Below are 72,089 nucleotides of genomic sequence, written 5' to 3'. Positions count from 1 at the left end.
TCACCTTTCTTGTGTGTGTGTGTGTGTTCTCTTGTTGATGTTCATGTTTAATGTAACGGTAACATAGCCCAATAACATGCACTGTTGGGAGAAGATCTTTTATCTTAAAAAGTACCCTTTTGCTTGTTTTCTTTCTTTCCATTGTCAAGGTGCAATACTTACAAGGGAAACACAACAAAACAAGGTTAGTCTTTGACCAAGAATCGGATGGATGATGGGTATAGGTTGTTCTCAGATGTACACATTTGTGACCCTTCTGCCCGTTATTGTTGGCAGCAACAAGGTCCAGATTCAATTAGTTAGAGGTCCCTCTGAAAACTAATACACACCCCCACCCAGAGTTTCCAAAATGAATAAATACCTTCCCTGTGCAGCTTTAACAGACAATACTTCCACACTTGCAAGCACTGTGTATGAAACTAGGAAAACATTATTAGGGGGAAATGGAACATCAAATTGGGAAAATACAGCAACAGTCTATCCTAATGAATGATAAATAAAATACTATCCCCATGGTAATGTTGGCAAGAATCCATTAACTCAGTTCCCCACGCACTGGTGCGAATGTCCAGTAGGCAAATGTCCCTTTACTGCATCACTTGTCCTTTTCCCATCCACTAAATCCCACTCACAGTTTGGTGTCAGTGGGTAATGTAGACCCAGAGTCTTGCGGTACACTCAGGCAGGCTTGACTCCAGTTTCTTGATAAGTGTTGCCTAGTCCTGTCCTGAGGTTTCACCACTGTAGCGATTTCAGCTTTATTTAGTGATGGGGTAAGAAGGACCTCACCAGAGTTCCCTCCACTCTGCTGCTGTCCTATGTAGCTTCAGCAACGAGATGCCTCTGCATTTCTGAGTCATCCCAATTGCACAGGCTCCTCCGTGGAGGGGAACTAGTACTTATAGGACCCTTGAGGGAGTTCTTACCACCTGGGTTGTACTCCTTGTCACAAGGTAGGAGTCTTTTTCTTCTCTCTCAATTCAATTCAACTACTCAACCAATTCTGAGTCTATCTACAGTTATGGTGACTCCAAAAGTGCCACTTCAGGAATTCTGGGTGGAAAGCTTATGCAAATAAAACTCTTGCTGTAGCCATAGTTCGTCCTGTTCACCAATAGATGGGATCAGAAAGTTCCTTACCCTCTAGAGGTTCAGGCCACAGGACTTATACATATTCAGTGTCACAAGTTTATATGCAAGGGTCATGTGGGTTTTCTGTAGAACCCCACATTACTGGAGCCACGAAGTCCTGCCAGGCCATTTCAAACCAGCTTTCTTGGATGTTCTGTTCTGAAGACTGTGTCCTTCTCACTGCTGAAAACATCTAATATATTTGGTTTAAAATCACATCCAAGCACAGAAATATTCAAATATGTATTTCTAGCTGAGAAAGGATTGCCAAATTCTGTTCTGATTCACATGAGTGCAGCTCCCTCTGAGCTCAGTAGGAGTTGCATTTGTGTAACAGAACATAGAAGTTGGCTCTAAATTTGCAAACATTTAGAATCAGCCATTTGAGAAACAAACCCAAAATGGTCATTGTGAGGTGGAACTTTATTACTAGCAATGGGGGATGCTATGGAGGATACTTGTTTGCTTCAGTTTTTAATTGACAGTTCTATAACTCTCTTTCCAGTGATTGGGACTAGGTTATTGCACTGAGGTGAGTCTGTGGCCCTGTATCTTAATCCATGTCTTATCAGGAATACTGAATAAAACCATGCCCAGCAACACTTGCCTCTTGTCATGTTGGAGTGCAGAAAAACCAGAACAAAACAACCAGTTTAATGATGTCAGTACATTATTATAATTGCTATTGTAATACAATAGGAAGGTATCTTAATTACATATATGATAAATATAGAAAACATTTTTAAAAAGCTTTAGCTGTGCTCACAAGGTCAACAAATTCTTTCCTAGTGCTCCCCAAAGCCATGAGGACTGATTAATGGGTTTCATTACCCTGTGCAACAGTGTGACATAATAGCCTCCAGCGTCTGCCCTTCTTGGTATTAGCAGCCACCAGCTCTTACACTCCTTTGCTGCACATATTAATGAAGCACACAGAATTCTTTATTGCACTTTCATACCCATAAGAAAGCTCCCATTCAGAATAGCTACAGAGGAAGTGAAAACAAATCAGAATGACCCAATGGGTAGTTCTCTAATCCTGCTTCCAGACTAATTTAAGTAATTAGAAGAGGGGTCATTATCTCAGCTGTGGCAACCTTCCCATATTCAAATTTCTAAGTACCACAGTGAATAAAACAGCAGAAAAATTAATAGCTCTATTATAACATATCCCATCTTTAAGCTCTTTTATCATTGAGTAACAGTATTAGTCATGAGGCCAGCAGTATTATTCCTTATTTTTCTTAAGTAGGAACTTTTATCTGCTGCATTTTTATTGCTTTGTCTAAGCGAAAAAACGACACAAAATTGCAGGTACAAATGAAGGTAGACTCGAACAGACTTCTCAGCTGAAATAAGCTGCCTATGGAATTCTGTCACCCAATTCCCATTAATTACAATGGCAATTGAGCCTCCAAATCCTTGGAGCAGCTTTGAAAATCTCAGCCCTAAATACTGTAATTTGCATAGACAAAACAAAGGCTACTTAAAAAGAAAGCCAGCCCTGCCGTTTGAACTCATGTGACTTCTGGCTTATCTGAATGATTTGCATCTGATTGGTAGTTCCAGAGTCATAAACATATGGATGTCCATGAATGTAGGAATTCACAAAAAGAATGAGGTATTCAGATTGTGAGATTTGTTTAAATTAGGTGGGAATAAGAGTTTAGGTCTTGATCCTGCCAGGTGCTCCCTATAAGCGGATTCCTGCACCATATGAACCCCAATGACTCTGATAAAACACTCTGCAGATGCTGGGGTCCACCCATGCTGAGTTCCGTGCCTAGTGTATTTTTTATTGGCAGAAGCAGGCCTGGTTTGGGAAAACATCTGGTACTATACTTTCAAACAGGTTTGCACAGAAAGCAAAGCCAGCAAATTTTTCTTTCTTTCTGTGATTTGAATGTGGGTGAACAAGAAAATCAGGCAGCATTTTCTTTATTTAGATTCAAAAAATATTTTTAAATGTATCTAGAGAGCTCCTTAGGTGTCCAGCTGAAGAAAAAGCCTTAGCCTGTCTCTAGTTTACAACAAGTTGTGGTCAGGACATATTATATTGCAGCCATTATAGTCATCAAGGGCCTTTGCCTTTGAGTTGCTGAGTCCCTTCTGCGATAGTCTGAAAAATGAAATCTACTGACTTCATGGTGGTGCTCAGCACTTGACTGGATTAGGCAACATTTCTTTGTCCTAGTCCTCACAGCACTATCTATAATTACACTGCTCTAGAGCTGCTCTGGCAAGATTTGACTGAAAACCTACTTTATTGAAAGTCTTATTGAAGTAACCCCAAAAGACTGTATTATACAGACCTACTAGACAGTGATACGATAATCTACAATGATTTGGGGTCTGCAACTAGAGCAATGGACTTGGCAGCTCACAGATGCTCTAATTTATCATTCCACTACTACTAGCAAGAGAGATAAAGATGCAGGATAAAGGGCTCCCAAGGTTTTTTGTGTTTGTCTGTTTTTCACATTAGATGCTCTCTGACCTACAAGAACCAGTCCTCTGGGTTGAAGTTACACAGCAGCAACTTTTTCAAACACTGTTTTGGATACGCTTGAAATAAAAAGAGGGCCCCATGTAGAAGCGAAACTGGAACAGCTTAATGGGACTAAATCGGGGGGCCCAGATAATCTTCATCCAAGAATATTAAAGGAATTGGCACATGAAATTGCAAGCCCATTAGCAAGAATTGTTAATCAATCTGTAAACTCAGGGGTTGTACCATATGACTGGAGAATTGCTAACATAGTTCCTATTTTTAAGAAAGGGAAAAAAAGTGATCCGGGTAACTAAAGGCCTGTTAGTTTGACATCTGTAGTATGCAAGGTCTTGGAAAAAATTTTGAAGGAGAAAGTAGTTAAGGACATTGAGGTCAATGGTAAATGGACAAAATACAACATGGTTTTACAAAAGGTAGATCGTGCCAAACCAACCTGATCTCCTTCTTTGAGAAAGTAAGAGATTTTTTAGACAAAGGAAACACAGTGGATCTAATTTACCTAGATTTCAGTAAGGCGTTTGATACCGTGCCACATTAGTTAAATTGGAAAAGATGGGGATCTATATGAACATTGAAAGGTGGATAAGGAATTGGTTAAAGGGGAGACTACAACGGGTCCTACTGAAAGGTGAACTGTCAGGCTGGAGGGAGGTTACCAGTGGAGTTCCTCAAGGATCAGTTTTGGGACCAATCTTATTTAATCTTTTTATTACTGACCTCGGCACAAAAAGTGGGAGTGTGCTAATAAAGTTTGCAGATGATACAAAGCTGGGAGGTATTGCCAATTTAGAGAAGGACCGGGATATCATATAGGAGGATCTGGATGACGTTGTAAACTGGAGTAATAGGATGAAATTTAATAGTGAGAAGTGTAAGTTTATGCATTTAGGGATTAATAACAAGAATTTTAGTTATAAGCTGGGGACGCATCAGTTAGAAGTAATGGAGGAGGAGAAGGACCTTGGAGTATTGATTGATCATAGGATGACTATGAGCCACCAATGTGATATGGCTGTGGAAAAAAGCTAATGCGGTCTTGGGATGCATCAGGAGAGGTATTTCCAGTAGGGATAAGGAGGTTTTAGTACCGTTATACAAGGCACTGGTGAGACCTCACCTGGAATACTGTGTGCAGTTCTGGTCTCCCATGTATAAGAAGGATGAATTCAAACTGGAACAGGTACAAAGAAGGGCTACTAGGATGATCCAAGGAATGGAAAACCTGTCTTACGAAAGGAGACTCAAGGAGCTTGGCTTGTTTAGCCTAACCAAAAGAAGGTTGAGGGGAGATATTATTGCTCTCTATAAATATATCAGAGGGATAAAGGAATTATTTAAGCTCAGTACCAATGTGGACACAAGAACAAATGGATATAAACTGGCCATCAGGAAGTTTAGACTTGAAATTAGACGAAGGTTTCTAACCATCTGAGGAGTGAAGTTCTGGAATAGCCTTCCAAGGGAAGCAGTGGGGGCAAAAGACCTATCTGGCTTCAAGATTAAGCTCGATAAGTTTATGGAGGAGATGGTATGATGGGATAACATGATTTTGGCAATTAATTGATCTTTAACTATTCATGGTAAATAGGCCCAATGGCCTGTAATGGGATGTTAGATGGGGTGGGATCTGAGTTACTACAGAGAACTCTTTCCTGGGTATCTGGCTGGTGAATCTTGCCCACATGCTCAGGGTTCAGCTGATCGCCATATTTGGGGTCAGGAAGGAATTTTCCTCCAGGGCAGATTGGAAGAGGCCCTGGGGTTTTTTCGCCTTCCTCTGTAGCATGGGTCACTTGCTGGAGGATTCTCTGCACCTTGAAGTCTTCAAACCATGATTTGAGGACTTCAATAGCTCAGACATAGGTGAGAGGTTTACTGCAGGAGTGGGTGGGTGAGATTCTGTGGCCTGCATTGTGCAGGAGGTCAGACTAGATGATCATAATGGTCCCTTCTGACCTTAATATCTATGAGTCTATGAGTCTATAGAGGGATTAATATCTTATTATTTGGGCCATTACTCATCCATTATGGTAGCTAATGAACTAGGGAATCTCATTCAAAAATCTTTTTTCCCCCCATAACTTCACTTAGAACTTGATCCAATTTTGATCAGTTACATCATGTTATTTCACTTTGTTTTCTATGTTGCCAGAGCTGGACAAAAAAAGAGGAATTTGAGAAAAAAATCATTTTTTTTTCTATTGTGCAGTGTTCAGAATGGACCCATTTTCATTAATTTTTTGCAAGTCTTTAACCAAAGTTTTATTGAAATGCTTACCAAGCTACTTTACAAAATTGTTGAAATGTTCTTCATTTACTGAAAGAAAGTGAGAAAACACTGTTTTCAGTAAATGAAACATTTCAATAATAAATTTGAAAATTATTTCAATAAAAACATTACATTAAAAATGTCAGTACATTTTTTGCAAAAAAAAAATGGAAAATTTCAATGATGCCCATAATTTTTTACAAAATGTTTCTTTTTAGTTAAAGGGCCATTTTTTTAATGAAAAAAAACTTTACATTCTATAAGTTTTAACCAGCTCTATATGGGACAAAAATTCATCTTCTTAAATAATATATTTTTATGATTTATTATGCAATAATATTACTGATTTTTCATAAAACCACTGAGGACTTCCTATTTGAATGTTCCCCCAGGCCTTTTGTAACTAACCAGTTGTGTGTTGCTTACATTTGATTAACTAACATGGTTGAATTTTTCTTATATATTTTATGAACTATGATCCTAGAGGGTGCCATGTATAATAATTTCCTGCAGTAAACTGATTTAATATAGAATTAATTTCTAGTATTCTAGCAATCCTAAGAAGTTCCTGTGCTTTTCAATAGTTGAGATGAATTTCTTGGTCTTAGTTTATGTGTATAACTGGGGCAGAATCTCTATTCATCCTGTGATTTTATTTGTTTTTACATTGTAAAGAAAAACATTATAAATAAAAATCTGAGAAATAGTAATATTGACAGAAAATGAGCCATAGTCACTCAAAAGGATCCAATAATTTGATGAAAATACAATGTTTTTCTAAGATCAATATGGACATTTCTTTTGCAGAAAAAGAATTTTGTATAGAAAATAGCTGAATGTTCTAATTCATTGTTTTCAGACATTGATCTGAGTAAGAGGCAGTGTACAGCCACAGCATCCCAGGGGGAGCATCACGGAACTGTGAAGACACAGTAAAGTTCCTTTCGATTGATTTAGACCAAATTAAAAGGCAAAGCACAAAAACAGAGATGGAAAATATTCAGTGTTTCAGCTCTTCTGAAGGTTCAGGTAGAAAACCACTTATACAAGGAAACAGAAGGGCACAGAAGATAGACTGCACAAGAAGTCAGGCTGAAAGATGAAGTCAAATCATTAATATGTGGTAAAGGAACAACAAAAGGACAATATTTTAAGTTTTCTATCATTACTAATCGATTTGGCATTATTCTTTTTAATAATGCTGTTGTAATTAATTTATTTGGGATTAACAGGGCTGCATATTGTGTGGCCTCAAGGGTTCAATTCTAATTCGTTAGTAGTAGAATAAAATCATTAGCTAAGATTTTGCCCAGAATGGGAGAGCAGCACAATCTCTAGAAAAGAAAAATGGACATGGTAGAGTAGGGAACCACAGGAGATATGAACAGAGAGTGGGAAATAGTTTCAATCTTAATACTGCTGCTTCTATCCAGGTATTTTTGGACCTATTCTTGAAGGCCCAGATTCTCAAAGGTATTTAGGCTCCTAATATCCCTTGATATCTGGGTTTAAATCTTTACTCAGCTTTTACGCAATCCTGTTAGTTGCTTTCCTTGATATGCTCATCTGACCTCTCAGCATATAAATTCAATGGCCCCTCATAGACTTGGTGATCCTAATTCAGAGATGTGTAAAAGGGTGTACATTTCCCATTAGTAAGTGGATGTGAATGAAAGGTAGAATGACTGAGCTGGCTTTAAGAAGATGCAAATTACACCAGATTTGACTCCCTTAGGTTTGCCTCTAAATTTGGCCCAGATAGGTTAAAGCTAAAATGTTCAAATACGGGTTTGGGTGGCTAAAGTTAGACATCTAAATCTGTATTTACATACCTAAATAAGTGGGATGATTTCAGAAGTGATGGGTGTCTGGAGGTCCTATTGAAGCCACTGGACTTGGAGTCAGTGACCTGCGGGTACCTGCTCAGCACCTCTGAAAATCAGGCTATTTGTTGGAAGTTGCCATTGTAACGCTGACAGACCCCAGTCATTGGTGGGCAGCATCGAACTGGGGACCTTTGCAACTAAATGCATGAGCCACTACCACATGAGCTAAAAGCCAACTGACTATTAGCTAAGGCTGTAGAGCAGACTCATTTAACTGTCTCTCTAAGTGGTCTCGGTGCCACTAACGGGGACAGACCACCACACCTGGGAGCTGTGTGGGTTACATACTTCCCCTAGCTGAGGAAGTGCGTCCTGAGCTTCAGAGACTTCCCAGTAGAAATCCCAGACAAGCCCCCACTTGTAATGCCAACAGACCCCGGTCGTCGGCGGGCAGGATTGAACCTGGGACCTCTGGAACTAAATGTATGAGCCACTACCGCATGAGCTAAAAGCCAACTAGCTGTTAGCTAAGGCTGTAGAGAAAACTCATTAATCTCTCTCTCTCTGAGGGTATGACTTCACTACCCGCCGGCTCGGCGGGTAGTGATCGATCTATTGGGGATCGATTTATCGCGTCTTGTCTAGACACGATAAATTGATCCCCGAATCGACGCCTGTACTCCACCTTGGCAGGAGGAGTAAGCGGAGTCGACGGGGGAGCCGCCGCGCTTTGAGGATGGCCAGATAACTCAAACTAAGATACTTCAACTTCAGCTACGCGAATAGCGTAGCGGAAGTTGCGTATCTTAGTTCGAAACACCCCCCACCCAGTGTAGCCCAGGCCTCAGTGGTCTTGATGCCAGTAGATGGGACAGAACACCACACCCAAGAGGTGTGTGGGTTACACCAGCACAAGAAGAAAATTTGTCAGGGAGACTTCTCCAAACATACCTGGCTTCAGGGGTTGTCAGAGGGTCATATCTGCATTTTTGCATGGATGAATTTTAGGATATATAATTCTTGGAAAAGTGAGAGCAAAAGGCAAAGAAACATAACCTAAAATGTGTGTAAAACTTTTCAGCCCCTCCATCTAGACCCTTTGCTTCTCTCACTTCCCTCTGCCCCCTCGGACTTCACCCAGCAGGCTTTCCTCATCCTTCCCCTTCTCTACCCGTCCCATGGGCTGCTCACCCTGTGATATTGCACTCCATATGTTTATGGAAATATGCTTATGAGTGTAAATATAATGTAACTGGAGTATGCTTTATGGAAAAGGTCTCTTGTAAGGTATCATTACAAAGCTTATAATCTACTGAGTGTATTCATCCTATTTGTATGAATGTATCATTCTTGTATCTGAAGCTAGAAATATGAAGTGTTACTCTGAAGTCCTATTGTAACTATGCAAAGTGTGGGCAATTAATAATGGCTTGGAATCTTGATGGCTCCCGTTAACCAGGACAATTGGTTGTAAATGTCTCTGTTTACTTGTAAGCCTTCCTGTGTTCATGTGAGTCAGGCCGGGAAAGAATGGAGGCTTGGGGTCTCACAGAACATGTGACCATCTTACCTGGTATTGGAATCCATCTTAAACTTGCTTTTCCATTTAGAAGGAGGGGTGGGGACCCAGAGAGACAAAAGATTCCCGCCTTGGGCCAAAGCCATAAAAGGGGGTGGAATAGAGCAAGTCATGAGAAAAGTCATGCCAGTAATGAGAAATCCCCGAGTTACCAACTGAGCTGAAACTAACAAGAACTGTACCAGGGGAAAGGATAGGGCCCAGACTAAGTAGGAGTCTAATCTGTGAAAGAAGATTATTGGAACATCTCTGAGGGTGAGTGTGATGGTGCCCCCCATAAGGCTTTATGGAAATATATTTATGAATGTATATATGACATAACTAGAATAGGTTATATGCTACATATGCCATGTAACATATCTCTGTAAAGGTTATGATCTACTGAATCTATTCATCCTATTTGTATGCATGCATCATTTTTGTATTTGAAGTTATGAATATTGGCTGTGTACTTGCTTGATTTTTAAGTAGCCTTTGTAAAGCATTTGGTCAGTTTCTTGAGAAAGGAATGTGCAAATTAAGTGCCCAATCAAGAAGCACTTAACGCACAATGGATCTTGGAAGGCTCCAATCCGCATAACAAGTCTTCCTGGAGACATTCAAGATAGCATGTGGGTGATGGCTGCTGCCTGTAAAAACGGAGTCATGCATGGACATGTGACTTGCCCATGTGACTCCAAAACTCCATTTTGTAGCTGGACTCTACAAAGGGGGAGGGAGGGGTGTCCACACACAAGAGAAAGTCTATTTAAGCCCATGAGAGGCCCCTCCATTTTGTCTTCAGCTGGCTAAAGAGATAGCCTCTCCACCCCCAAGGACACCAGAAAGAAACTGGAACAAAGGATAGTAGCTACAGGGGGTGTGAGTGATTGTTGGACCCAGACTAGAAGGAGACTAGTCTGTAAAAGGAAGCTTACTGGAATTCCTCGAAGAATGAGGGTTTTATCAGTATTCAGTTTTCTTAGACATAGACTTGCATGTTTTATTTTATTTTGCTTGGTAATTCACTTTGTTCTGTCTGTTACTACTTGGAACCACTTAAATCCTACTTTCTGTATTTAATAAAATCACTTTTTACTTATTAATTAACTCAGAGTATGTATTAATGCCTGGGGGGTGGGGGAGGGCAAACAGCTGTGCATCTCTCTCTCGCAGTGTAACAGAGGGTGAACAATTTATGAGTTTACCCTGTATAAGCTTTCAATTAAGCCTACAGCTTTGGGGCACATGGTTCAGACCCTGGCTCCATGGTGGAGCAGACTAGCAGGTCTGGCTCAACAAGACAGGGTGCTGGAGTCTCAAGCTGGTGGGGAAAGCAGGGGCAGAAGTAGTCTTGGCACATCAGTTGGCAGCCCCAATGGGGTTTCTGTGATCCAAGCCATCACAGTGAGATCTACCTGTATTCAGTTTCTTAATGTATTAGGCTTAGACTTGCATGTTTTGTTTTGTTTTACTTGGTAACTTACTTTGTTCTGTGTTATTATTTGAAACCACTTAAATCCTACTTTTTATACTTAATAAAATCCCTTTTGTTTTATTAATTAATACAGAGTAAGTGATTAATACCCGGGGGAGCAAACAGCTGTGCATATCTCTCTGTCAGTGTTATAGAGGGTGGACAATTTATGAATTTACCCTGTATATGCTCTATAGAGAGTAAAAAGGATTTATTTGGGGTTTGGATCCCATTGGGAGCTGGGTGTCTGGGTGCCGGAGATAGGTGACTTGCTGAGCAGTTTTTGGTTAAAGTCTGCAGCTTTGGGGGTGTGGACCAGACCTGGGTCTGTGTTGCAGCAGACTAGCATGTCTGGCTCAACCAGGCAGGGTTCTGAAGTCCCAAGCTGACAGGGAAAACAGGCTCAGAGGTAATTCCAGCACATCCGGTGACAGTCCCAAGGGGTGTAGTTGAGCAGGATCTGTGCACAGCTGATTGTTTTGAGACACTGGTAGTGATTTTAAGTGAGTTTTAAGTGTGGTGGCCAGAGAACAGACAAAATAGTTACTGGTTTGCTATTTTCTGTTTGCTTATTTCGGGTAAGGGAAATAGGGACAGAAAAGTAAGCAAAATAAGTAAGAGTGCAGATCAGTGACAAAGGAGGTGAAAAATCAAAAATCTGGAGGATATTGGGTTGAGGTGGCTGGCAGAGAGAGTGGAAGCAGAGAGTAGGCAAGTAACCTCAGTGCCAGATACTGGATAGATGGAGAAAAGGATGGAAGAAAAGGAGAATGATGGGGCAGGACAGCGGGAAAGATCACATCAGATCTTGTCAGTCTTATGTTTGAAGGAACTATCAAGATCCTATTCTAGGAAGAGGGACAGAAATGGAGAGGGAAGAGACTGGGCGTTGTGACTGTTAGACCCAACAAGGATGGATTAGTAAGACTGGTTGGCAAGGAAGATGGCAGAATTGAAGGAAGAGAGGACAAATCTGTAGTGCATAAAGTGTGCTCTCTCTCTGATATTCTTCCTCCAGAGCTGTTCAGGAGCTCAGGAGCAGAGATGGAGTAAACGTCATACAGGGATGAGAAGTGGTGGAGTGACTAAAGGGGTCAAGACCTGAAGAAACAGCATGGACAAGTCTTCTAGTCTTCATAGGTGATACTCAACTCTGCTATCTCCTGGGTTACCAGTATTTATAACCTCTGGCAACTACTGTGGGGCTTAGAATGTGTATCACCATGAGCTGATATAAGAATGACCAAGTCATCTCACTTGGTATAACACACTTTTTCTCACCCCCCTGAATTTGACAAAAATTACAGGAATAAGGTATATTTTCTATTCACCCCTTGACTTTTTTTCCAGCAAGAAAAATCTGCTTCTATTGCTACTTATAATTCCCTGACCCAGAGAGGTCAGCCGTGGCAAGCTGTGCTGCTGACACAAGTCACTTCATCAAAATTAAAAATAAAATCTTTGGAGATGGTTAGCAGATTGAGTCGATAGCCAGCCAGCCAGACTGATTTATTCTGTGAAAGCCTCTTGCATTAGATGAGTGTGAGTCTAACATCTCTCTCTTTGAAAACAATTAGTGAAGACAGACTATTTACATCAGGGTATTCTGAAAGCAATGATGATGAAAGTGATGGAGCACTGTACACAACGCTTCTGACTAGGATATGTGAGGGCAGGAAAGCATAGATCTGTTGCCTCCCTTTTAAGGTTGTTTTTAAGAGTCTGAGGCCTTGGCTCTCGAGTCTAATCCTAGTGTGTGCATTTTCATACAGCACAGAACACTTAGCCCTTCTAGAACGTCTCCCATGTGAGGCTTTCATAGCTCAACAATTTAACCTCCTAACACTCCCATGAGATAGCTAAGAATTATAACCCCCAATTTACAGATTAAGTGACTTGCCCTAGGTCACACAGCAAGTCATTAGCGGAACGAAGAGAGAACTCCAAACTCCCAGTTCCAGTTCTGTGATCCGAGCACTAGCACACGTTCCCTCCTCTCTGACTGTTTTGGCACTGCTGGGGAAGGCTGGCTTGTGTGACTTCCAAAACCTATGTTGGCAGGCAGGCTGGATGACCCAGGATGATAAGGATATTTATGAGGAGGCAGAATAAGATGAACAGTGCTCTCTTCAGACCAAGAGTGAATAAGCAAGCTGTATCACACAGAGGATGAAGACAGCCTTGAGGCTTGATCTTCCTAGGCCCAATCAGAACTTTCTGGAGCAGCTTCCTGGAGCCACCTTTAAATAGGCTGCCTGTTGAGATACCCCTATGGTGACAATCAGTGTTTTCCAAAGGCTATAGAGCCTACTCTTGCCCTACCTACCACTTCCTTAACTGGGGGCTACTCCAAGCACTTCTACCCTTGGCAGCTGCCACTTGGATATTGACACACATTTACCTCTGCATTCCCCCTCTCCTCCCCAACCATACGGTGCATGCTTTCTCGCCTCTCTCCTTCCTTCCTTTCCCACTCCCCCAAGCTGCCTCTATGCCCCATTCCCAACCCCCTTGTTGATCTTTATTTTGGATGAATGGAAAGCATTTATATCAGAGCCTTTTAACTACTTATTCGGTTAAAAAACACTATAATATATTATCAGTTAATCTGAATAGTATTTTTACTGAACTGTTTTAAAACTTCATAAATGCTTAAAGTTAGATTTTGTTTTTCCATCTGGCAGATACATTTTGTGGGAAGTCTCCCATGGACTTTACATCCTATTGATGTTGGAACCATGGGGGTACAGCCCTTGCAATCTGATCACTTTTTAATTTTACTTGCCTTGTTGTTTTATGCGCAATGAAACACAAACTATTTATGATTTTAATTTTGAGAATTAGGAAGAAATGTAATTATTACACAGGAGAGCCCAGCAAAATGGATCTGAAGGGACCTGGATGTGTTAGAACCAACCCTGCTACTGGGAAAATGTGAGATAGTACAAAGAATTAGCATTATGCCCACTCTGTTTAAATTATAGGTGTGGCTGGTACTGTGGTCTATTATTAAGTTTGCCCCACACTTCCCATTATAAGATCCTGTTATCAGTGGCTTATAACTTTGCCAAACTTTAACTGTTTGGGCTGAAAGTTTCTATGCCAGGGTTCTGCCTCGGACTGAATATTTTTGGAAAATTTCAGCTGAAACAGATGATGATTTCTGATAAGGCTGTAGAATGATCCGTTGTCTTGAGACTTTTTTTTTTAAAATGCTCTAGTGCATCTATGCTATGGAGCAGGAACTTGAAATTTAGTGGTGATGCAAGGGGGACTTATGTCAGGGTTGTACCTTTTGCCATCCCTGTGAAAATCCACCCAAATTTACCCAAGTTATAAGCCTCTGAAATATCAGAGTTTGCACATGTTCAATAGAGACTTAGATTTTTTAGCAGCTAAATTCTCTGCACTGGGCATGCTTGCTCCTTTCACAGCTCCTAGTGCATATGCATGGATCATCCCCACAGAGCAGCTAATCATGGTCCAGCCCAGGCCTACAGAGATGAAGCCAGACTTTCCATGTAATTATTGCTCCAACTGCTCTGGGGTGGGGCCAGACACTGGACCTGAGAGCAGGGAGCCTGTCTCTCCTGTGTTCTCAGTGGATACCCATGCTGGAACCCAGGCAGTGTGGAGGAGGAAGCCATGTGATTCAAATGGGGACAGAGGGGACAAAAACTTTTCCAGGGGAGGGAAAGGAGTAGTTTAGAACAAGGAAACTGGTAAGGCTGGGACCGGGACTGACTGGCAAGGAGATTGGGACCTTGCTTTGAGAATTAATCAGGATTGTGAAGTAGAAGAGGCTCTGTTTTCTCTAGGACCCCTGCATTATTTGTCACAGAGGCTGGAAGATGTGTAATGAATGAGGCAGGGGACTGCAGGAAGTGAAAATATGGTCTCATGGTTAAGGCAATTGAATGCTGCCCTAGAAAACTAGATTCAAACCCTGCCTCTGCCAAAGAGTTCCTGTGTGATCCTGGGGAAGTCACTTATGAACTTCACAGATGATCTCTAATTGTGTGTTCCACACTTTCTGGGAAACCAGCTTGAGAACCTGAGATCTGATTTGAAGTGCTGAGCACTCACAGCTACAACTGAAGTCAATGGGAGCTGTGCTGTGAACATATACATTTCGTGGATACTTATGACTAAAATTTAGTGCATACTTACAACCTTAACCTATCTGTTCCTCAGACTCCCATCTGTAAAATGGGGATGATATCACCACCTCACATAGAGGTAAAGATTACTTAATTATAATATTTGAGTGATTTACAAACATTAGTGATTGGGCATTAGGAAAAACTTCCTGTCAGGGTAGTTAAGCACTGGAATAAATTGCCTAGGGAGGTTGTGGAATCTCCGTCTTTGGAGGTTTTCAAGAACAGGTTCGACAAACACCTGTCAGGGATGGCCTAGATAATACTTAGTCCTGCCTGGAGTGCGGGGGACTGGACTAGATGACCTCTCAAGGTCCCTTTCAGTACTACATTTCTGTGATGAAAACCATAGAAAAGCCCATGAGGAAATTAATAATTCTGTCTTCAAAGTAGTATTCCAATAGTGTGCAGTAAATAAAGTCTGGGGCCGCACATTGAACTACGAGGATAAAACAAAATATTGAAGAGCTGCTATTAAATAAGCACTATCCAGCTGAGCACTGAATGAGGCAGGAGCCCTGTGGAAAAAATTGTATGTGATCATGTAATTAAAGACTGTCATAATGCATATGCACAAGGGGGCAGAATTAAGGTAGCACAGTCAGCCTTATTTCTGACACTTTCTAACTTTTTAATGCTTGCCTTTGCCACATGATGTTCTTTTATGTTTTATGGGATAAAAGCAATGACCTGGATCACCCCCTCCTATAGGTAAGCCCATGCAAGGAAGCTAAAGTTTTCCCTTGGAGAGTTTCTTCCTAGTTGTTCGGTCATTGGAAACATACATACATTTATACCCACTTTTCCTCTCCCTTAGTTTGAGCAAGATTGTGACTTTAGACACAGCCCTGAGCAAGAGAAGCTGCGTCCCCCCTGATTTGTCACCGTCATTGTTCCTCATCTGGGGTTGGATCCTACAAAGTGCCCAGCACCTTCAACTCTCACTGACTTCCACGAGAGTTGAGGCTGCTCAGCATCTTGCAGGATCGAGCCCCTGCTTCCCACTTGCTCCTCCAGGTTATTGCTGGCATAAACCAGCAGTAAATAACCAATCCCCACCCACATGCTGGCTCAGCTGTGCTCGCCAGCAGAAAGCCAGTGCTCTGCCTATTCCCTGCCCAACTGCTCCGGGTGTGTCTGTCTACTCCTGGCATGCCTGGCAGGGCACCAAGGTCTGGGTGCTATACAAAGGGGATTTTTAATGTGCCCGATCCAAGTCACAATGTAGCCCTGTGTGTTCTCACAGCTTTCACTCTTATTAACATATTGTTTATTTTAATTTGCTCTTCAGAAGCCTTTGTGCCACACTGACACATGCTGCTGCATTTCATTGTTTAGAGTGTTATTTGAAAACATATAGAGCACACTACACGTGAATGCAGCTGTTTGTCACGCAAAGACTTTTCATTCTTCTGGGGTTTCATTTTTAGTTGAAAATTTCTTTTGTCCTTATTTTGCCCCCAGTCTGATGATCAAAATGGCAGAAAAGTAGGTTGGATTTCCTCCTCATTGTTTCCTCCTACATTGTTTATGGACATGGAAAGTCCCAGTCCCTCTCTTCTGTTTCCATTTGTACAAGCTCCTTTTAGGTTCAGCTGTGAAAAAGCAGCTGAGGTTTTTTTCCATTTGGCCTCTCTTGTTTCTTTGCAACAAAATTAATATTGAACATTTTCTCCAAATCATGAATCCCAAGACTTGTTTAAAAACAACAACATCAAATAATAATAATAATGTATATTATGATAGCACCTATGAACCTGAGTCAAGGGTCAGGACTTCACTGTGCCAGGCACCATACAGGCATGTAACCAAGACAGTCCCCTGCCTCACAGAGCTCACAGTCTACATGACAGATGGAATGCACCGTGGACGCACCATATAAAGGGAGTGTAGTAAATCTGAAGTAAATCTATTGCTGTGAACAGAGTTACACTGGGATAAATCCAGAGTAAGTTAGAGCCGAGTTTGGTCCATTGTGTTTATTGTCTCCATCATGAGAACAAAAGTAGATAAACATGGGGTGGGGATTTTCAAAGTGAGGTAAAACTCTCACTGACTGCAATGGGAACAGAGTTAGGCCATTGCTCAGCACATTTGAAAATCTCACCTGAGCTATTTACAAAATGATTTAAACATTAGGGATTATTGGAGTGTCCAACATTTTACTGACTGAGGCCATCCTAATGGATGGATGAGTTAAGCATTGATGATGCACTGATGAGGTGGAGGCAGGCAGGGCAGATGAGAGCTGCCAGAGCCAGGCGGTGTTGCCTGGGGGAAGGCTGAAATGCAGTAGAGCAGCAGGGGTCTCAGTGCATTTGGATCTTTTTCCTCAGGACCTGCTAACTTTGGTTTTAGACCATACACTCAGTGTTTTGTAGCAAACTAGCCACGGAAGGGGTAGAACTGCAAAAGACCTAGCTGGAGACCTAAGTCTCTGTAACCCAGGGTGCACACAGCAGCAGAACAGCAGCTGGGAAACTAAAGTTGAGTGTACCACTCAGTGCCGGAAGAAGGTGCTCTGGTAAGGGCATATTATGACAATCCCCATAAAGTCCTGAGATCTTCTTATCAACCTTGTGCTGGCACTGGCCAAGATCGCCATCCATCAGTCCAGGAGGAGGAAGCTGAATGGGGGGAGGTGGGGATTTTGAATCTACCTAGCCTTTCTTTGGTCCCTTGTTTGTTCACGTATCCTGGCAGAGGTCCCTTGGATGGTGTCCATTGACTCCTTGGACTCCTCAGAGCAATGGGTGTTGCCTGGACTTCTGCACCCCCATCCTTTTTTTCCATTCTTTATGCCCCTTAATCTGTTGATTTCTGTGCTTAGTGGCCTTTCTTCACTTGAGGGGCTGGCCTTTTGTTGTCTGGGTGGGCTGTGCCCACTAATCTCAGTTATCAAATACACTGGCCCCTTTTCACAATTGCCACATACAAAAACATATAAATAGACAAGGTAAAAGAAAGAAAGCAAGTTCGGGATTGTTTGGCATACTGGAGAGTTTTGTGCTACCTTTAAGAAAAATACCAAAGAACTAGGTCAGGTACCACAAATAATCTAATCAGATGGCTCAGAGGGCATATTATCTCCAAACATTAGCAAATTTGTACCTGGCCTCTGGCTGTGTAATCAAGGCTGCAGTGAAGTTAAGCACTGTTATTATAGCTGATTGGGATATTATGGTAGGTAGATAATAATTCAGATTCAAAGTTCAAAGAAAGCAAATCCAGCATGGGGCTTGTTGTGATAATTGGGCCTACAAATTTACCCTAATTGCAAGTCCAACTGTAAAAAAAAAAATTGTGTATGTTCATAAGATGTTACAATAACCTAGGACAACAAACGTTGATGGGAAAAGGTATGAAAGGGAGACAGACTGCATTAGTCCAAACAAAAAAGGACTGTGTTAAAAGCATGCTTGGTAAACAAGAAAATATGAATCTGGAAATTAATGAACCAAAATTGGAATATCACAAACTAGGCCTAATGGGTGAATGAAATGATGAGGGGATGGGTCATTCCATCCATCTCTCCCTTTTTTGGGTCCCTTTGTGGGTGTTTGGGGGGGAAACATGAAAGAGGAGATGGGGGCTACTAGAGCGAGCTTCACCATCAGGGCTACCACCCCCACAGTCTCCTGGGACCTTGGATCTTTTTTGTCCGAATGCTGAGAGATGTCCTGAACAGAGCGGGACAGAGAGAGGGAGCCAGATGACACTGCCACCTCTACTGGCTCCCAGACACCACCTGAGGTTAAATGGGAAAGGACTCAGCAACAACAACAGCTCCGGCCCATTTCAGCTAACTTCTCTTTTCCCCCAAGGGTCAGTTGTCACCATTTAAGAGACTGTCACACAGGGGGGTTTTTCCTTCTAAACACTTTCTCCAGCTAAAGGGAAAAGAAATGTTAAAATAAAAACGTTACTTAATACTTAAAATGGCAAGCACACCAATAAACGGATTTTTAATGGTGTGTTTGCCATTTTATTATCCAGGCTGAGGTCTTTGTATACCAAACCTCGTTTAAACCTTGCTTAACACTGTTTAATGTTGGGCAGTGACTGGGTTATGTTAAGACTTTCAGCCCATATAGTTCATCTAAAATAATACGACAGCCTGTTTTATAAATTTCCTCCTACCCCTTTCTCTCTTAAAAAAAAAAGAAAAAGAAAAGCTTGAGAAAAGCTGCAGTCTGCAAGTTATGCTGCTTTCTCTGATTCAAGAATTTTGGAAGTTAATCAGATAATGGGAGACTGATCAGATCCTAAACCTCCCCACAATGAAGACAGCTGAGAGCTGATTTGTTTCTAGCTTAAAAAAGCATAGTTACAAAAATAATTAAAGGCGAGGCTAATGAAGAGCACTTATTCTATTTCCCTGTGGCCCCTGCTAAGGAACTAAATTAAATCAAGTTTCTACCAGATAAGCATGACCAAACTTTTAGTGAGGCGGGAAAGGGAAGATTACATTGATATTCTCTAAACAATAAATACATAGTGGGCAGAAATGTAAAAAAGGCAAGTAAATATCATTATAATGACAAGAAAGGACCAAAAATAATAGAGCTGAAAAAAACCCAGCTGCAGTACAAAAAGCAATTTGAATGTTCACCTAAAGAATGTTCTGCCTTGGGTATATTTTTGGCGGGAGGGATGGTATTACTGTTTTCTGAACCTTAGCCTTCCAAAGGATATCAGGGAGATTTTTGCATGAATAATTAGGGGCCTGATCTAAACTCCATTGAAATCAGTAGAAAGACACCCATTGACTTCAATAGGCACCAGCAGAGCAAGCCAGCTCTGACATTGGAATATACGCACCCTCAGGAATACAGAATATGTATGGGAGAATGTCTTTTTAAGAAACTTGCTCCAGATGTCTGGAAATCCTAGAGGTGAAATGAAAGGCCAGGCAGGGGTGATGTGCAACATAGAGCTAAGGAGTAGAACAATATTCAGAACACTAACCAGACTGCATTATACTCATACAGCTTTTGGTATGGAACCACCCTTGTACTGAGCCTGTTTGCACTTGTTTGTACAGAGACCTGAAAAGTAATTAAGCGAGGACTGTGGTGTGAAGACAAACGCTCATATAAGAGGAAACACCAGAGACACATTTACAAAGAAAATTGGAGACTGTTTAGTGAGTGAGTGACCAAGATGACCTTGATTAGCTAGAGGGTTTACTTTGGGCAAAAATGGTTGAGGACCACTGAAATATAGATGATGCCCAGATTGTTCCCACAGATAAGTACTCCACAGCGTGTAAATACTCTGTAAACTTGACTGAGGAGGAAAAAAACATACAAACTGACTGCTGGGAATTTTTCTGATTTCAAATGATAGCTTCAGCATGGGATCACACTAGAGCACTCAGTCCCAGGGTGTGAACAGCAACCGTCCTTGTGTCTTAATTGGATTAACTCCACCATCATGAAAGATTAAAGTGAGCAGGACATGAGGTTAACAGAAGGAATGAAGGCGCTAAACTAGAGTTTTTCAGGGATTTAGCCACCAGAGATCAAATCTCTCCAGCACACAGCTTGGTGCAATTAATCATTACCTATAATTTCTCCTAAAGGAATACATTGTACTCCACAATAAGGTGCTCATCTTGCAAAGTTCTGAGTGAATTTGGTCTTTTTTCTTTTTTCTTCTATTTAATCATTCAAGAACCAAGCCTGAGTTCTGCAAATGCTTCATTTTTTTTTCACCTGTATTCACTAACTAGCTTGGATGACTAGCAATTTGCATGCTGTTCATGATGTGTAATTGATTACCTAAGACACCTGCTAGTCTTTTTGCTAACTGGTTAGATGGCTGAAACTTTTTTAAGCAGAAGAATGACAAATGATAGCTATGAAATAATGATATTCATGTTCACATGAAGAACAGTTATTCCCCAACCACGCTAAAAATATATCTGCATGATTATCTGTGAATAGTGAATAAAAGGAGGCATATAGATGTTTAAACTGAGCTGGCATTTGGAAGGTGAACATGAATGTTGTTTCTGCAGCATTCCACTGGCTTTACTCTAAGTGTAAATGAAGATCTTGTTTGCACAAACTGTTCCCACTCTTTGCTAAAACAACTCACTCCCCAAATACAACTGTTGGCAGCTTTCAGGTTTGCTTTGTGTCCTGAATCAAAAAAGAAAACAGCAATGAGTTTGTGAAGCTTTTCTCAACTAAGCCGAGAGGGACCTTTTCAAAAGAGTTTGAATCTTTAACAAACACTTTGCTGTGGTAATTAATACTAATACCAGGGCTTGCTACATTAAATCATGGGGGGAAAGTTGAAGCTGCTCCAGGGTGTCTGTTAATAAATACAACTCTCTTTATTTCACAGGCTTCTTGTCAATGATTTCCCACACCTGGGCCATTGGATTCATTTTTCTCTGTCACAACTCCCAATCCATTCAGTCAATCCAGAAGGAAAGCATCTTATTCTTAAAGAACTTTTACAACCCCTTAGTATTGGACTTTCCATATCTAACTTTTTGTCTTCTTTCCTTTATCTTTCTAAAGAGACACCTTCACCTTTATCTAGATATAATTTACTTTTTACTGCTGTCTTAAACACAGTTCTCTCTTTTTGTGTCTCTCTTCAACCACCACCCAATTCCTGTTGGAATGTCTTCTCTGTATTCAGTAACATATGGACACCAATGCCCTGACATCATTACAAATGACAATAGAAAAGTGCTAAATCAAAGATATTTCAGCACACGTGGGAAGGTTATCTTGTTCATTATGATAGATAACTGTCTAAAGATGCTAGAACTGTCCCTATTTCACTGATTTCATACTGTGGCAAGCCTACCCATCTTATAAAGCTATTAATAACTTAATCTGCCCTGTTACAGCTAATGTGTTTCTGGGATATATGTCATCTGGGGGAAAATGATACGTTTATGTACTTTCTTAAACAATAAAATTGATCAAAACTGGTGCCAGCTTTTCATGTGAAGCTAATTCTTCGGCATTTCTTTTCCCTGATTGTTTCCTCTGAGAACAGACTAGTGGATCTGTAACAGCAATGGAAAGTCCTCTGCATAAGCAGAAACTCATGGTTCAGAGGCCTGATCTGAAACCTACTGATGTCAATCGAAGTACTTCTCCTGACTTCAGTGGGATGTGGATGAGATCTCAGATTCACCTGTATACATATGTGCTTACAGAAGACCAGGGCATCAATGTACCTGAGACACCTTCGGGGTCCTATGTGACTCCTTGCTGTTTGTGGGAGGCTGCTTACCATAGATCATGAAAAAAGTCTGCTAATCTAGTTTATCCATTAAATTGCCATTCTATTGCACATAATGGCTGAGCTGAAGGAGTGAGGATTTCTTTACCCCTATTTCTGTGTCCAAAAGAAGAGAAATAAGTACGGCTGGAGAAGCCATCTGGCACCTAAACGTTAACCTGCATACACACTGTGGCTGCAGTTGATCCAAAACTTCTTAGTTAAGCCACTGAGAGCTTTATGGATCAAATCAAACACCTTAAATTGCATCCAGGAGCCAAAAGAAATGGTCACAGTCTCCTAGCCAGACGATCATAGGGAAAATCACTCCTGCAAACTACTACTATGTGATCTTCTGTCAGCAGCTGGAGACTCAACAGAACCCCCAGACTGCCTGCAAGCTCTAGTTAAAAAAAAAAAGGGGGTGGGCAAATGCCTTCTGTAAAAGAAGGGGCATAGAGAGAGTGGGTGGGGGGGAAGGGAGGAAGAGAGAGAGAGAGAATGAATGAATGAATATTATGTAGGAAGGGGAGGGGAGGGAGAGGAAGCGATGAATGAATGGATGAATGAATGAATATTGGGCATGAGCAGGAAATTATCCGTTATCCTTTGAAAAGTAGATAGTGGGCCATAAAACCCAGTCTCCGCTCTGGCTATGTGTGGGAACCCCCTGGTGATAGCAGCTGTTATGCCATTGCCCCTCCAAGCCAGTGGCAAAGGGGTATGACCTGGTGATATGCAGATGTTTCTGGGGTTTCCTGGCTGCCCAAATGGCCTCTTGGGACTATTGTCAACCAGGTGAAAGTTTGAGCACTCCTGAAAATACTCTGACTTACACCAAGGACCAGGTTGGTCTTAAAGATACCTTTGCACCCTCCTCTCCTGAGTGCACCTGGTACAGATCACAGGCAGCTCAGGACCTGGGAAAGCAACTTTAATTTGTACTAAAGAACTTCTGTTTAATGGCTCATAACCCACTAAACCAGTAACAGTCCTAAAGTTTGCCATATCTCCACATTGTGCTGGCAGTCAGGGCCTCAGGAACAGCACAGAATGCCCCTTTCCAGTCTGAACAATGGCCCGGCATGCTTGTGTGTTAGGAAGTAATAATATGAAACAGCAGCTATATTGCAAACATCCGTCGACTTGCTCAAGGGGAACATAAACTAGGGCCTGGAGGCTTTTACTTTTTCTTATGTACTACTTAATGGTCTTGCTTTTTGATTCTTTTTCAGACAAGATGAGGTTTACCCTGTCTTTCCAATAGAGCTGTGACTTCTTAGTAAGGCACCATGAGCCTACATGCTTCACTCAGAGACTGAGTCTTTTGGGAGGTGCAAATTGAGGGAGGTGCAAATTGACTCAGCACTTTACCCCTCCATAGCCCCCCAGTCGTCACAGCTCCCCTAAGCTCTTCCCAGGGGCATTCAGTTCCGTGCAGAACAAAAGCCAGTTATATGGAAGGGTTTCTGTCACAGGTTTCTGCATTGGCTTTGGTTTTAATTCAAACCAGACCCACAAAGGACACCTATCAAATTTACAAGCTATTGCTCTGTTTCATCTTGTTATCCCTACAACATGCCGAAGGATGGAGATTGACATCTATTGTAGTATTTAATCCAGTTTTTCCACTTGAGATGTGTGTGAGAGTAACTACATTATTATATTTTTTAGGGCTATCTGGCCAGGATTTTGAATTAAGACTGATTAAAATGGATGGGTGCTTGAAGGACATTGTTTGAAGTCATTCATTCCTTGTTGATGGGAAATCTAAAACACAAATATGTGAAAGGCATGCTACATAGTACATATTGAGAGACCGCTCAGAGAAGTGTGTGTTCCTCTGTCTTTATGAATATTACATTTACAAAATGCATTCATTCTGTGCACATACTTAGACCCTTTGTGGTTACACAGACAAATCAGCTCCAAAGACAGAAATGAAGACAGAAATTGCTGTAGAGTTTACTGCAACGTGTCAAGGTGCATTGAAAAATAAAAAGAGATTTCTAGTGCTCGGCGGAGCCATGGGCCAATCTGACAACACGGAATGGATAAAGAGGAAAACATTTTGAAGACTAGCAGCAATCTCAAACCTGAAAGTTCAGGTCCATCTTATTTTGTCCAATGAGATCCTCCAGAAATGTCCACAAAATTGCTTGCAAGAAATTAGATCAACAGAGGTAATCAGAATAAACAAATGAATAAAAAATGATGTCTAGAGCGTTACTGGAGCAAGGCAAAGACTGCATACCACATCAGTGCAAGCTTTCTGAAAGGAGGAAGAACAAGAACTGCCAGGAGGACACATCAAGAGAGGTCTCCAGATTAATGGAAGCTCAGATAGGAATGACAAGTCAAGGATGAGTAAGCAAGGAATCAACAAAGATGGTCTATTCTGAATAATTTATCTCTGCTGTGGGAAGCTGACTTTTAACTTTTACTAACAAATCAGCATTAGTACAGAGCAGGAATGTAATTTATCTGGGGAAGGATGCTTGAAAGGATGGACTGAAGAGTTTAGGGAATTATTAAACACAACTGACAGGACAATCTAAAGAATTGATAAATATATACATGACAAACACCCATGGGCCTAACTCTGTCCTCATTTACAGGCATATGGTCCTTTTCAAGGGTGACTACTGTAAATAGTGCAGTTTAAGTATTTCAATGCATATTACAAACAGTAATTAAGTTGAGTGTATTCCTAGTCCTATAACTCTGACTCATATTGGTGACAATTTATTTACACAAGTACTCAAGTAAGTGGTCTCCATGGGATTAAGTAGCATAATCTATCCCAGATGTCTATTTGTAAACCATGGCTCAATGCATATTACACGTCCCTCTCTGTGCCTGATCCACAAAGGATATGAGCATGCTACAAAAACCAGCAAGGGGACTTCATCCTTCAGCTCCAACTATATGGGCTCATGCTTCCAGCTGTGGAGATCTCAGATTCAATCCCTAATAAAGACCAGGATGATGGTCAGTATATATTAATAGTGTTATCAATTGAATGTGCATTTTTCATATAATCATAGCACAGGAAGGGACCTCGAGAGGTCATCTAATCCAGTCTCCTGCACTCATGGCAGGACTAAGTATTATTTGGACCATCCCTGACAGGTGTTTGTCTAACCCAGTGGTTCCCAAACTGGGGTTTGTGAACCCCTGGGGGTTCATGAAATGTTACAGGGGGTTCTCAGGGAAAAATTCCCTAATGGCGGACAGAGCTGTCCCTAGGGACCCCAGGCAGCAGGGGGCCAGCAGCCCGGAGCCCCTGGACTTCCAAGAGCTAAACAGATCAAAGCAAGCATATCTATCACTCTGAAGAGATTCAAACTTCAAGACGCCTTATAAGAAATGGTAAAGGGAGGTGGATATTTTTTTGCTGTTGTTATAATTAAATAGGCAGCTAGTATTGTTTTTAAAATTATTATGAAGAACAAGTTTCAGCTTTGTTGTAACTTGCGTTGTTTGCCTGGACTGCTCAAGACCTGAATGCTTGTGTAGGAGGAACTCTTTGAGTTGGCTTCTTAAATACCTTCATGCTATTTCACATCTGACACTCCTTGCTGTAACATAGGAGCCTCGTCTTATAACACGCTTATTCAAAGTGATACAAGCTACGAAAGTGAGATCTTGGAAGAGTGTTGCTGTTTTCATAATGTAATAAAAATACTGTAATGATAAATAATAATAATAAATAGTGTGTAATAAGCATGTCATAAAAACAAATTTATACTCAGGTAAAGGAGAAAATCCCTGGAAATATTAATTTTTAGAAGGGGGTTCGCGAGACTTGACATTTTAGTGACAGGGGTTCACAGGTTGTTAAAGTTTGGGAACCACTGGTCTAACCTCTTCTTAAAAATCTCTAATGATGGAGATTCCACAACCTCACTAGGCAATTTATTCCAGTGCTTAACTACCCTTACAGTTAGGAAGTTTTTCTTAATGTCCAACCTAACCCACCCTTGCTGCAATTTAAGCCCATTGCTTCTTGTCTTAGCCTCAGAGGCTCAGGAGAACAATTTTTCTCCCTCCTCCTTGTGACAACCTTTTATGTACTTGAAAACGGTTATCATGTCCCCTCTTTTCTTCTCCAGATTAAACAAACCCAGTTTTTTAAATCTTCCCTCATGGATCATATTTTCTAGACCTTTAATCATTTTTGTTGCTCTTCTCTGGACTTTCTCCAATTTGTCCATATCTTTCCTGAAATGTGGCGTCCAGAACTAGACACAATACTCCAGTTGAGGCCTCATTGGTGCGGAGTAGAGCGGAAGAATTACTTCTCATGTCTTGCTTATCACACTCCTGCTAATACATCCCAGAATGATGTTTGCTTTTTTTGCAACAGTGTTAGATTGTTGACTCATATTTAGCCTGTGATCCACTACGACTCCCAGATCCCTTTCTGCCGTACTCCTTCCTAGGCAGTCATTTCCCATTTTGTATGTGTGCAACTGATTGCTCCTTCCCAAGTGAGTACTTTGCATTTGTCCTTATTGAATTTCATCCTATTTACTTCTGACCATTTCTCCAGTTTGTCCCGATCTTTTTGAATTTTAACCCTATCCTCCACAGCATTTGCAAACCCTCCCAGCTTGGTATTCTCCACAAACTTTATAAGTGTATTTGTATTGTCATTAACCATGAAATGTCATTCTAAACACCTATTACCATTTAAATGCATGAGATAAATACAATAGAATTCTGACTGGTGCTAATTAGTTAATTCAGTCATGTGACCCTAGTTTTGGCCCAGATGCATTTGTGGCAAAGCAGCCAAGAATCTAAATGACTATTTATCACAATTATGTACTGATGCTGTCTGATAGCAAAATGCCATTCACGAACTGGATTCCAGATACCTACCTGAAGAGAGGCATCTTGCTCTATTGGTTACCATATGAAAACAACTAATACAGTCTCCTAGAATCTTCACTGTGTCACTTTAGGTGGTGACTTCTAGGGACTGATCCTACTTCCATTAACTTCAGGTGCAGAGCTCCCCTTGGCATCAAAGGGAGCAGGATTCAGACATTAGATGTGCTTTAAGTTAACATGTGTGTAAGTGTTTGCAGGAGCCTAAGGACTGAAATTAATGAGACTATTCATGTGCTTAAAGTTAAGCATATGTATGTCTGTGGCATTCAGCCTTTACATACCATGCACAGGCCCTGTCATTATTGTGCTATGTCAATAATATCCCTACCTTCCACCCTGTTTAAGTCACATATGAAAAAATATGTTTTCATTGGCTTTTAATGATAACTAATTAATATTGCTCAAAAAGAAAAGGAGTACTTGTGGCACCTTAGAGACTAACCAATTTATTTGAGCATAAGCTTTCGTGAGCTACAGCTCACTTTATCGGATGCTGTAGCTCACGAAAGCTTATGCTCAAATAAATTGGTTAGTCTCTAAGGTGCCACAAGTACTCCTTTTCTTTTTGCGAATACAGACTAACACGGCTGTTACTCTGAAACCTAATATTGCTCAGTGGATTCACTTTTAATTTTAATATTCTCATAAAGCCTCTTAGATGTCTTGGCACGATAATGCACAAAAGTTTTAGTTCGTACTGTTTCTATGTAATCCTCAATGGTCATATCTTGCTTAGAGATAAGTCCTTTAACAATTTTTTCCCCCTTAACTTTGAAGAGATGCTAATTTTAGTCTCTAACAAAAGTGATTCTGTTTTTATAGGGACAAAGCAGGAAAGACAATACATTTGGTCATTTTATTATTTAGGAAGAGAAAACAGTATTTAGAGGGCAGAAAGTTGAAGTCAGTTTAGTGTAAATAAAAGCAGGAAGGAAATATTTTGTAGGTACACTCGCAAAATAATAAGGAAAATTTATTTTAAAAAAATATTCTCCAGGGATGAGAGATAAAATGGCAATGTCACTATAGCAGTATATTAAACTTATTTTTGTATCCATAGCTAGGATTCTATTTCTGGGATTTCTATTCACTGAGTATACTTTAACAAATTACCTTCTCCCTGCATAGACTGAATTGGACATGCCAACAATAACAAACAAACAGTGGCTACATAAAAAAAGTGTCAAGGACTTCCTTTAAAATTTTGCCCATTTTCATGAGGTTTTCTTAAGTGAGTAAAACCAAGTACTCCCAGAGCTGGAAAATGCAGCTGCACCCTTTATTTAGGTTTAGCCTAAGCTTGGCATAACTTACAGGGCTGGCTCCCCCCTTTTCAGCAACTTACTGTCTCTTCAGTCAGAGGCATAGTAACTGAGTCTTCCTTCTAAAACTATTAAAATATTAAATTGCATATGCCTTGGGGAGATTACATTAAGTTGCATATTAAATTGCATAGCACTATGCATAACACTGCAAGGCTTTTTATTATAAAGAACAACAGGATATTTAGGAAGCTGAGGTCTAAGCAAAGACCAAATTCGGTTCACTTAGGGTAAAAGTTGCACTCTAAATACAAACCAGAAAGGCTACCATCCAATCTTTCCTTCCAGTTTCTGTGCCTTTGAATTGATGTTTAAATTCCCCACCCAGCAAAGCCCAGAAGCAGGTGCTTAACTTTAAGCACACAAGTAGTGGCATCACTGGGACAACTCATGGTTCACACTAAGTGCTACAGACCTGGCTGAGTTGCCCTAAGGGGCAGTCACCAGTCACTTTTAATTGAACCCAGCCTTTGGATGCCACTTGCATCCAAATCAGCTGGGTTTGGGCAGAGTCCAGTCACTGTTTCTAGCTCCAGGTCTCTAAAGCACACTACACAGACCCCCAGTGTAGCCTCCTTCCTTGTGATGTGGGACTATGCAATCCAATTGTCCTAGCTGCTGAAAGCAGTGCTGAAGCCTCCCCAGTCACTTATGCCCACTCTCCCAGACTCCAAATGCCTCTTCAACTACCACTCCATCTCCCTTTTTCCCCTTCCCCTTTTAACTCTTTAAATGTCACATCTAAAACTTTGGGGATGTTCAAAATTGTGCTCAGGACTATCAAAAAAATCTAACAGCTCTGGAGAAACTGCAGATTTAAGTGGCTTTTACTACAGCAAATTCTATCAAGTGGAAATGTAGTATCAAAAACGAGTTAACATTTAGATTGCCAAAATAGTATTTAGTAGATATAATGTAGGTGATATAAGTACAATTTCACAGGCAAGGAGCAATGAGTCAAGTGAAAAAAAATGGTTGGAAAGTAATGAGACTAGTCTCAACATATATTATTCATTATGTGTATATTAATATTCATCTTTAATAATTAATGGCCCATGTTCTTTCTTGTAGGTTCCCTATGTTCTCTGACATTGTCTCACTCTCTGGAGAGAGAGGGATGAACAGCACAGAAAGCCATGTGCTGTGGGCTGTAGATGTTGTGATGTTGAGCACTGAGCTACCCCTATGTTGAAGGGGAGACCAGGATCTGCAAGAGCCCAGAGCCTTGAGCGAGAAACCATTCTGGACTCAACGTTTAAATCTACTTGCATGTAATTTCAGTAATAGTAGTATAATTTTGTACACAATGATGGTCGTGATTTATCAGTGCTAAGAAAGTACTGTGAGTTATGGTGGGACTGCAATTGTTTTTCTGCAAAGTAATATATTAAATAAGCTGTTTACACTCTAATAAATTCTTGCCGCACTTATAAACCAACCTATTTTTTGCAATGTCAGTAAACACGTTTTACAGGGGTATTTTCCATCAGTTCACTAAGTGCAGAAACTAGCACTGAGGTTCAGAAATTAACATTCAACACTCATGCTAGGTTTTCAGATGCTGAAGGTTGGTGCAGCCTCCCACCTACTTCGCCCTGCCACCAGAGGCATAATCCCTCTATGAGCTCCTCCTGGGAGAGCACAGGACCAATCTGTCGCTGTGCAGACTCTGTGCCACAATTCTGTAACAGTGACCATGGCAGTCACTGGATAGTGACCCCTATCGTGATCTCATTAACTTTTGTAACTCTGACCTATGATATGTGACTGGAGCCAAGAAACATAGTGCAATACCCCTGTTGCATGACAGGGTTCAGTGTTTTGCAATGTTGTTGTAGCCATGTTGATCCCAGGATATGAGGGAGACAAGATAGGTGAGGCAGTATCTTTTGCTGGATGAACTTCTGTTGGTGGCAGGTACAAGCTTTCAATCTACACGGAGCTCTTCTTCAATCTACCCCTCAACTGCCCATTTCTTTTAAAGTGGCCTCCTACAACATGTATTACCCGATGCTTAACAATCTATCCCAATTTCTATTTAGCTCTGACAATCTGATTTCCTTCCCCAGACCTGTGAAGCTCAAAAGCTTGTACCTTCCACCAACAGAACTTGGTCCAAAACCTATGTTATCTCACCTGCCTTGCCTCTCACAGTTTTCAGTATTTCTCAGTGCTGCGGTTACCGTTACACATCCATCTCCCCCCACCATAAATGACACAATTTGGTCCATAGGTAGCTACGTCTACATGCACACTTTGGGCCTAATTCTGGTCCTATTTAAGTTATTCTAAATGGGACCAGATGGGATTTTTTTAGGGCTGTCAAGCGATTAAAAAATTTAATTGCGATTAATCATGCTGTTAAACGATAACAGAATACTATTTATATAAATATTATTGGATGTTTTCCAGATTTTCAAGTATGTTGATTTCAATTACAACACAAAATATGAAGTGTACAGTGCTCACTTTATATTTTTTATTATAAATATTTTCACTGTAGAAATAAAATAAATAGTATTTTTCAATTCACAATACAAGTACTGTAATGCAATCACTTTATCATGAAAGTTGAACTTACAAATGTAGAATTATGTATAAAAAAATAAGTGCATTCAAAAATAAAACAATGTAAAACTTTAGACCCTATAAGTCCACTCCAGAGGACATGCGTCCATGCTGATGATGGGTTCTGCTTGATAATGATCCAAAGTAGTGTGGACCAACACATGTTCATTTTCATCATCTGAATAGGATGCCTCCAGCAGAAGGTTGATTTTCTCTTTTGGTGGTTCGGGAGCTGTAGTTTCCGCATCGGAGTGTTGCTTCTGAAAGCATGCTCCACACCCAGCACCAATCAGATTATGGAAGGAACTTCAGATTCTTAAACCTTGGACTGAGTGCTGTAGCTATCTTTAGAAATCTCACACTGGTACCTTCTTTGCATTTTGTCAAATCTGCAGTGAAAGAGTTCTTAAAATGAACAATACATGCTGAGTCATCATCCGAGACTGCTATAACTTGAAATATATGGCAGAATGCAGGTAAAACACAGAGCAGGAGACATACAGTTCTCCCCCAAGGAGTTCAATCACAAGTTTAATTTATGCATTATTTTTTTAACAAGTGCCATCAGCATGGAAGCATGTCTTCTGGACTAGTAGCCAAAGCATGAAGGGGCATATGAATGTTTAGCATATCTGGCATGTAAATACCTTTCAATGCCAGCTACAAAAGTGCCACGCGAATGTCTGTTCTCACTTTCAGGTGACATTGTGAATAAGAAGCGGGCAGCATTATCGCCCGTAAATGTAAACAAACTTGTTTCTCTTAGCGATTGGCTGAACAAGAAGTAGGACTGAGTGGACTTGTAGGCTCTAAAGTTTTACATTGTTTTGGTTTTGAGTGCAGTTATGTAACCAAAAAAATCTACATTTGTAAGTTGCACTTTCACGATAAAGAGAGTGCATTATGGGACTTATATGAGGTGAATTGAAAAATACTTTTGTTTATCATTTTTGCAGTGCAAATATTTGTAATAAAATAATATAAAGTGAGTACTGTACACTTTGTATTCTGTGTTGTAATTGAAATCAATATATTTGAAAATGTAGACAAACATCCAAAATATTTAATAAATTTCAATTGGTATTGATTGTTTAACAGTGCGAATAAATCTGTGATTATTCACGATTAATTTTTTTGAATTAATTGTGTGAGTTAACTGCGATTAATTGACAGCCCTAGATTTTTTCCATTATAGCCTCCCTCTAGCCTCTTCATAAATACTGCAAAATCTGCCTTACAAACCCTTCCATTTTAACACTTCAGAAGTTGGTACTCTAGGGGTCTGCTTAATTGGAGACTATATAATCCAGTCTCCTCTTTTTCACAAAAAAGAGACAGTGTTGCCAGCTCCCACCATGTTATTGTTAGTCTCTTGATATTGGTTATTTTCTAAAGCTCCAGTTCCAGGGGCGTATGAGAATCTCAGATAAATTTTTCAGATAAAAAAAAAAAAAGTAAGTTGCTAGACCTCCTGGCAGCAGAGAAAAGCTTGAAAATATGAACTTTAAAGGCTCAAACCCCAGAACCCATCATATGATTTTAAGCCAATCCAGTGATTTGGGGCGTGGGGTGGTGGTTCAGACATGATTTTTGAATGCCTAGATTGGCAATAAGAGGAGAATAAATTCCAGCAAACACAGCAGGAGGCATACATGTACATTGGCTGCATTAATTCTTGAATTGCTAGTAGAAGTGTATTGAAACCAGGCAACAATCTTCATACAGGCACTCAGTTACCAAAGTGGTTCCCTTTTCCTGTTTTAAACATTTGGGAATCATATGTAGAATGATTAGCTGACATTTTAGAAACAGAGTGAATACAAGATTCAGAGTTCCAGCTATAGGTCCCATCCTGGCAGCTCAGCCAAATGTGGGATGTCACTCTTCAAACTGTCAGAGAGACCATCCAATCAAGAAGCCCATCAGAGAAAAAAGTTTCAGATGTCGTGAAAAAATAATAATTTTAAGTACTTTTATATGGACTTCAAAATATATCCCATTTGATGCTAACAAATTATTCAAAATGTCATCCAGGCATCTAAGCATCAGCTTTGAAATACCTAGACTTCCACATTGGAATCCCAAAAAGAACAAGGTAGATAAACTGACTGTCAGATACTTTGCTTTCCATAAATCTTTTCTGATAAGACCTTAAAAACACATGTCCGGTCTGTCATCTATAGGAACATTAGTGATCATATGACATCTTTAAAAATACAAAGAGTTTTGCCCTCATGTCTTTGGCCAGAGTTTCTCCTGATATCCCCAGTGGCTGGTTATTTCCTGACTTCCACCCTCCACTCCAGAGATGGTTGCATTTTAGGGATAGTCTATATATTTAGTTCTGAAAGTGCTTTGGATGAAGTGTACCTATAAATGAATGACATTATTATGATTTTAAAAGAGACACAAGGCAAAACTAATTCCACATACATTAGATATGAAAGATGTTTGAATCTTAACATTTATATCTGTCAGACTACGAGCAGCACTCTCACTACAGCTTAATCACATGTACTGAAAAGAAAATATATCCCTACATTTGGTACTGTTCAATGTCTTAAGGAGACACACTGTTGGATATCTCTCTATTGAGGTTACTATACTGTAGGGATACATAGATATGGAAACATTTGGGGGCTTATTTGGCCTGTGGTCTTTCAGCTGGGGGAACAGCAATTTGGCTGGTTTTTAGTTTTCTTTCAGTTTTTAATTTACAAGGCCCAGGAGGGTGCACTTACTTGGGAACTGTTGCTGCTGCTGTTACATATAGTACAGCTGCAGAGGCTTTAGATTTCATTATTGCTATAGGAGCTCTTCTGACCTCTTATTATTGCACATTGAATCTCATTCGGGCACAGAGATTGAGTGCGCATGAATGGCTGAGTTAATCTTTCCCATGTAGTTTCCTCTTCTTATTGGTAAAATGCACAGTCTCTCAGGAGGCAGCCTTTTATTCAGCCATTACAATATAACACCAACAATTAATGTTATTATTTGTATTCTTGTAGTGCGTCGGAGGCCCAGTTGTGGACTAGGACCCAATTGGGCTAGTTCTATAAATACCGAACAAAAAGACAGTCCCTGCCCCAAAGAGTGATCTTTCTTCCTTCCCAATACTTGCCAGCGGTAGGATGTGAAGGGGAAAGAGATTTCTGAGGGGTGACAGGGTAGCTCTACAGAGAAAACATATTAAAAGCAATAAAGGAACTGACACTCATGGTCCCTGAGAGCACCCCAACTGCATTAATGATTTTGGTCCTTCAGACCCCATGAAGGTGTTTTTTTGTGGTCACAAGTTCCTAACTGCTGTTAGCTCACAACAAGCAGCCTCATAGATTTGAGTCTCTCTCTTAGACATGGTGAATAGGTAATCAGCCAGACAGTGAATTTCTCCTCAAGTCATAGCTTCAAAAGGATGAATCCAGAGGTGGGCTGTTTGCCTTCCCCTCCTCCCAAGTATTTTCTAGGATGTCTACATAACTTTGTCTAGCACTTTGTTTCAGGGAATTCTTTGAAGCTCATAACGCTTCCCATGGTTTATAATAGCCATATCTGCTCCTTAAAGAAGTTACATACCATTCTACAATAATACAAGACCATTTGCATTCTTAATACAATTAACTCTTAAACTACTTAAACTTAATCCAGGATATTGCAGGAAATTGTTATCTCTGTCACAAATGTCTATGCTGTCTGTCAAATATAGAGACAGATTTTGAGACGTGGTCACTTGTCTTTTAGTAATGGGCCTGGATCATAAGCTTATTTCATGAAGTTCACTAATTATCTATGATATAGGTAATTAATTTTATTCCCTACTAGAGCTTGTTGAAAATTTTTCATTGGAACATTTTCCCATAAAAAATGCAATTTAATCAAAATTAAAATGTTTATGGGAATGGGTCAATTTCAACAAAATTTTCATTGGGAAAAAGTTGAAATACTTCATTTCAAATGTCTTGTTTTGTTTTGGTAATGTCAAAATATTTTGTTTCAATAATGTCAAAATGTTTTATTTCAATAAAGTAAAAATGTTTTGATGCTATTGTTTCAGGTCATTTCGTTTTGATTTTTAATGTTAAAATATTATGCTAATTAGTACATTATATTTGTGTATATTATATTTTAATGTAAAAGTTTAAACAAAACAACTCAATGTTACTGAAACAAAATGTTCAATGGGTCTGAATTGAATTTGTTTGGAATTTTCATTCCATGGGAAATTTTGACATTTTGCCTTTTCGTTCCAATTTGGAAGGAAAATTCCGGTTTCCTACCAGCTCTAGTTCCTACCAACCGAGAAGAAATTAAATTTATAACCTACGGGTGAAAGGCTCCATAACCAGTATTCAAGTCATCCAGTTTCCCTCAAGCCACATCTGTATTATGGTACATTATTTCTAATTCTGTCATATAACATTTACTAACATGGCATAATTGGATTTAACACCATGTGATGCACAGAATGGTGGAAAGGGGTTTAGTTCCATTAGTCAATGGAGCTATGTTGTTTTACAGCAGCTGTTAATTTTGCCCAATATTTTTAGTTTTTTTTAGTCTATTGAATTCTTTTTAAAAAATATTGTGAGTCAATGTATTCCTCATCAAATTAGAATAGGTAGGAACAGACAACTTTGAGCCAAGGATAATGAAAGCAGGCACGGCCCAATCTTCCCCATGCAGTTCTGTCAATGAACCTCAATGCTACCTCAAATATTTTAAGTGCACAGTGGTCATAATTAAAATCAGCGTTTGCCCCATTGTCTTACTGTGATGGCTAAGATATAGTGCCACACTATTCCTCCTATATTAGACTAGGAAATCACTGAATTATGTCTGACACTGCGTGGTAACTTGGCAAATGATAAATTTTTTATGGCTATCACTCTAGCTGTAATTTGACAGCCATGCTAGTTTACGTAAGGCACCACTGTCATACAAGTGTGGCTGTCTCAGGTGGCAAGATTACAAGTGGCCACCTCTACTTAAGCCCCTAATATGCATGTCCATGGCACAGCCTTTTACCAGCAGTCCAATTCGATCCATCTCCAGCCTACTCACATGGAAAGATGAACACTCATCACTGTGTAGCTGAAGACATGGATGAAATTAACAGCTGGAGACCCTTAGTGGAAAGTACTTAAATCTGTCTAGTTTATCTCTAGTTCCTCTTAGCATCATTTGGAAAACAAACATCAGGACCTGAAGCTGTATTCCCTTCTAACAGATATAATCATTTTCAGCAATCATTTGGCACAGAGGATTAATTTCTTTTGCTTCCGTAAAGCCAATTGTTAGGATATACAATTTAACAGAACAGAAGCTCTGTAGTCTTGAAATTCTGAATTCTATCTGAAGACAAACTAGCTAAGATCAAGGGTTCCATGAAGCATCATGATGAGTGGAAAATACTAAAGTTCTCTCCCAAGGCATACGGTATGAGGTTGTAAATTGCATGCTAAGTGTTTTCTCTTAATACTCAACTTTTATATTGGGTTCTTTCCTGACAAAACACTTGGAAGTCATTAAGTATTGAATCCTTCTAGCACCCCTTGGAAGCAGAGACCTATCATTACTCTATAATTTATATTTAAGGTTCAAAAATTGAGATATGGCTTCTACTTTTAGGCATCTAGGGCCGGATTTCCAGAGATCCTCAGCAACTCCTGCCCCCATGGAAGTCAGTGGGAAATATAGGTGTTAAGGGCCTTTGAAAATCAGGCCGCAGGTACCTGAATGTGGACACACAAAAGGTGAGCTACCCAAGACTAGAACCCACTATTGACCACACCGCACCTAAAACGGCAGGGAATGTTGTCTGGACTTGGAGAGGGAGGACAGCTGTCCTTTATGGCCAGGGAGGAGAGGTGGGAAAATGAGGTCAGAATCTGCTGCAAAAGATGAACAGTGGTTAGCTTTGTGGCACTGACTCACCCCCCAGGAATGTGAGGTCTGTCTGAAGGCTATAAAGGTGGACGCCCTGGGTGTTGAAAGCCCCTTTTCCCACGCAGCAGGATGGAAAATGAAGGGGGGCTGGTGGAAGCCTTGGGGACTGAGTTAAATAAACATGTATTTGCCTGCACTGTACACTTTATCTGCCAGGTAGTCCCAGAAAACTATATAATAAAGTTGCAGCCTGATTAAAATCCACATTAAGTGTCTCCTGTCCTTCTTTCGGTATACCCAGACAATGAACTACAGAGGAGAGTTGCTATCAGAATTCTGAAGTTCCTGGATTGCTGTGGGCAATGAGACTACTGAAACATTTCCCCTACTCCTTTACAGAGAAAATATAAATTTAGGACATTTTGAAGATTAGAATCTTTAAACTAGAGCTGGGAGAACATGAATTCTAGGTGAAGGGCAAGGTGCGGTGATTGGACAATTACTCTCTAAAGAGGCCTGATGTATGGAGATGGGACTGTATCAAAGATCTTACAAACTCTGTGGAAGTCTGGATCCAAACTTTGCAGCTGGAACCTTTCTTCAGATTGGACCAATTAAAACCCTGAATTAGAAAACAACTAAACCTTGGGAAAAGTCAGGTCTGACTTTTTGGCTTGGACCCATGACTGCTATAAATTATCCAGTGAGAAGACAAGGCTCAGCACTGGGTGTTGCTGCATGAGGATAGTTTATTCATTCCTGACTCACCAGAACAACTTTGGATAGAAATAAAGTTCTCTTGGTTTGGATAAGAATCTTGCAAATACCTCCAACCCCTGCTTGAAATGAAAATAGCCAATAATCTGTGATATTTCTGAAAGCAGTTCGCCACGTTACTCGAAAGTCCCAGAAGACACAACAGAATGTGTTTGTGGTTTATTTGTATTAAATTTTGTGCTTCTGGGGAAGTATTGCAATGGATACACGTTACCTGTGAAAAAGAGAGTTCCCCCTGAGAGCTACTTAATGCTTTCCATTGCCATTGAATTCAGTGGGGCTTGAGCATGCTCAGCGATTCTCAGAATTGAACCCACTGTGGAGAGAGAGAAAATAATAGCTCACCAGAACAGAGCAAACCTACAATACCAGTTGCTTAGCAACTCCTTAAAGCAATTTATAAAACCGATAACAGAGTCCATATAGAGCCATACTATTGCCTCCCTTATCAAATGCAGTACAATGCATCAGAACACGGGAATTGCCACACAAAGCCAGGCCAATAGTCCATCTAGTCCGGTACCCTGTCTTTGACATTGCCAGAAGCAGATGCTTTCCACAAAGGTGCAAGAAACCTTATAGCAGACTCTTATGGGCTAAAGATCCCATAGGGAAAATTTCTTCCTAGGCCGCAGCAGTTAGTGACTGGCTTATATTGTGAAACATAGGTTTTGCATGTTGTCTTCTTTTTTTAATCCTAATATAACTGTGTAAGGAAGTTTTACGTTTATTTTAAAATCAACTTTTAGAAACAGATGATCAGAGGACTTGTTTAAGTTTTTTAGCAGTATCTCTGCTCTTCACCCAGTTCACTGTATCTTCCCTTAATCAGTGATCTGTCCTATGTGCCCGTTAGATAGTAAACCCTGACATCTGTCATACATCATGAATAAAACAGTGAGGTAGCAATCTGCTCAACAGCAGAAGTCTGCACTAGGCTTGACTTCATTATCCTCTAAGAGAACAAATTCAGACACTGCTTATCCCCGAAGTTTTGCATAATGACAGGTTTCAGAGTAGCAGCCGTGTTAGTCTGTATCCGCAAAAAGAAAAGGAGTACTTGTGGCACCTTAGACAGTAACAAATTTATTTGAGCATAAGCTTTTGTGAGCTACAGCTCACTTCATCGGATGTATCATGAAAGCTTATGCTCAAATAAATTTGTTAGTCTCTAAGGTGCCACAAGTCCTCCTTTTCTTTTTCCCCAAAGTTTGTGAGTGTTTGGAGTCAGGATTTGAGTTCTTCTTACATTTTCCCTGCAAGGTTGGGAGAAACCCATTGATTTCACTGGGTAAAGTCTGAAAATGAACAATTTCAATGTCAACATTGTTAACTATTCCACTGCTGATCATTGTAGCAGAAAAATCCAGCTAATATGCGTATCATACAGTCCCTTACTGCCTCCCACCCATCCCCATAGGTCAAAAGCCTGAACTGTCCCCTGCCTAGATGCCAAAACCTCCAGCTTCCTCCAGCAACTGCAGTGATGCAATGAGATATTGTCAATATAAAAATGTTTGACATATTGAAAAGGGAGAGTATAAAATATACCCTAATTAATACAAAAATAAATACGGCACAGAAGATATATGTTGATTGAGAGGAAGGTTAGCCATGTACTTGAAGGGCTGAAACTGGGTCTCTGGAGAAGTGGGTTCAATTCCCAGCTCCATCAGAGATGCCCAGAGTGACAGTGGGCAAATCACTTAATCTCTGTGTGCTTCAGTTTCTGTATCTGTAACACCCCCTTCCTCCTGTTTTGTCTATTTACAGTATAATCTCAAAAGGTTGGGATGGTCTTACAATGTTTATGTGTCTGGCACCAGGGGGCTCTGATGACATTTGAGAACTCTACCTGCTGATAAATTCTGATGAAAATCAATAATCACTCAATTTTTTATTAAATTAATTCTATTAAAATGATGCTGCGGTGGAATTTGCAATCTGCCACAATATAGTGCTGCAGAATCCAGACACAAAATTCAGGCTAATTTGCTATAGAGTTGAATTCTATAGAAATGAACTACAACTGCATACAATCTAGTCTTTGGACCCATAAAATATGATAGAGAATGACTTCCTTCTTTTAGTTGGTGGTGATGGTGGAGTTTTTTTTAAACTCAGCCTATAGGATTCTATAGAAAGAATTTAATAGAACACAATATCCTATCTGACTTTTCCATGAAGAATATCAAAACATGGAGTTTAGGGCAATTTTCTCCACTAGTTTAAAATTAAAAACAGTTACGTCAATTACAATAGCAATTTCTGAAACATTTTCAGTTGGCTGCTTCATTTATTGATTTATTTCCAAATATAACAAAGGTGCAGAACATTATGGTGAAAATGACTACACAATTGCCTGTGGAAACACAATCTCTTTTTGAGTCCCAGGAATACAGAAAGAAACACTCAGGATGTAGTTTGTCTTCTTTGTTCGCACGCCTGTAATTTTAACACAGTCAGAAAGGTTTTTTTTAAATGGAAAAACAGTTTAAAAATGGACTCCTGGGCCCAGATCTAAGGGGTTTCAGAAAGAATCCTAGTTTTTAATATCTGCAAAAGGGTTTATTATAAAAATGCTAAAAGATCCTAAACTGTAGCAGTTCTACTGGGACAAAGTAAAGAATAAACAACAAAGTTATAAAACTTGCTAGAATGTTCAGGCTCTACAAAGCTAAGAGTGGTAAATCTTAAGGCTGCTCATACAGCTACATTAGTAGTAAAACAGTAGAAAGTAGAAAAAGTAGTAAACCAAAGCATTTCCTCAATTGGTGTTCAAAATAGTGGCAATTGCAGAGATAGGTTTCATGAATAAGACATCAATTACGACTGGTGAGTCTCCATATAAGAGGGGATTGTGGGTATGTTTAGGACTGGGCAGGTGGGTCAAATCCACATGTCCTAAAAATCAGTGTGGAAGAGAAACAGTAGGTTATATCCACTCCACCCTGTTCTTATCCCCATCCCCAGATGTCACTGGAACCTGACTGCCTGTCCTATCATGTTAGGGCTCAGGATTCCATTGCTTAGCCTTGTGACACTGGAACACCTCTTCCCATAGCAGCCTTTGATTCCAGCTTTTCTCCCTTTGTCATAATTTGATCAAGCGTATCTGAACCATGAGTTTTCACTTATATCTCTTAGAGGTTCCTTTTTCCTTCCTTGATTTCTTTTAAAAGTATGTCACATTAGCCTCCCTTTAAACTACAGGGACTTTCCCTTTTGAAAAGGAGGAGATAACAGTCCTCCTTACTAGATATTTCATTTCATCTGCCGGCTGTTCTGGGTCTGTGTGTTTGCAGATGATCTAACATTGTTTTGCCTGTTCTGCTGTTACCTACTTTTTGATTTTCTACTCCACACATGTGAAGCCTGCACAGTTTTCCCCAATCAGTCTCTAACAAAATGGGTCTACTCATGGAATAATGTACTACTCCAAAGGGAAAGAGTGGTGGAATCTGGCCCTATATATGTATTCTGTTTGGGTTTGAGGCTTGTACCATGTAGTCCTCGGTTCATTTTCAGTCTTAGCCTCTGTGCTCAGTTGCATATATCTTGCTTTACCGTAGGCTTACAACATGTTGTGTCTTCTCTCCTGGAGCACCAGCCCTGCTGAATTACAGCTATAGAGTGACAGGTTTCAGAGTGGTAGCCATGTTATTCTGTATCAGCAAAAACAACGAGGAGTCCTTGTGGCACTTTAGAGACTAACAAATTTATTTGGGCATAAGCTTTCATGGGCTAGAACCCACTTCATCAGATGCATGGAGTGGAAAATACAGTAGGTAGGTATAAATACACAGCACATGAAAAGATGGGAGTTGCCTTACCAAGTGGGGAATCAGTGCTAACAAGCCAATTCAATTAAGGTGGAAGTGGCCTATTCTCAACAGTGGACAAGAAGGGGTGACTACCAAGGGCGGGAAAATCACTTTTGTAGTGCTAATGAGGCCAATGCAATCAAGGTGGCCCATTTCAAACAGCTGACAAGAAATTGTGAGTATCAGCAGAGGGAAATTAGTTTTGTAGTGACCTATCCACTCCCAGTCTTTACTCAGGCCTAATTTGATGGTGTCCAGTTTGCAAATTAATTCCAGTTCTGCAGTTTCTCATTGGAGTCTGTTTTTGAAGATTTTTGTTGAAGATTTGCCACTTTTAAGTCTGTTATTGAGTGTCCAGGGAGACTGAAGTGTTCTCCTACTGGTTTTTGAATTTTATAATTCTTGACATCTGATTTGTGTCCATTTATTCGTTTACATAGAGACTGTCCAGTTTGACCAATGTACATGGCAGAGGGGCATTGCTGGCACATGATGACATATATCACATTGGTAGATATGCAGGTGAACGAGCCTCTGATGGTGTGGCTGATGTGGTTAGGTCCTATGATGGTGCCCCTTGAATAGATATGGGGACAGAGTTGGCAACGGGGTATATTGCAGGAATTGGTTCCTGGGTTAGTGTTTTTGTTGTGTGGTGTGTAGTTGCTGGTGAGTATTTGCTTCAGGTTGGGCAGCTATAGAATTTAGCAGTTAAGTTTCTATTGAACTCAATGGATATTTGTCAGTACCTGTGTTGCAAAAATTCCCATAATAAATGCAAGTTCACAACCCTTTTCAGCTGACAGCATTTTATGTGTCTTTAACATCCTTTACTTCTCCTTGATCAGTCTCTGTCTAGCTCTGGTCAGCCACATTTGCCATTTTCCACTGTATCTACCCATTCTAAAAGATAGAGATACCCACTGAACTATGTTCTCTCTTTCCCCAGGCCTCTCTCACCCTTTTCAGTTTTCCAGTGCAATTTGCTTATCAGTACAAGCACATTCTTAAGAAATTATCAGCAAAAAGGCTCAACAGAACATTGAATTCTCTCAGCTGTTTTATCTTAACAATTCAATTAAAACACTGAGGGCCCAATGTACTACTAACATAGTAAAACTCAAGACTTCAGTGGAGCAGAAGTGAGCTTGTAAATAGCATATTTGAATGTACTGTCCACTTCCTGCTCAACTTTCACAGGTTCTTCCTTGTGAATAAGGGCAACATCCTCCTCTCAGAGCTCTGCTCTGATAGAAATCAGAGACTGAAGTGCAGATCCGAGAGGAGAGTTTTGCTCTTTATAATCTCTAAACATTTAAATATGGGGGCCACATGTTGTCACTCCACCAAATCTGTTAGATCAAATTGCCCCCATATAGGGATACTGCAAAACTAGTTTAAATCTGTTCCGAAAAGCCACAAACCCACATACAGCTCCTGTATGCAGGCTACATCTGCCAAGAGCATTGGCATTAGGGATGCATGGCACCTCACTGGGTAAGAGGGTGCATGCACCAAAAGTTACAGACTATACCTCCAGACCCAAAATTCACCCCACCCCAGAGTGCCCCTCATTGTAGAGGACCTGCATAATAGTTTTTCTAAGTCGCAACTGGGACCGAATGAAAAATTGCAGCATGGCAGTTCCCGTGGCATACAGCTCTTATGGAATGCACATGGAAGCAACAGCCAGCCAGAATTTGGCTCACTGTACTTTCATAAGAAAATGATTTCTCTGGACCTATAACTCCTGTTTCATCCATTGAAAGCTGAAAGATTGCAAATGCAAGATGGAGGATCCTTTATCTTTTATAACTGAATCCCAAGCACCAAGATTCATAGTTTGTTTTCTTTTAGTTAAACTGTTTTCAGGACTAAACTTCACACCGGAGTGAGATCACTATGCAAATTGATTATGCATATCATTTTTACCGAACTGAATACTTACCGAGACTTGAAAGCTGGAATAAGGTCCTGTCCCTTGATATTAGCAATTTGAAGGGATCTGTACATTTCCAGTCAGTATTATCTGACTCGGTGCTCTGTTAGTCAGAACTGTAGCTCTTTAAGGATGTGACCTTGTGATTGGGAGACCATACACATCTGAAATAATATATCTTGGAGTCAGCATTAATACTGCAGTGACACATTTAAACTTAACTCGTTCATTCTCAAATACGTACAAGACCCTGAAAATTCTCTCCTTATATGACAGCATGTTTTTAAACCAAGAAAATTAAACATGTATAGAAAAATGTGAATATTAATATGCAGTCAGTATTTGAATGAATATGTACTGGTTATAATATGTGGGCTGTATGATCGAAGATGATATACCTACCGCAAGCAAGCAGGCAGCCAAGAGAGACAAGGCAAGCAGGAAGGAAGACAAAGCAGGCAGGCAGAAATTTAAATTGGAAGGATTATTTATTGTTATTGTTTATCTGGATAGGACCAACAGCATGCTAAATACTCTACAGACACTTAATACAGGTTTCCTGACCCTAAGCGTTTATGATCTAAGACCTTGATGCTGTGAAAAGATCTGTGCACGCAAGCACTCCCCTACTCCTGTGTAGACACTGTGAGGGAATAAGGGTTCAGTTGTGGCATCCTTTTGTAGAATCAGGGCCTTCATAGACAACATGCAAATGCAGGAAGGGGGAAAGGGATGCAAAGAAGAGCAGTGTGAATGAACAGTGCATATTAGCCCAGTGGCTGGGAGAGAGGCTGTGGAGGGACAGAAATGCTGCTCTCCTGGACGGTTGATTCTGCCCCGTGTAACTCTCTCAGGTGCTGTACATCATTTTTGTGGAGGGGTGAAGTGAAGCTCCTCCTTAGAGAAAAATGTCTGAAATGTATAGTCAGCAGCCCTCCATCGCCTGTGAGAGACAATCCTGTATGGTGATGGATTTAATCTTTTCCAATGAAAGCTTGGAAAGCTGGGTTGGATAAATCCCAGCATACAAGGAAACACTTTCTCTTAAATTATAATTTTTGTCTGAAAACTACTGTGATATATATTAGTAAAGTGTAGAATAGAGTCTTGTTTTCAACATTTTTCTCCCAAGGGATCAACATGAAGGACTTGTCTCTCAATCAGAACAGCTAAGCTAAAAGAATGAGAGAGTTGCCATAGCAATCTTTTGTTCTGATGGGATTTCCTTCTGTTCACAGTGCCACTTGCCTTCCCTTTTTACAGCTGGAAGTACAGTTCCTAATCTCTGAAATTCCCCCCAGAACCCAAATGTCAAGTGAACTTTATGGATTTTACTGAGCTTCTCTGCCTTTCTGAAAGTCTGAATCAGGGAAGTAATACAGGCATACATGATAATTTCAGCCTCTCACCAAGCTGCCACTTTCCCTCTCATTTTCAAAGCAATCCAAAAGGCTTTGGTTGTGCAACTCCTGCTGATGTTAAATGGAGTTTGTGCAACTTCATCTCTGCATGGGGCTTTGAAAAATGGAGGAATTATTGTTTTCAGTTGATACCACTCATCTTTAAAACTGCCCCTTGGTTTTTAATGTATTCTTTGCAGTGAATGCAGCTGTGACTAATCTTTGCTATGCATTTGAATCTGGGATGAATTGGCTTTGCCTGCCAAAGGGAAGGAGTAACAAAGAGAGGGGACCTTGAAAAATGAGGGAGAAGCTGAGTCTTTAACTGAAAGTTCCTTTCGCTAACTGCCAGGTAACACACTGTATTAGCAGCAGTGGGAGCATTTTCCACATTATCTGCATATATGTCAAGGGGTGGGAAATGAGGAAGGAATTACAGTAGGTCCTGAAGTCAGAGGGAAAGAATATGGAAATGCACAGACGCATTAGTATCTTAAATTTAATCAGAGTTGTTTTTTTAATCAGAATATTGTTTTTCTTCTGGGAAATTTTGATTTTTCATCAAAAAATGAAAATAATAAAAATTTCTGCTGAAAACTGGCAGATTTTCCAGAAAACTTCTATAAAAGGCACTGGAAACATCTCCATTTTACCCGTTTTCTGCTCAAGCCTCTGGACTATGAACTTGTACTGATGGGAGCATTCTAACCAAGGGACTGAGGACCTTCCGATGATTTGGAAGCAACCAGAGACTTAACAAGCCAGCAGTTTATTCCATCACTGCTACAAACCTGATCCAAGAATTTTGCATTTATTGTATGTATTTGATTCCTTTAGCCAATTTTAACTCTCACCTTTTTGTTTCTTCCTTCCTTCCTTTTTAGAAATAAACCTTTAGATTTTAGATACTAAAGAATTGGCAACAATTTTTATTGAGTAAGATCTGAGTTATATATTGATCTGGGTATGTGACTAGTCCTTTGGGATCAGAAGAACCCTTTTGTTTGATGAAACTGGTTTTAAAGAACCACTCCTCTCTAAGTCTAGTGTCTTTGGTGGTGATGCAAGGACTGGAATGCCTAAGGAGACTGCTTTTCTGACTTCTTGTTAGCCAGTGTGGCGAAACAGACGTTTAATTTTGCTGTTGGTTGGGTACATCTTACGGAAGAATAACCACCAGTTTTGGAGTGTCTCTGCCCTATTTTGCAGTAGTTTGTCCTGAATTTGGTATTCTCAGTTGTGACCCATGGAGACATGGTGACAGAAAGGCAGGGAGTTTAAATGTAAAAAGTGTGTGTTGATGTATATTGCTTTGACAAATTGTGAGCACTTAAGAGTCAGTTACAGTTCTAACTTGCTTACATTGTAAATGGGAAATATTTTGCATTTCCACATATAGTGTTAAATTTATCCCATAATATGCATTTTCATCATCATCAACATCACTATTATTAATAATTTGCAATCATATAGCTGCTTCTATCCAAAGATCTCAAATCAGCTCACAAATGTTAGTACCTGTGAGGTAGGGAGGTACCATTATTTCCATTTTACAGCTGAGGAAACTTAGCCATAGAGGACCCACCTCTGAGCAACTGCTCAGTGCCCCCTGTGATATGTTCAGCTCCCTCAACTCCCACTGAGGCTAAATAACTTGCCTGGGGTCACACAGAAAGTTAGTAGAATTGCTGTGGATAGAACCTAGATCTTTTGATTCCCAATCCTGTGCCTTAAAGTTCATCCATTGCCGAGAATAAAGCTATATTAACTGTGTCATGGGGGAAATTTGTCCCCCAAATGCATTCAGAAACCAAGAACAATTCTTTAATGTTTTAGATTAAAAAAAACTTTAATTATCAAATTGAAAGAACTATCAGGATTCAGTGTGAGCCTATGCAATTGTCACACATCACTAGAGTATCTTCTGCCTTAGGGTGATTGTATGCAGCAACCACTGTCACTGCAATTAGCATATGCAATGTCGTAAAACACCATAGTTGGATGGCCACTACTTCATGAGTTATTACAACCTATAGGATCATGGGATACAACAGATAACAGTTTTCAAGTACATGAAAGGTTGTTACAAGGAGGAAGGACAAAAATTGTTCTTCTTAACCTCTGAGGATAGGACAAGAAGCAATGGGCTTAAATTGCAGCAAGGGAGGTTTAGGTTGGACATTAGGAAAAACTTCTTAACTGTCAGGGTGATGAAGCACTGGAATAAATTGCCTAGGGAGATTGTGGAATCTCCATCATTGGAGATTTTTAAGAGCAGGTTAGACAAAGAATGGTCTAGATAATACTTAGTCCTGCCATGAGTGCAGGGGACTGGACTAGATGATCTCTTGAGGTCCCTTCCAGTCCTATGATTCTATGATCACAAATGCATTCTAAATTAGCATATGCAAATTCTATTTAGATAAAAAACCCAGCTTGCTTAGTGAGTGAGACACAGTGAGCACAATACAAAATACTCTCACTAGAGGCAAATGTACAGCAGGATAACAGTACAACACATTTGGGGTACATTTGTACCCCACAAACTTTTGATACAGAAAAATGTTTCATGCTAAATCCATTTTTTTCCCCTCTAAACTGAGTACATGTGCCTATGTGACGATGTTCTAAAACAACATAGTTGGAAGACCACTAGTTCATGGAAACCTATATGCTCACGTGGTACATTACATCATGAATGTGGATGAAGGTTAATCACAAATCATGAAAGAGGTGAACACTGTTGTTTCTCATTTTGGGCCAGTTCCTGGTCTTATTGGAGTCTCTAGCAATTCTAACCGTTGAGAGTAGGATACCAGCAGCATCTACTACAACAACTAGTATGTCACAAGTTATTTTGCTCCTCTTGTCGTAGGAAACATTTTAAAAAATGTGTGCAATAAATGCAACCTCATAAACACCCATCCCTAAACAGTATTGTGAAGCTTAATTCATTCACTAATTTGAGAACCTGGGATGATAGGATCTATATATGTGCAAAGTACAATGCAACATCAAATATTTATACAACTCCTTTGAGAATTACGAGCACTGGACATCTTAGCAGGCTCAGGACCCCAAAACACTTTGGTGATTTGCTAAGGAACCTACAGCTTCATCTCAACTTATGCTATGTTTCTTCTGCATGTCTTTGAAATTGATGTGGCTTGGGCTAAAGATGCTCTTCAAAGAGAAACCATTGCTTTAAGTTGTTTTTTTCTCTTTCAACTTAAAGCTAAGTTTTGAATTGAACTCATCTTTGAGTAGATAAAAAGAGTAGCCTGGGTTTATAAATGGTAATATAAATACTGCATCGTGTCTATGTAAGACAGGTACTCATTGCACAAATAATGTGTTTATATTCACGCTTGATCTCTCAAACAACAAAAGGTTCAGACTCTGTTGTAAAATGGGCTTTAGAAAACGGAGTCTGATAATTCACTTGAAATTACCAAGCATGATGTCACTAAATAGTACTTTATGGGAGCGCGAGAACCAAAATTACATTCAGTTTTTCTTTCTGAAAATATATATATGGTCAAGACTTTCCCAAAAGATTTTCAATGCTGATTTTCAATGCCTCAAATTTTTGGTTGAGATACATTAAAGGACTCTGATTTTCGAGGGGCGGGGGGAGAAGAGGGAGGAATTCAGAACTATCTGAAAATGAGACCCTTTAAAGGATGCCTCACATTGGGCACCCAAAAATAGAGGCACTCAAAATCACTAGTAACTTTTTAAAAGCTTGGCCCTATATATTTAATAATAGGAACAAGATAATACTATTTAACATCTAATAACAATAAGACAAAGTATAGTAAGAATGTATAATGCCTCTACCTAAACAGTGGTAATGAGAGGTAACTGAATTAAAATGTATAGGGTTTTTTTGGTTGTTTTTTTCTTTTGGTTTTTAAAGAGATGGTTGTCATATCCTGAACTAAATAAACCCAGGGGTGAAAGGCGAGGGAGACTATTAGGCCAGTTTCTAGTTATTTCTGAGTTAGCAAAAAGGAGTTTCAAGTTATTATCATCATCATCATCATCATCATAATGAAAGGTGCTCTCACGTCTCAACCCTGATTAGTTACCATAAATCCATTAACTCTGATTGGCTACTGCCTTAAGTATTCCCCATTCATGGACCTGATATAATATCCATCAAAGTCAATAGGAGCCTCTCCATTGACTTCAGTGGGCTTTGGATCAGGCCCCAGGCGCTCAACTATCCCCAAAGATAAGATGAGCTATTTTCATCATTAGTGTACAGTTAATTTCCCTGTGCCATACTTGTTTTATCATTATTTTTAGTGCAGTAGAACTCAAAATGACCTTTGAAATACACAGTCCCTGCCCTGCAGAAAGCACAATCAGAAGACATTTAGCCTTTGTCTTGACATCTCACATTGCACTCTGTGTTTTGTGGGTTTAGGTATTATTATCATTAACGCCATGCTGTGTTGGCTTTTACTGCTTATTGCAGTGGTTCTCAGCTATTTTAAATTGTGGGTCACTTCTTGAAACAGAGATCCTTGTCTGGGCCCCCTTCCTTGCCAAACTCCCAATCTTAACTCCACACCTTGCCAAGGGCAATTATAACACTTGGTTCAATGCAAAGTTAGTATTAAGGCCCAGGGAGGGAGGAGAGGTGAAAATAATCTCACTTTAATGCAGTTGGTGCAGTGTTTGGTTACAACCCCTCATATATGGGCTGTTTATTTACTGCTTTCTCAGCACAGAATTTGACCTGAATTAATATTGAACCTTCCCATTGCTCTAATCTCTCCAGGTTATGATGCAATTGGGTTCCGTCCTCCTTTGTGTTTACTAATAGAGCTGAGCAGAGAACGGTCATTCTATTTCATGGAAAATTTTGATATTTTGAAATGTGGTTTTGTTTCAATGTGGAGCAAAATCCCAAAATGAAAATTTTCTCCTCAGTTGAGAATGGAGCACTCGCTTGGAGGCAGTCCATATGATGCGCTATCCCAGAGCTGGGGGCCCCGGAAGCCCTGGGGCCCCCAACTCCAAGGCAGTCCATACTTTTTTCTGACCAGCTCTATTTACTACCTCTTCCAGTTTGTCTCAACTTCAGATTTGTTTGCAAAGAAATTTCAGAAAATGACACAAATGAAGCAGCCACAAGATGCTAAGAGGTGCTGGCTTTGTTTGAGTAGGTCAAATAAACCTCTGGAAAGCATTAGAGTCCTGGATTAGACTCCAGCTTCACTACTTGAAGGCTGAAAAATGCTTTGCCATTGAGAAAAAGGCAGTTTGATGGATCACCTGAAAGCGTTCTAGGGAGTGGACAAGCAAACGATCATAAATTTAGCACTGCTGATGTATATACATCTTCATGCAAGTAAGGATCATAAAGTTATAAATTAGGGGGCTGGTCCTTAAGTAGCTGAAGATCTGGTCTGATATTTTTTACATATGAACTGCCACACTTTTCTAAACTGGATTTATTTCTGGGGTCCCTCTTTCTCCTGGCTTTCTTGGCAGAGTTACCTGGAAAGCATCACAGATACTTTGATTGACTTGCTTGTGTGATCCTGCGATTGCTTTACAGGAAGTGCTACAATGATTCCTCCTGCTTTGGTGGAAGCACCTGTCTAAAGTGACATTGAGGAGAGAGAGCTGTGTCCAAAACGAATGCAAGATATAGAGATCAAATTTGCATAAATGTCATAGCTGCTGCCAATAAATGGAATGCTCCAAATCCCTGCAGACCCTGTATTCTTGTACTGTGCAGATCATACTTGATACAACTAGCAGAGAAATAGTCTCATCCCGAGCAGTCACCCAAGATATTTAAATTCCACATACGAGGAAAAAGCAAGCTCAGTAAATAATGTGGAGTGAATTTAATGCTTCACCACAAACCTGAAATGAACAGCCCATTTCAGCCTCAGGCTCTATTCTAAGATAAAACTGTTGGAAGTCTAATATCACATTTCTAATCGAATAATTAATTTCTCTCCCTTTTCTCCCCTTTCAGTCAAAAGAGATATAATGAAGAATCTATTACAACCCTCCACCCCACAAAAAACAAACACCAGAATATTAAACAAACATAGAAAGGCATAATATTTCTAAATAACCATCCTTTGTAGTTTTAAGCACAGAAGAATACAGAGAGCCAGATCCTCAGCTGACATAAGGATAGCTTCACTGAAGTCAATACAACTACATCAGTTTACATTAGCTGAGGATCTGGCCCACTAAGCCTAGAATACAGCAAAATAAAAAGCATTAGACAGAATTCTAGCCTTGAATAGTATGTATTGTGTAATCATCTCTCAGAACATACAGATATGACAATCAATACAGTTCACATCTTGCAAAACAAATCTTGCTGTGAAAGGAGAAATTGTTATATGCCTGAGCTCATGAGCCTACCAGTCAAAAGAATAACTTGTCAGACACTTATTGTTAACATAAGTAAAGGGAAAGATTTCCTTGGAAACTCAGGGAACATATATGCCTATTGAATGCTAAAGTATAGCTAGTGGCTCCGAAAGCTTTTAGCGCATTTCTTACTGTCAGTGGCTTAAAGAGCGGTGGTATGCTCTCCATTTTATATTGCAAAAAGAAAAGGAGTACTTGTGGTAGTCTCTAAGGTGCCACAAGTACTCCTTTTCGTTTTGCGAATACAGACTAACACGGCTGTTACTCTGAAACCTGACATTTTATATTGCTGAGTGGAAAATAGGATCTATATGGTACTAAAGAGAAAGGAGAAATAATGAGACATTCTACCTGCAAAATATCTGTTACTCATATAGCTGTCAATCATGTATATCCAAACCTAATGCTGTGTAACATTTACCCATTCAGTCACACTACAGATATCTATAATTCTCATATCCATTCTGTTATACCAGGACACTGGCTATAAATCTAATTTGGGTTTTTCCTCAGCCATTTGTTTGGTGTGCAAACCAGCTAGTGTGTTTAGGAGAAAAATGCACACTTCCCAATTCGGTATGTTTACATTGCAATTAGGAGGGTTGATTGCAGCAGCACATGTGGACATACCCAAGCTAGCTTTGATCGCGCTAAATCAAAGTTTGATCTAGCGCAATCAAAGCTATCTCCGGTATGTCTACACAGGCTGAAATCACATCTCCAGATTGCAATGTAGAAACCCCCATTGATGGATCCTGGCTCATAACCAGGCTGGGAGTTAAGAACACTAAAGAGAGGGAGGTGTTAAGTCGAGTTGGTTAGAAATTTGCCAGTGGAACTTTTTTTCTGCTGGAAAATGATAATTTGTCAAAAATGATATGTTTCATGTAAATGTGTCGATTTCGATGAACGTTCATTTTGGAAGAAAAACTGGGAAAAAAGCATTTCAGTCTTTTTTTTTTGGAAATTTAGTCTTATGGGAAGTTTCAGAGTTTAATACTGAAATGGAACAAAAGGAAAATAAAACTTTTTTTTTCAATTTGCAGCATTCCCCACAAACAAAAGATCCAATTACTTCTCTGCTGTCGAGCTGAGACTTTACAAAGGGATGGGTAGAAAGAATGCTCAAGAGCAGTGATCACTGCAAACATGAAAGGATGTTTGCTCCACGGAGAGAAGGCAAAGGCATAGGGATGATATTATTGCTTTTTGTTTTTTTAAAGTGGGGGTATGATCAGAAAAGTAACTGTAAAATTAGCACCTTCGTATTAACCAGATCTGTTCATCATGTATATTCCGAGTCAGCTCTCCTGATCTCAGTGTCAAAGACAAATTCCTACAACTTGCTATTTCTGTTAGCCTTACAGAGCCAACGCAGCTATTGGAGAGTGAGTTGGGTTCTATTCTGGCTTGTGGATTGTCAACAAAATTGTTATCTAAGTTCCAGCTGCAGAATCTTTGTCACTACTGATGATACATAGACTGGAATAACAGTTTGATTTTCAAAATCCAGTGTGAGTGGTCAGTGCTAGCAAATAGAAAGGACATGCTTTATACTTGTAAAATGATCATTTGCTCTGAAGTCATTAGGGGCAAGGTCCTTAGCTAGTATACATGAGCATAGTTCTGTGATTGCTGAGTGGAGATTCAGCTATTTACACCAATTGAGGATCTGGTGCAATAAATATGGAATTTTTATTTATTGACAATTTCAGTTTCAGTTAACTGGTGACAATTTTTATATTGTCACTCTTCAGACTATAACTTTGCTTTCAATAGCATAGCTCAGTAGAAATGGGACCCTTATTTAAAAACAGGAAAATAAACAAGCTGGAACATTCCCAATATTTCAGAGAGACTAAAATGGCACCCCAAACCACAGCTCATGGCCTCTTATTTTAAAAAATTCCACATCTCTAACAACTATTTTAAAGTAGATGCTGAAATGTTTTCATTACAATGGGGCTATATGTTTTTCATTTCATTTTTCAATGAGAAAATAATTAAATAAAATATTGTTATTCAATCTAGGAACCCAGAGTTGGTCCTCAGAGGGGAGATGTGGGTTTGCAGACAAATTCTCTTGATTAAAACAAAAAATCACCTTGTATCATCATTCTTGTGGATGGAAGGTGACCCTTTGCATCGCATTGATGCACCTCTAATCTGGCTGTAGGAAGTCTTCAGATCTCAGTCTTGCTGCCTCCCCTTTTACTAGTAGGAATCAGAGTTATTTCCCTTTAACTTCTGCTTATTGCTGCAGTGATTTATGCTCCAACGGGCACAGGACAAATCACAGTCACAGATCAATATTCCATCAATAAAAACTGTAGGATTCATACAGGGTTCATGCGCTTGGCAACATTCAGGGCACACCCGGAGTGTTGTATAGGAGCTGTGCACACACAGCTCCTCTCAAGGGCATGAACCTTGGAATCTCGCCCAGATGACATGAACCGTGGGAAGCCTCCCAGGACTGGGCTCAAGGCCCGAGAGCAAGGAATGCGGTAGATAGAAATTGGTAAATAAGAATGTTAAACAAAGCCAGTGTATTCCTTTTATCTGCTGGAGAATGTAATGCGCGGGGGGAGAGAAAGAATAAAGGGGAAGGTGGAAAGCTGACAGGCAGAAGTCCGTTGGCAGACCAGCTCGCTTGCTTGCTAAAAGCTCTGTGCTGTCTTGTATTTGAACCGCCACAAAAAACCATAGAAAGAATGTGAAATCAAGGTTATCTCTGGGTTGTGATGGCATTAAAAACCTTCTGATACTTTTGCACCATAGTATATCTAAGTTGTCCTCAGTTCAAACTCCGGAGTGTGGAAATGGATTAATCTTATGCAGCAAAAGGAGACTGCAGTCTCTGGATGGGGGGAGCAGGCCACTGCAACTTTTGCCACTGGTGCACAAAGATCTCCACTGAGGTCTGGTCATACGTGTCTTGAGTCACTGGGGCCAAAGAATGGGGCTAGGGAGAGAAACATGTCCCTGAACATGGAAATGGGGCCTGGGAAATTCAAGAGGGGAGGAGAGCCTGAGCAGAACCAGAGAGTTGGAAAAGGGGGAGAAAAGCAGAATTGGGAGTAACAGGGGAAGAGGAAATAGGGGCAAAATCCTGGTCTTACTGAAATCAATGGAGTTTTGCCATTGACTTCAATCCAGCCAAGATTTTACTTCAGATGGGTAAATCTTGGAACTTGGATGAAACCCTGGTGTCCAAACAACTTACCCAAGATTTCAAGACTTTTGGGGGTAGAACTAGGATGTCTGATCATGCAGCCACCTATAAATTTTAACTTGTTTCAGTTAACTAGTCTTTTATTTTGTACATATAAATAATGAATATTTTGTGTGCATTTATGTGGAATCCCCAGGTAAATAATAAATATTTGATATGAGCAAAAATATCCTGATGGTTAATATAGGCAAAAGATTGAGAGACTGGATCAGAAAGGGAGAAAAGGTTGAGAACCCCTGAAAAAAAAGAATAAAACACGTTAGCAAAACTCTATCAAGACATTTTGATCATTACAATGCGGTTTGGTGTTTTACATTTTTCCTGCACCAAACACAATGTTGGAATAATCAGTTGCCCCTCACATTTATATCATCACTACCAATACTGAGGGAAGAGAGGGATAGATTATTATAGGGCTGACTGTATCCCTCATAATTTGAGGGCATAGTTGTTTTCATTTCTCTACAGTCTTTTTTGGAATAGCAGTTTTCTTCTCTTTTCTCTCTCTATTTTTTCACAATAATATTTTAAAGAAAAACCCAGGTATAGGGGGAAAGAAAGTTTTCCATCTCTGAATTAATGGCAAAGGCAGCCTGATGAAAGAATAATAAAGCTGTATTGCTTACACAGGAATTCTATAGTGGGCCTAATCAAATGCATTTCAAAGAATACTTTTACAAGCATTTTACAGATACTGTAAATACTATTATAGTGCAACCTCAGTGCAGGAACCTCTAGGATCAAGTTACCTCTACCTCCATGTCTAATTGAAGTTCAATTAAATGCTCCCTTTAGAATAAATTAGAGCATGAAACATTTCTGCAACTAGAACAGAAATCATGTTATAGTTATGGACTGCAGCATTACCAGAAATGTTCTTTTGTACACAGAGACTGAAAACTCAGAGTAATGTTAGGTTCTTCAGTAATACTCAACAATAAGTAGGTAATCATCATAATTCCTTTGGTATTCATTGGAACAACAACATTAATTATGATGAACACACTTAGAATTAATCTGAATGTAGTACAGTTATGTAGGAATGCCCCCTTGTGTAGTTTTAATTGATATCCTCTTCAAAACTGCTATCCTCTGTGATACTGTGGGTATCCACAGTAGTACCCTTTATACATACTTATAGAAGAGAAAGTGGGATCTTTTGCCAACTTCACTGTGGTACTTGCCTACAGCGATATTGGTTTCTCATAACACAATGTTATTTGGCTTTCTCTACAGGGTCGCAATTGTGGTTAACAGAATAGAATTGAAGTAGCATCTGAGTATATAAATCACAGGGTGAGATTCTGCTCTTAGTTACACCAGAGTAACCTTCATCAATACCCATGAAGTTACTTTGTATTTCCACTGGTGCAACTGAGAGCCAATGCTTCTGATCAAACACAGAGTCAAATTCTGCCTTTAAGTTACAACCATATAACTTCTTGTAAGCAAGACACGAGAAGTAATTATTCCACTCTACTCAGAAATGATAAGACATCAACTGGAGTATTGGTTCCAGCTCTGGGTACCACACTCTGGGAAAGGCATGGAAAAACTGGAGAAAGTTCAGGGGAGAGCAAAAGAAAGGATTAAAGGTCTAGAAAACATGACCTATGACAGTGGTGTGCAGCCCATCTGGGTAATCCACTGGCTGGCTGTGAGACAGTTTGTTTACACTGACCGTCTGCAGGCACGACCACACACACTCCCCAGTGGCGAACCACAGCCACTGGGAGCTGCGGGAAGCCATGTCTACGGACAGTTAATGTAAACAAACTGTCTCGCAGCCCACCAGCGGACTTCCCTGACTGTTTGCGTGTGGCCTGTGGGCCACAGGTTGCCTACCACTGACCTAGGAGGAAAGATTGAAAAAAATGAGATTGTTTAGTCAGGAGAAGAGAAGACTGAGGAGGGACATGATAACAGTCTTCAAATAAGTAAAAGTTTGTTAGAAAGAGAAGGGTGATAAATTGCTCTCCTTAACTGCTGCGGCCGTGACAAGAAGTAATGGGATTAAATTGCATCAAGGGAGATTTATGTTAGATATTAGGAAAATCTTCCCAACTGTCAGGGTAGTTAAGCACTGGAACAAATTGCCTAGGGAGGTTGTGGAATCTCTGTCACTGGAGGTTTTTAAGAGCAGGTTAGACAAACACCTGTCAGGGATAGTCTACATAATACTTTGTTTTGACACAGCCCAGGGGACTGGACTAGATGACCTATCGAGGTCCTTTCCAGCTTTACAGTTCTATGTTTCTATAATTCATTGTAATTGTACAGCTGGAACAGAAGTCAGAATTGGACACTAGTGTGTCAGTCTAGCTGTCAGTTAGACCTGATCCAAAATCAACTAAAGCCAATGGAGTCTTTCCAATGATTACAATGGACTTCTAATAATTGCCTGATACATGAGTACAAATCTAAAGTGACTGTTGTGAAATTACATCAGATTGACACCAGTGTAACTGAGTGCAGAATTTGGCCCAGTGGGCTCCATTGCGCAGTTACTCTGGATTTACACCATGCCCATGCAGTGTGGGAGTCCCTGAGCGTATGTGTTGCAGAACGAGCCCAGCCCACACTCACCCTGCAGTGACGCCTCCTGTCGCTCCTGTCCCCTGGGGCTGGGCCCAGTTCCCCACTCCTTACACTGTGACCTGGCACACAGGGTCACAGCGCCAGCCAGGTTTGGCAGAGGGGTGGCTGGGCCAAACCTGAGGTGTGCCACGACTCTGTGTACCAAGTCACAGCACCTGAAGTGGGGAGTCGACTACCAGCCCGTGGGACAGGAGCTGTGGGAGCTGCCACTGCTCGGTGAATTTTTCTTTGTATTTTTTTTTCAGTACTTTGTCATTTCATTTCATATTATTTCACATTTGTGGGGGAAAAAAACGGGGCTCTACCAACACCCCAAAACAGGTTTTTCTAGCCTGGTAGTTTGCAAGATGTCAAACCTAAAATAGTTGTATGCAGGGTTGTTGTACCTATGTTAGTTCCAGGATAGTAAAGAGACAAGATGGGTCAGATAATATCTTTTATTTGACCAGCTTCTGCTGGAGAAAGAGACATGCTTTCAAGCTACACAGAACTCTTCCTCAGGTCTGGAAAGGTACTCCCAGTGTCACCGCTAAATACAAGGTCAAACAGATAGTTTACCATAAGTAGTTAGCACATATTCTAAGGGATGGCCTGTTAACACCCCAGTAGTCATAGGACAAAAAGAGGGGGGTTAGTACGTTACAGATTATTGTAATAAGCCATAAATCCAGTGTCTTTATTAAGACCATGATTTTCAGTGCCTTCAAACAACCCGCCTACCTCTCCAAGCTCATCATCAGAAGCAAACTTCCCACAGATCAGGGCATTCTAATTCAAAGAGGCACTAGACCCTGCCAGAACAAACAGATGTAAAATCTGCAGCCATATTTCCACTGCGACAATAATCAATACCCCCCACATTACATCTTTCAAGATCCATAGGTCCTACACATGCCTATCACAACATGTGGTGTACCTCATCCCATGCACTAAATGCCCCAACAACAACAACTATGTGGGTGAATTGACATGGGAAAATGATAAAAGACAAAACCACCATATCACCTGTAGGTGAACACTTTTCTCAAAATGATCATTCTATATCTCACCTGTCAGTCCCCATCCTCAGAGGAAACCTGCACAACACTTTCAAAAGATGAGTCTGGGAGCTTAAATTCATAACTTTGCTAGACACTAAAAATCATGTGACATTCCAAGACCTGAAGAAGTCGTCTGTGTAGCTCAAAAGCTTGTCTCTCTCATCAACTGAAGTTGGTCCAGTAAAAGATTACCTGACTCACCTTGTCTTCCTGAATTTAAAATATTATTCTTATTACACTCTTTGCCTTTACTCCCTTCAGTTCAATTCTAAAGTGGCCACGGTCTCTCTTTCTGTAGATCAAGAGCCAATCATGTATGTCATCTGAGAACTAGTAATCACAGTTTTCAAACATTATAATACATTAATCTCTAAGAACGTTGGCTGCTAAAAATCTTTCTGGCATTGTGGATGGGAAAGCAATCACAATGACTTGACTTTAAAAAGAGTGGATGTCATCTAATTTACTCCATTATGTTGTTTCTGAATTTTAATTACATAAAACTTCACAGTACTTTAAAAATATAGAGAGAAATTATTAATAGTTGCACTTGAGCCTACATTCTCTCTTTCAGCAAAGTCTGCTTCTGTTCCATCATAAGAATTTCCTATCTTTTTTATCTGATAAGCACTACAACTGCCCAGTGAAATAAAAATCTAAATCTGGATCATACCCAAACAGTGGGCTAGATCCTCAGCTGGTATAAGCTGGCGTAGCTCCATTGAAATCAATGCCAATTTAAGCCAGTTGAAGATCTGACATAGTATTTTCTTATCCATCTTTACCAGTAGCTGTTACTACTTTCAGTATATTTGGGCAAGACAAGCAAACTCCTGCTTAAATTCTGAAATATATTTGTTTGCCAAATTATTTACTTGCTGATGCAAAAACTGTAGGATTATCCGACAATGGTGTAAATTTGTAGTTCTGCACATTGTAAACAACTGTGGATCAAATTGACTAATGAATTTAACTGATGTGGAATAAGAAGCTGCTTTGCATTGTGAGCTAGAACTATACCAGATCATTTACTGAAAAAGCAGCCTTCACTTTGACGAAATGCCATAGGTTGTATGAAATTACCAGTAACACTCACATAAAATCAGTTGTGTAGTCTGTTCCTTCGTCTGCTGTCTTGTTGCATCCTTTAATGCAGGCAAGACAAAGGCAAAGCAAAAGAAAGAAAACGCTGAGGATGGCACACTAATGCTAAAGCAAAAATAAGCACCATAGTCTCACAAGCATTTCTAGGCTACATTACAGGGAATAACTAAATTATTAATACATTTTCTGGGCATCTAATCAGTAATATCAAATATATGTCTGAATACCATCTTTATGTACTATGTAGTCTGTGTCTGTTCAGAGAAGGCAAAGCTTATGGGTAAAACAAAACAGTAAATATTGGAAATCCTTGTTATTAATTCAGTCCTAATCCTCAGCAGTTTTGTGCTCTGCCTGATCCTGGCCAGCTGTGTGCCAGTCATGTCCTGTAAGTCAAGTCAGAACAGCCTAAGGGTTGCAGCATCAGGGTTACACTGGTTGCTAATGGCCCCAAAGATTCATAGAGCAGCTGGAGATTGCCAGGGTTTAAAGAGGATCTGGTCACACCCCCTTTTCCCAAATCACACCCTATTATACTGGCTACATAATATCTTTTTAAAATATTGCATTATTATTATGATTATATAAATCGAGTTAGAATCTAGGAGCCTTAGTCATGGACCAGGACCACAGTGTGCTAGGTGCTGTACAAATACAAAAGAAAAAGGCAGACTCTGCCCCAGAGAGCTTACAATCTAGTCTACATATTCAACCAAAGAATCTATTTCATTAGCTGAGATGGCTGAATGTTTACAAAGAACCATCTTGGATGTTTGGCAAATAGTAAACATTCTGTCGTCTTGAACACATGTTCTTTAATTCACTGCAAATACATTAAACACCTAAAACCCAGGAAATTCAAAGATTTCAAAGTAGGTTTTAACAACTTGCTTCCAATTTTGCAGGCACAAATTTTGCACTCATAATTTGTTTTGAGTGAAATATTACTAGTGAGATGCCTGCCTATTCATAGCTAGTTTGAAGCACTAGCTGAAAGGTATCACACAAAAGCATCATAGAATAAGACTGAGAAAGGTTGTGATGCCAAGATGGTCCTTTGGAAAGAAAACCCTGCAACTGGAGACTGCTCCTAGCTCTACTAAAATCAAAAGGAAGCTCTGGTGTGGCAAATCCTGTGCTCCTATATTGTGTGATCTTGGGCAAGCCACTTCACTAGAGATGGACTTGAATTGAAACATAGATCTATATGCAAGTGGGTAATGGGTTAATTTTTAGGACATCACAGCGAAAGCAAGCCACTTAAGTCCTGCATAAAAAAACACAATAGCCAGTCTCACAAATGTTTCATTATTGCAATGGCCAGACCTATGGCTTGCTATTACTTACTGTGCTTTTTGGTTACACGAAGGAGTTTCAGACAACTCAGGTCTTCCTTGATATCATCACTGAGTTATCTTGTAACCGGCACAATGCTACATCTGGCCCTGTTGTAATACTATAAAACAATCATGAAGATTTAAAAAGTAGAATTTCCCAAAGCCTGGGGTGTGACGACCCCATAGGTGATGTGAAGGAGTAACAGTGGGAGCATAGACAGACCTCTCAATTGTTTTCCAATCTCAGCTTTCATTTTAAAGAGTCAGTATCTTGCTGTTCTGATTGCTGCATCTTGGGCCACTTGGGTCACATTTCTAAGGTTTTTTTGCAATGTCTGCACAGAGCCTGGAACAATACCTCTGATAGGTGCACTCACGGTCCCATTTGTGTTGCTCATCAAAACGGTTTAGAAAGGAGAGGATGTACCATGTTATGAAGATGTTCACCAGCATCTGCATTTCCCCAAGTATTGGGGGTGTGAAGGTCTAGTCAGGGGAAGGAGGGAGTTGTATAAATTAAGATGTGCAGGTCTTTAACCACCCTGGGCAAGGTTGCAGGGCAGGGATGTTTTTTAAAGGGACCTTCCAGTTCAACAAGCAGAAGGCTCTACTCACAATACTGCAAGCTAGGAACTTGCGACTTTATTCAACTGCATCACAGAACAGAGTGGAGCAGAAAAATTCCCATTAACCAAACAGTTAACCTCATTAAGGCCACTTTACTATAGGTGGGAGTTATTTCCTGATGGGGACTCAGCTTTTAAAGGGTTGGGAGCATTGCAGGAAGTGATCTACAAATGCTCACATGGTAACTGCACGCTACATAGACAAGTAAACAAATGCTTGACAGCTTGCATGCATCAGCTTATCAGTTCTCATTCCATAAACTACCAAGGCCTTTAAATAAACAAAACCTGCATTTGCATATTGGTCTTAATAAAGATCACATTAATTTATGCTTCATCTCCCAGGGCATTTCTGATGGTTTTACCATCTCAGATTGTAGAGCTAACTGATGTTGCAAGATGGCAAATTCACACCGGTGCCTTATTTTTCTGGTGCAAGGTTTCCTTATGAGGGATGACAATATTAAATATCAACTAATAGAAATCTGCAAAATCTGTCCCACACTAGTCACTTGGTAAAATTACATGAGAGTTATGGGAGAAAACAATATACTTACAGATTAAATAGGATATTTTCATTTGTTGAACTCTACATTTTATATGATCGGTCAAACAGCAATGACCTGTACATTTGTATACAAACCTGTGTATTGTGTTCTTAATGAAGCAGCAGTTCTATCTTCTGAGATGGACACTTAGATCAGATTTTGCCACCTTTGGCACAAGCTGTGTGTGACATCAGTTAACAAGACTGGGTTTCCAGCCTAATAAGATCCCCTTCACCAGTGGTCTGAGAAGAAAACTTCTAAAAAAAATCAGAACACCTTCTGTGCTCCGTCGACTTACCCCAGCGGTTCTCAAACTTCATTGCACCGTGACCCCCTTCTGACAACAAAAATTACTACATGACCCAGGAGAGGGGGACCAAAGCCTGAGCCCATCTGAGTCCAGCGGCCCTGGGCAGGGGGCGGAGGGACAAAGCCAAAACCCACGGGATTCAACCCTGGGCGGGGGAGGGGAGGGAGCTGTAATCTGAGCTCTGCCACTTAGGGCTGAAGCAGAAGCCTGAGCCCTGCCACCCAAGGTGGTGGGGCTTAGGCTTCGGCCTTGGACCTGGGCAATGGGGCTCAGGCTTTGGCCCCGGGCCCCAGCAAGTTTAACGCCAGCCCTGGCAGCCCCATTAAAATGGGATCACAGCCCACTTTTGGGTCCTGACCCACATTTTGAGGACCACTGACCTACCCAATATGTCTAACAAAACATCATCTGCATGTCCCTGTGGTCGATACGAAATAAGTGCACCCTCTAACAGCTGCAGCTTGTGAGAAAAGATTCGCTCTGCTTGTTCTGGACACAGATAGATGCACTGAATCTGACAATGACCTAGGAATTTCAATTAGGAAAGAACTTTCCTGTTAGCATTGCCTGGTCCCTGCTTTTGGAATAGAATTCAAATCTTATTCACAGATGCTCAAAGCTTAGCAACTCCGGTTGTCACAATTACCCAGCATAGAAGCCTCTCCCTCTATCCCCCACATTATCACTGACACATTCTTGGGTGGTGGAAGCCTGTGGAATGATAATGTAACATGATTCACAGTGGGAAATCCCCTCCGCACAGTCCTTCTGCAGCTTGAAGGTATGGTTGCATTGAATACAGCCATAGCTGCATATTTTAATTTCTTTCAGCATTGTGAAGGAGTTTTACTGTGCATTTAGAAGTGCTATTGCTAACCAGTCAGCCTACTCGGAGTGTGCAACTAAGGACTTTCTGAAAAGTAAGTACAGTGTACTGGACCAGGTTCGCCCCGGTATAACTCAACTGAAGTTACACCAGAGATGAATTTGCCCAGAGACTTTTCATTGAGAAAATATTACTGCTTCCCTTACTGTTATTGTTACAGAGGCTCCTGGCATGGGTAGAGGAATATTATGAAATGTCAAATCAAGATCAGAGCCACTGCATTATCAGAAAAGAGGAATCCTCAGGGTATGATTTCCCCTGGCATCATAACAACACTCATAATCCTGGCTTTCCTGAATGGAAGATGATAAAAGGCCAGGTGTGGCATCCATTAAGTTATCAGAACTCATCCCTTCTCATGTCTTCTGGGACTAGTTCCAAGTAGAGATGGGACAGAACCAAGGCTCCAGATCTGAACAACCAAAGTTCTGGGCTACTCAGAATCCAAGACTCAGATAACTTTTATGAATGGCCCCTTGCTTTTACAATATGCCAAAAACACCCCAGATCCAAACTCTCAGGGGTTCAAATTTTGCAACTTGTTTGTATTTCAAGAGGTAGCCATTCCATTGTATTGTTATCTCATGGTATTAGCATTATTCATTCTTCCTCCTTTAATTCCACCCGAGTTTTACATTTCCTATTTAATGTAACTTTGTTCCCTGGAGGCCAACTGTCATTTTTCACCAAATGACCTGAAGAAGAGCTCTGTGAGCCCGAAAGCTTGCCTCTTTCACCAACAGAAGTTGGTCCAATAAAAGATATTACCTCACCCGCCTTGTCTCTCTCATTTTCAACAAAGTGAGTTTGCTAATCGAGGGTCAGATTCTGATACCATCACGCACTTAACAGCATCTTAATACACAAATAGCTCCATTGAGGTTATGCTGTAAGGTTCGACTAAGAGTAAGGATATCAGAATTTGGCCTCAAGTGAGATTTCCCTTTACTACCTTGGAAAATTGATATAGTTTAACTTGGAATTACAATAACTGCCAAGGACAGGTTTCAGAGTAGCAGCCATATTAGTCTGTATTCACAAAAAGAAAAGGAGTACTTGTGGCACCTTAGAGACTAACCAATTTATTTGAGCATAAGCTTTCGTGAGCTACAGCTCACTTCATCGGAATGCATCTGATGAAGTGAGCTATGCATCCGATGAAGTGAGCTGGAGCTCACGAAAGCTTATGCTCAAATAAATTGGTTAGTCTCTAAGGTGCCACAAGTACTCCTTTTCTTTTTGCGAATAAGTGCCAAGAAGACAAAATGGTTGCATCTTGGGGGACAATAGATAAAGTACAGAAATGCAGCAACAGTGAAGTCGTAGAACAAGTAAAATCTCATTTGTACCTAGGAAGCTTGATCAGTGCCGATGGCTCCATCAAGGATGAGGTATAGAAATGATGTGCGTTAGCTACAAAGGCTGCAGAGAAGTTGATGAAATTATGGATTGATAGAAACATCACTTTGATGCCAAAGTGAAAATTTATGAAACCCCCTACTAACAGTATTACTCTATAGTCTGGAAACAGCTGCATTAAACGAAACAGACATCAGAAAGCTGCAGGCAGTAGAGATGAGAGTTCTTTGGAAGATGGCAAGTGTAAAGTGGAATAATATTAAGGCAAATGAAAAAGCTAGAAGGTGAGTAGGATGTGGGTACAGGATTGGCTTCAACCGAGAAGATTGTGGCAGTGTGGACACAATAGAAGACAGATGATAGTATGGCCAAGAAAATAATGTGAACACAACCAACGTCAATCAGAGGCTGGCCACTGATTAAATGTCAGGATGTTGTATGCAGGGACATGACCAGGCTGGAGGTAATGGAAGAACAAGCCACGGACATAAATGAATGGTGACCTCCATCTGTAAGGATGCTTTGTGATGAGAAGTGATTCTCCTATTACATACAGCCCTATGAATACTTTAATATAGTTCACTGTATATTATTGTTACAAAAGTAGATTTAACACAGGTATTTGGGATCATTAATTGGTTTTATGAGCTGTAAGATCACAACAAAGTATGCAGTACATACTGTACTGGAAAACCTGCTGACTGCAGTGCCATAAATAGCCAAATGGCTCTTAACAGGATATATGCATTGCACTATTTAGCTCTAGCTGTTTTGACTGGCGTGTAACTTAAATGCAACTGTTGTAGCCTGAAAATATATCCATATCCATTGGGGCAAATGTGGAAATACTGTTGACCTATTTCAAAGCTTTTATTCCAAAGACAGGTGAGAAATGACAAAGTCCACTGAAAATAATGTTACACTCTGCTGGGCTTTGTAATTACGGGAATTTATAGAGCTTACTTTGTTGATATAGTGGAATGTAGCACTGTTGTATGTGTTAGTAAATTTTCTCTGTGTAGGTAGATGCAGTGAGTAACTATACTTACTGCGGTGTAGTTCTAGGCCACAAGATGGCTCCAAGCGCATGCATTCAGGGCCTAATAAATTTTCAGCATGTGCACTTGACATGATTTCATTAAATGAGGAGTAGTGAAATACTTTAATGTTCAGAATAACTGTCTAATTAGACATAATCGTGAGACAACTAGAGACATTTATACAGTAACTAAAGAGAAATGTTAACAATTTTCTTGTAGAGAGGTTTAAATATGATATTCATACAAGATAATTACATCTAAAGACTGTTTGTAATTCTTTTGAGCTGCATTCTTTGAAGTTTCTTTTGCCCATTAGAGCCCTCTTTAGGGTAAGAAACCATCACCAATGGACAGAATAGTAGTTATTTAGGCACCAAACCCTCAATAGTTGCACTTTGCATATCCAGACCAAAAGCCAAATTCCATCTGCCATGTGCATCAAAACATTTTCTGCCTTGATTCTGGTTCCCTGTACAAAAGTCCTTCATGACCAGGGTAATGGAGGAGAAGTTCTAAGGTAACATCTAGGGTTAAGGGTTATATAGTATGCCTGTGCAATGCAACGTATACACTCTATGATCTGGCAGTGGCAATTAAGTGTCTCTACCTGCACAGGCTATTCTTATTCCTAGCAGGAAAAAACTTTGTGTAACTTAGTGGTAGAGTTACAGCCAGAATAGAGGTGTTTTTTCAGTGATGTGCCCATTTCAAAACCATTTCCATAAGGAGACAGCTATCCTGAACTATGCAAAGATGTATATACTGCAAGAACATGCAGCCCAAGAAACAGGTCTTGTTGGCAAAATGTGCGTATTTTATGGAAAATTAATTTGCTAGATACATACAGCAGACAAATCACCTAAATGTCTTAAAGAATTCTGTCCTGTGGAAATTCTGTAACTACATAGAAGTCTTTAGCTAATTCAGTAGGCTAAATCCCTCAGTAACATAAACTGTGGAAGTCTGAGGTACAACTTGTTTGCTGCCACTTCTCCTAGAACAGATCCCTAGAGATCCTTCAGTCCTGATTGCCACATATGTCAATCAGCACTGGAGGGTGTGATGTCAGGATGACTTCTTGAGTATGTACAGGGAATCCTAAATATGAGGGGGGTGTGTGGGGGGGGGGGGGGAAGAGAGAGAGAGTGAGGTTTCCCTCAGTGGCTGCTCAGGGTATGTCTTCACTACCCACCGGATCGGCAGGCAGTGATCGATCCAGTGGGGATCTATTTATCGCGTCTAGTCTAAACGCGATAAATCAATCCCCGAGCGCTCTCCCGTCGACTCCTGTACTCCAGCGCCGTGAGAGGTGAAGGCAGAGTCAACGGGGGAGCGGCAGCAGTTGACTCTCTGTGGTGAAGACGCCACAGTAAGTTGATCTAAGTACGTCGACTTCAGCTACGTTATTCACGTAGCTGAAATTGCTTAACTTAGCTCAATCCCCCGCCCCCAGTGTAGACCAAGGCTCAGAGTCGATTGGTCAGGCAGCCATTCAGAAAAGAGAGTGAGGGACAGTAGTCCCAAAATTAAAGAATGAATAGCTCCAGTATCATTGAAGGCAAGAAGCCCAGGGAGAGAAGGGCTACAAAATAATGCAGTTGAAAGATGTGAGTTCGGTTCATTTGGACATTTTCTTTGTTTCTAATCTGTCTGGGCTCACCCCAGCAATTTTTTGCTTTGAGTGTCAGATTCAAATGGACCTAATGCTCAAAGAAAAACTCACTTTGCATCAAAACTGTTAAGATTTGTTTGATTAAAATGAAAAGCTAGGCCCAACTTCACTGAAAATATTCTCAAATCTTAGCAAATTATTTGACAAACTTGGGCTGAATGAAAAATCAAACTAGGTGAGACTTTGGTTTCAGACTTCATTCCAAACATCTTGCATGATTTTGATGGAGAATTGATATTCTTGTCTTTTGAGATATTTTTTGCTCTGAGGTATAGAGGTCACTTATAGGTAGCAGCAAATAGGGCTGTATGGCAGGCTCTCTCACCAATGGGCCCAATTTTCCCTTTGTGAAAGTACAGTTTCCATTGCCTTTAACAGTTGCACCAGTGTAAACAAATGTAGAATAAATTCAGCTCTGTTACACCAACAGTGACTTTCATTTGGTGGCTTCAGTTGAGTGAAGTAATTCAATGGAAAGGCTTAGTGAAAATATGCCACATTTACATAAGCGCAAGATACAGCGGAGCATGGCCCACAGGAAGCAAGATAGTCCCAGATATTCTAGTTGTATTTGCCAAGTGTCTCAATATCTAGGCTTGGCTTTCCACTCTGGAGGACATCTTTGATATCCCATATGCTCACAACTAAATTATACTTGCAAATATTGTATTGGTCATTTTTTTTTTTCTGTTAATTAACAGGTGGTGCTGGCTCTGGCCCACTTCCTATGACACAAATGTGTAACCATATACTTTATCTCTTCACAACCATCTGAAACCATACCTCAGTAAGTATGCTTTCTCTCTATGACCTTATATAAGCAAAAATACAGGTTAGTTCATTCTGGAGTGAATTTTAGTAACTAAGGAATGACTTTTATAGGTCCAAAAGTTCTCCCATGAGATAATTGCCCATAAACATAAGGATTTAGCCAGAAATAAATGGCATGAAGAAATGTATTCCACATTTTCCATCATTTTCACTGCTTATAGTTCTGGTTTTGATAAAAACCTGAAATAACAGATGGTACATTGTGTTAGGCTGTGGGACTTTTCATCTACAAGGCTATGCACAAAGTTCAGTCCCAGGCTACGGTGACAAAATTGTTCTAGGATGCATGTGAAATGAGTTGGTGGCGGCATTCCAGTTCCTAAAGCCTGGGTATTCACATCACCATCTCAGATCCTGGTCTTTCACTGAGAAGGTGTGGGTGGATTCCTGTGGCCATACCTTGACTTCAAGGCTCTGGGTGGACACGGGGGTCTGCCTGCACAGTTCTCAATGCAGGGTCAAGGTCTTAATTTGCACTTTTTGGTAACCTTGTTGGCAAGCTCACATTGGAGGCCTAGGGCAGGGTTATGAATTCCCTCTTACACTTGAAGATGGCCCCTTAACTTAAGGTTCAATCACATTAGCAGGGCAGTTTAAGGAAATTTACACTGCTACTGGCCAAGTGGTACCTGTTCCATGTATAAACTAGCCTTGAATTTCTAGTGCTATCAATCCTTTTCACCATTATTAAAATCACTAACTGTATAATGGGAGAGGAAAAGACAGAAAGTAGACTGGAAAAAATGCTCAATCTTCAGACTACAGAATTTTTCAACAAAAAGTTTTTATTAAAAAATGCTGGCTCAACGAAACCAAAACTTGTCATGGTAAAAGGACAGCTTTTGATTAATTTTTTTTCTAAAAATTTTTCACATAAAAGTTTTGAAGTTGTTAAAATGTAACATTTTAATGTTTGCAAAGTGAAAAGTCCAGTTTTCTTGGTTCAAAATGACTTTGTTTTAAAAACCAAAGTTAATTTACAGTTTAAAAAAGTGTTTCAAAATAAAAACGGTCAACATAAAAATGAAATACTTCTATTGACCCAAACCTATTTGTGTTTTTTGTAGAATTTTAGTTTGTGAACATTTTTGAGGTTTTATAGTTTTGTTCCAGTTTGGGATGGGATGGGATTTCCCCCCCAAAAAATCTTGAACATTTTCCCAGAACAGGAAAATAGTTTCCCATCCAGCTCTACTTAGGACATAGTTCCTCAGATGAAAAAGCGTTCAGTTATAACTTCCCATGTTTATAGCCCCACAGTGTGGCCAAGGGAGGTAGTAATTTCTATTTAGAGGTGGGATATTAGCAGAAACCATGGGGTCAAATACAGGAACAATTCAACTGAAATTAATGAAATCTGCTTAGAGCAGGGCTGAATTTGGCATATGAACTTTAATGACAACCTTGTGTTGTTATCCCAAAATCAATGCTAGTGGAATCTGACAACCAAACTTTGGCATTATAATGAATGATATCAGAGTGTGTTTAAATCCTCATCACATATAACCGCGATACTGTTAAAGAACTTCTGTGCATGGTACCTCCAATTTAGAAGAAGTCAATTTACTGAGAAACAACACCTTGTCAGCTGCAGAGATGTGAAGAGAGAGAGAGAAAATGGAAATCAGAGTATTTGCATAGCCCTCAATTGTAAACAAGAGTATCCTTTTCATTGTATTTGTTTATTGTTATTGTGATTGATTTGACTGTTTTTGATTCTGCTCTCAGATTTGGGAAGATAAGGCAAATCCTCTCCTGACTGAGCCCAAATATTGATACCTCAAATCTCCCTCTCCTGAAGACAGCTTTGGTGAAACCACAAGGAACTGCTGGGAGCACAGCACTGCAGCAACAATGTTAAAGCAAAGACTGAAAGAGCTGTTTGATTTTGACTCCCTACGTCAGTTACAGCAGTTCGTGTTCCGTTGCGGGGGGATGAACTACCTTATTCTTGCTTTCTGCTCAAAGGTGATTTTTTTTTAAGTCATTATTATTTACTATTTACATTGCAGCAGCACCTAGGAATCCCAGTCATGGACCAAGACTCCACTATGCTAGGTGCACACCGAATAAAAATATGGTTCCTGCCCCAAAGAGCTTCGAATCTAAATATAATCAAAATCCACAGAACAACTTTAAATTATTCAAGCATGAAGAAACAAGTCACATTTCACAGCATAAGATATTTTTACTTAGTTACCACCCCTTCCTTTTCCAACCCCATTTTGAAACTACATAATGTGTAATCCCCATTCATTTGATTTGCCATCCTTTGTTTTCAGTACAATAATCATAATAATGAGTCACATCATAGCATAAATTTTAAAGCAGAAACCTGTGGTCAGGCACAATGACAAGGAAAATACATTATTCAAGAAACCACTGATAACTTGAATGCCTGTTCATTCTAAAGCAATGTGTAAGGTCCTGATCCAAAGCCCATTCCAGTCAGAAAGACTCCCATTGACTTCAATGGGCTTTAATTCAGGCTCTCAGGTTTTTACTTTTTTGCAATGATGTGGAGATAAGAGTAGCTTTGAAATAACAAACTTCATTCAGAATTCTGGGTGCTCTGATCTATGATTCACCTTGTTACCCTCCTTGCCTCCGGAGACAGAAAGATTTGTTTGTGCTTGACTGGATGTCAGCTCCCTGATATCACCAGTCTGTTAGCCACCCAACAACCTCCTCAGGGCTCTGCCAGCCTTTACTATTGTTAGCCTGCAAGGCAAAGATGAACTTTAGCCCCCGAGTCCTTCTGAAAGCAGCCCCTTGTAGTATCTAGCCCCGTGAATGGACATTCACAGAAATTACCATGTTTGCTGTCTCCAAGAGACCAGTATGTACCCAACTTGGGTGGTACAACTCAGGATCAGGTCCTTTAAAACATCATAGCACTGAGATACTAGTTATAATGAAAACAATCATAAGTTTATTATCAAAGGCTAAGATTTAAGAGATAGTAAATAAGAAAAATAGAAGCAGAAATTGTTACATATAAAACAAAAACATCAAACGCAAACTTGAGTCTACACTTATTAGTTATCTTTCCTGTACTATAAAGCAGATTTTCCCCCAAGGATTCAGTCTTTCATGGAGCTAGCTGGTTTTCAGTTAGCCAGGATTCATGGATATCAGTGAATGGATAACAAAATGTTTTTTTGCTTCTCCTTTTTGTCCACAGCCAGCATGACCCTCCCTCCCTCCCCACTCCATGGTTCCATTTCCGGTGGGCTGGCTCCAAGTTGCCGTTCACATTTTCATATTGATCCCTTATGCAAAAACAGGGCTTTGATTGTGTTGGTGTACTATGAACCAGGGCAGACAGGCAATTCTACATTCCTTTGTCAGGCAAAACCTGCTTGTCTGCCCTGCCTAGGACATAGATTTTTAAAATCTTTTCAGTACATATACACAACTCCTTAAATATCATCTGTACATACATCTCACAGCAATTATGAGAATTGGTACCTCACAGGATATTCTTTATAGATAAATACTAGGAAAGTGGTGTGCTCGGTACGGTGAGTTTGTCAGATCTGTTGGGAGTTGCTGACACAGAACAGTGAACCCTTTACCAACTGGCACCAATGGGGCTCGGTCTCATAAATTCCTTTGGGAATCAGGAATTGCCCAACTGTGAGAATGTAGCTTCCAGTTCTTCATGGGAAACAACTCCGATTTTCATCCGTCAAAGATCAGGGAAAAAATTTATATCGATTATCCTGCAGACTGGATAATCTTCTTGCTTCTCGTTAGTTATTGTACATGGCAGTGGTTTAATTCTCCTCTGGCACAGAAAGTTTCAAAATATGTAGGATGGTGATGGTGTTGTCATTAAATAATCCAAGCATAGTAGATCTATGGTTTGCTTCTTGACCTACATAACTACCAATGTGTAATTATCTAACTATATAAGAGCAGAAAAGTTAGATGTTCTACCACCTTTTCAAAGGATCTCGAATTTCTCTGGGCTCCATTATAAAAGAGATAAACCTTGTAGCCATCAGTCCATGAAAGCTCTAAGGGATGCAGAACTATTGCAGAGCCGAGGAATGAGTCAGACTACATTGTATTACTGAGAGACATTTACTTTTTAGAAGCCCAGGAATGTTGCACTCACTTAGGTCACGGTCAGCAAAATGACTCTGTAAAACTAGGATCTAGATGGGCCATGTTAAGGGCTGAACTGTGCTGGGCCTTGTGTACGTGCACAGTTGCAAGAAAGGCACCAAGATCCTCCATCTTTGTGCCCCCAAGGAGGAGCCACGTACAGTTAGAGACTGCGGC

General features: G+C 40.1%; 1 long non-coding RNA gene across 1 annotated transcript; it reads left to right on the top strand.

The window, feature by feature from the left end:
• Window positions 1–45,316: 45,316 nt before the first annotated feature.
• Window positions 45,317–69,997, top strand: LOC141991701 (uncharacterized). The gene is made up of 3 exons (XR_012640439.1): window positions 45,317–45,618; window positions 67,670–67,755; window positions 69,528–69,997. It is a non-coding gene; the product is annotated as an uncharacterized LOC141991701 (long non-coding RNA).
• The last annotated feature ends 2,092 nt before the right edge of the window (window positions 69,998–72,089 follow it).

This window comes from Natator depressus, chromosome 7, assembly GCF_965152275.1.
Source record: "Natator depressus isolate rNatDep1 chromosome 7, rNatDep2.hap1, whole genome shotgun sequence".
In the NCBI taxonomy this organism is placed as follows: Eukaryota; Metazoa; Chordata; order Testudines; family Cheloniidae; genus Natator; species Natator depressus.
This window is presented reverse-complemented; position numbering and strand designations above follow the sequence as displayed.